This window comes from Pinus tabuliformis, chromosome 3_2 (genome assembly GCF_031772625.1).
Source record: "Pinus tabuliformis cultivar Carrire ecotype Pingquan chromosome 3_2, CPIR1, whole genome shotgun sequence".
Classification (NCBI taxonomy): Eukaryota; Viridiplantae; Streptophyta; class Pinopsida; order Pinales; family Pinaceae; genus Pinus; species Pinus tabuliformis.
The window spans coordinates 701,385,842-701,457,930 of record NC_142302.1 but is presented as its reverse complement, the minus strand read 5'-3'; positions in this window follow the sequence as shown (position 1 = coordinate 701,457,930).

Below are 72,089 nucleotides of genomic sequence, written 5' to 3'. Positions count from 1 at the left end.
GGCAGTCTAATAAAGAAATAAGTCCTATTCAAATTCAAAGCAGCCCTTTCAAAGTCTCTTGACTAACCAATGAAATGAGAAAATGATTTTATTAAACAAAACAATGATACGATTTGATTAAATAAAAAGTAATTATGTTGATAGGTTGAGGCTCCTTCTTAACTACTGCTAATTAGAGCTAAGATCGACTAAGATCGACTTCTTCTCTATTATTCAAAGAGAAATACTATTTCTATAGATAGGAGGACGAACTAACTATTTATATCAGAGAGTCATGTTATATATACAAACGCAGAGTGATTATGACTCATGACAATATTTTTAATATTGCAGGGCATATCTTCTGTAATTGAAGATAATACAAAGCAACATAATAACTGTAAAAAAGGTGTTGTAGCTTGTACAACTTCGAAAAGCAAGGTTTGGATTCTTTAATCTGTGTGTTGTAGCTTGTACAACCTCGAAAAGCAAGGTTGGGATTCTTTACTTAGCCTCTCCTAATTAGAACAAAGAATATTTTTTACAAATTTGAAAAGACGCTAAAAAAACACAGAACTTTTTTTTACGAATTTAAAAAAACACTTAAAAAACGAACATCACTCGCAAAAATTCCTGCAGATTCTTCCAGGAAGAGGGAACTCACCTTCCTTTATGGGTGAGCCATAATCCTTTCTCGAAACGAAAAAATAGAGCCTAAAGGATATGCCATATGAAACAAATACCGAAGGGACTAATTCAAGTAAGTAAGCAAGACCTTACAACCCATCATATGCATAGATAGATCTCTAAAAATAGAAATCTCTACATCTCTAGATCGATATCCGGTAAACAAAACAGATCATGCACGTGGGAGGAAGCCCTGTAGGCTCTTTCACCTTCTTCTCCATCTTTGCTCAATTGAACCTAATTCTACCGATCATGCCGATGGCTTTAACCACTATCACTCTAGTTGCTTTCTCTACTTTGGATTCAACTACATTCATTGCTTTGAGGATACTTTACTTTACACAAACAGACTTTTGCTACTTACATATTGTTCTAAGTCGGTGCTATGGCTGATTTTTGTGCAGGTCACTGCTTTGATTCCCATGAAGCTGAGCTAAGTCACATGACACCAGGAATGTTACACAAAATACATGGATTTAAAGCCTGACTGTGTGTTGGTCTTAGATTGTATTACACAGAATACATGGATTTAAAGTCTGACTGTCTGTTGGTCTTAGATTGTATTTGGGTACTCCTGCCTCGTACGAATGCATTTTCTTAAATCTCCCCATCATGGCAGGGACTTGTTGCGATGCAACCCTGTTTGTTTCATTATAACATTAAGTTGTGGAAACAACTTTTCCCTCTTTATATAAATATTAAATATGCAACAATTTCTACACTCAAAATGTATCGTACAACTTATGATAGCTACTTACACATAACATACAACATATAGTAATATTATTATCCTATTATAAGATTAAGTTGATGGAAAATTCCTTTTTGATTTAGATAGAGAAAGTTTGGAAAAGAATAAATGTGTAATATTAGGAATCAAATCATCACTTATCAAAAACACCTTTTTACCACAACAATAAAGTGAATTGGCTTTTAAACTAATAGATTATGGATAGAAAATATTATATATAATTTAAAAAAAATAAAAAATAATTTGAATTGGGTTATATAACAAGGCCGCATAGCTAGCATTTCAAGTCGCTTAGTTTAATAAAATATTTTAATGTCATGATGTTTTGTATGTACTCCAAACAATAATAAAATTGTAAAATGAGTTATATGAATATTTGTTTAATATTTATATATATATTGAAGAGAATGATAACAAGTTAATAATTATTTATTTAATATTGAATGATGACAATTTTTTTATATAATGCTCATATTATAGTACACATGTCATGTCATTAAAATATAGATTGATATAATGAGAGCTGTACAAATTGTACACATGTTATTTTTACATATTTTTTTTCAAATTTATATTTTTCAAATTTTTTTTTTAATTAAATAATAAAACCCATAAAAATTCCCTATTCAATACTTTACACCAATGAGAAAATGAGATTTTTGAATTTAATTACAAAACATTTGTGTTAATGGTACACAATAATTAATATAAATTGTTATTTTTCAAATTATTTATATTTATTGTAGATAGTAATTAGTGATATAGTACATAGTAATTAATAATAGAGTACACAAAAGTCAATTCTTGCCATCATTACACAATAAGAGGGGAGACATTTTAACCAATCATATTTGAGATAAATAAAAATAAATTTTATTTAAAAATAATAAATTTAATTTCATAATGTTAAACTCTGGATAGATTATAATTTTTTTTAGTCAATGAAAAACTCAATAGATTATATCCTGTCAGTAGCAGGTATAATAATGTGTTAAAAGTAGAATTATTAGATTTAATGAAGAATTTTGCGATTGTTATGGTTTTTTTCTAGCTGATTGATTTATACACAAATTGTGCAGATCTCTCTATAGATATCTATTGCATGAATCCCTTATTCTGAATAATGGCAATTCTATGTGATTCAGTGAAAAAAACATATTTGTTGAAGGAATGGAAGCTAGTTTTTCAAGCTCTTCTTCTCAGGTAGATCAAGCCAAGGATTTTTGCAGTGTCATGTTGAAATCTAGATCTGTTTTACTAACAGTTCAAGAAGCGCATACCTTCGATGATCCCCTAGGGGATGAAGCCTTTAGCTATGATTACTTTTTTGACAACAAAATTTGGTATGTAGATTCAATGGGTTTTGGCCGCAGTTGATTTATCTCCACAAGTGGATTTCTAATTCATGGAAACCTCTATTATCTAATGCTTTGAATAGTTTCCCTCTGCCTTGTGTTTTTCTTTTGTCTTTGACAATTTTGAGGATAAAAATATTATTTGGGATTTTGGGCCTTGTTTTGGGGAAGTGCTAGTCTCTTCATGCATCCCTGTTCTCCTACTTTTGATCTGGTCGCGATGACAATCTCCTTAGCTATAGTCTATGTAAGGCTCCTAAATCTTCCCCTGCATCTTTGGAATCTCCCTTCTTTAACTTCGATTGGAAATGCAATAGGGATATTTTACTATCGTAGTTTAGAAACTGAGAATTTCATGAAGACATATGCTCAAATATGTATGGAGATGGATTTTAATAAAGGTGCTTCGATAAAAGATTATACTTTATATGAGAAGGAAAAGGAGGAAGCAAAATAAAGTTAGGAATAAGTGCATGTCAGAGGATTCACCAAAGGAAGTAAAAGACAATAAGGAAGAAATGCATGTCAAAGAGGACCCACCGAATTTAGAAACAAAGGAGGATCAAGCCAACAAATTCTTATGAATTCTGGATCTTGCAAAAACAAGGTTGGAGATGCAATTTCCTGGCCTTATCAAGCATATGGAAAATTGATAAATACAACAAATTCCATTCTTAGAAGAGAAACTCCATAGATCCATAAAAAAATGTAGGCTGATTCAAGTCGAGAAAAAGGGAAAAAAAATATCGCCAAGGAAAACGAGAAACCAAACAATGTCAAATCCTTAAACAGTAAGAAATGGAAAGAAAATGTATTTGGATCTTGGGGATATTTTAGAAAAAAATTAGTTGGAAATGAAATAAAAATTTTGTATTACAAATTTCTTGTTTGAGAGTTTGGACTGAGACTCTGTGCTTAATCTCAAACCCATAAGGGATATTGACAATTTTGAAGAAATGAAAAGGTTTTGGGTTGGATTAAAGCCTTCTTTTTTAATTAAAAATTGATATCCATTTCTTTAACAATAATGATAAAGAAAAATAATTAAAAGTAGAAAGAATTTTCTATATAATTTAAAAATAAATTCAAATAAAACTAATTCAAATAAAAATAATTTAATTGAGACATAATTTATGGTTGAAAATTAAAATTGTAAATTTTCTAATATTTAATCTATATATATATATATATATATATATATATATATATATATATATATATATATATCAAAGTTACTTAAGTATTATATCAATTATTTATTTTTTATATCGATAAAATTATAAATAATATTAATTATTTTTTATATCAATAGTATTATAAATAATTATTAATAAACATTATACATGAAAAAAAATTCAACCAACGATATCTTTTTGAATTAATAAAAGCATAATGATATATGAAAGTCCTACATTATAGTTCTTCCCAAAACTTCAACATTAAATTATTGAAAAATTCCATTGTTGTGCATTTTATCTTAAATTTATCATTTGAAGAATTCAAATGCACAGTTATCACTTTAATTCTCCTAAAGATGAAATGCATACTTAGAATAAACCATCACAAGTATTATTGGTTAGAATAAACCATCACAAGTATTATTTGTTCCTGCGGGGCTGCAGGGACTATAGTAATCGGTTTTTTTTCGAGGCTGCAGGAACTATAATAATCGATTTTGAGAGTGGTTATTAATTGACACAAAGACTAATCAATTTTTTTCAATGAATATTCTTTCTTATCCAATGAAAAACTTAATTAGACTTTGTAATCTTATTTGGCCTCATATCCAAGAAAAACTCAAAATAACTTAGGATATATTTCTTAAATTAGCCAATAATTCTATAACATAACGCTAGCGTTTTATTGTTAGAGATTAATATTGTCTTTCAGTGATCTCAGAGATATGTCTGAAGCAAAACAAGTGGCAAGGTGATGCATGAAAACAAAACAAGTGGCATGGAATGAAATATCCCACTTGGTTAAGAGTCTGTTGTTCCTCTTTAGCTGAGTTAGGTTCTACCGGGAGTCGCAATTCAGCCAAAGATCTGCAGTTTAGTTCGCTTGAGTGTCGGACCTGTTAGTCCTAAGGCCAACACGCCTAATACAATTGAGTGAAGATCAATAATCATATTACCTATTTGAAAAATATACAGGCCAAGCTCAACATCTCGAAGAAGCAAAATGTTCTCTGACTCTAAGGCTCATAAATCATAGGCCAAGCTCAACATCTCGAAGAAGCAAAATGTTCTCCGACTCTAAGGCTCATAAATCATTCATAAGGCTCATAAATCATAGGCCAAGCTCAACATCTCGAAGAAGCAAAATGTTCTCTGACTCTAAGGCTCATAAATCATTCATAGGAACAAGGTTATTCAAAAGAACAAGAACAAGGTTATTCAAAGGAACAAGGATTTGGATTTTCACCTGAAAAGGGAAGGGACTTGTCTTCTCTCTGGTGAACTGCTACTGAAGTCCTCCCTCTGCTCAGCCTGAGTTCTGTTGAAGATCCATCCGAACTTTCTCAAATTATCAGAGATCTCATATTCATCGTGCTCAAAGCGCTTGTCCTTCAGCGAGAATGAAACAACAAGCACACCCACATATTTGGAAAGTATGCTGAAATGTCCAATCTCTTCAAGGATTTTTGTCAGGTATTTTGTTTTGCATTCGCTCAGTGTCTTTAAGGATTTATGTCTCTGGTAGAATCCAGAACAATTTTAGGTCAATTGTTTTAAGTAAATCCGAGGAACAGAGAGGGCTAAGTTAGATTTGGGCCAAAGAAAACACTAAATTTGTTTATTTTCTTCAAACTAGTTCTATCCATGCTTATATTTATTTATTTTCTTTAGGTCTGGCTTCTCTGCGGTAAGGGGACACTAAAGCTCACTCACTTCAAGCAAGCTCACTTGACTTATTCGATAAAGCATAGAGGCAAAGGTAACAAAGCCATAATAAAGCCATGGAAAGTGTAGTACAACCAACCATGGAAGCATAGCTACCAGCATAGGACTAATAAAAAATGACCAGCAATATCAAACGTGCACTTTATAATGGTAAGATGCATTTCCCAGAGCATTCTATAGTCCCCAGAGGAAGAAGAGTTATTTCGCTGACATACCTTCCATTTAGAAGTCTCAGAAAGCCTATTCGAAAGCCAACATCCTATTCTATTCCAACTTTCCTTCGCCCAGTCCCAGAGCTTTCATATGCAAAAGAAGGAGCTTCAGTTTTGAACCTTGAAGCAGTCTCAGTTGAAGTTGCAACGTACCCATCAACATCAAAGCAGGAAGCAAATTCACCACCTGCTATTGCTAGCCGAAGACAGAGGGTCGTCAAGCCTAGCCGAAGGCAGAGGGTCGTCAAGTCGAAGGCGGTCTTCTTCCTTCAACTTGGCCCACTCCCACGCTGTCAGTTCCAATAGGTAGGTAGCTCAAAGTTTCTTTTTTCATTGATCTTAAGAACAAAAGCTCAAAGAAAAAGGTACAAGGTTCATATAATAGATCATTCTTTTATAAACCATCTGTTAAGTCATTACTCACAGACTTATTCTTTCATTACTATATGGATCGATTTATTAGTCAGCCAACGTAAAGCTGTATAACTGTGATAGTTGGGTTTTGCCTGAGAGAATAAGCTATTAATGAACCCACTATCCTGTCTGATCGGGTTCATTTGTTACTCGACTGAGAGCTCGAATGGCATATTGAAATGCATCACATCAGTTGCAAAAGGCTCCTGGAAATTGGGAATTTTCAGAACTAGGGTTAAGAAGGACTTGGCATATTAAAATGCATCACATTCAATTGCAAAGGCCTCTTGGAAATTGGGAATCCGCAGAATTGAGGTTGAGAAGAACTTGTGCTTTAACTGCTTAAAGGTATCTTCAGCCTCTAGGCTCTGTAATGTCATCCACTCAATGGGGATACATTTTTAATGAGATTTCCATATGACTCGTTTGTGGCAATAAATTACCCTGTGGACTCTATTGATATGTTGGATGACTGATTTCAGAGAAGTTCCCATCACCTTTGGTTGCTTGGTCGAGAAACTGAGAGTTAGATGAAGGGTCTGATCTTCCAGCAAAAGATCCAGAGGGGGCACTTGGCTACATGCAAGCCACACTTGGCAGTTGGGCAGTTCAATTTTTTTTTTATTTAACCATTTAACCTTCATATTTACTTTTTTATTTTATTAAAAAAAATTATTTTTAATTTAAATATTTCTTTGCATACATGGGACGTGTCTAGGCATGTCTTACTGAATTTCGAATTTCATTTATTGGCAGCTGTTAGCCCATGGAGATATGTGAATTCTTTGCTAGGTAGGCTCTTTTCTTGCATACAACAAAACCCTTGGACTGAGATGTAGTAATGCATCTCGCTGGTACAACACGGCGGGCCTTTTCTAAACAAAAATTTGAGGAGGAGAGGGAAGGAATTGATCTTACCACAAAAGTGTGCAAACGCAAGCACTACAGGAGAAACCACTACAACAATTGTACTCTACAGGAAGCTACATAAAAGGACCGCTATAGCTTAAGGCCTAAGGGTTTCCTACGGTAAACTCAAATTACACTTCCAGCATGTGAAGAAGACCCACCAGGCTTAGCTACCACCTCCATCATGAAAATCATTACTAAAACCAAGGATCTCAATCAAAGAGGTATGTCACATAAACCTTGGTTTAGGCAATCATGTATTTATAATACCCCACTAGGCATAGAGTGTCTTGGCTTCGTGGGATAACCCAATCACCTCCAACCATGTCCACTCCTAAGGATTACATCAAAGATCCCAATTAATGTGATGAAAGCCCTTCTTCCACTGCAGGTCGACCCAAAGAAAGTCCTGCAAGAGCTTCTCCAACTGAAGATAGGAAGCACGAGAGGGATCCCAACATGAAGAGTAATACACATGGGTAGGTGTTATCAGCTCCCAAATGTTAGCTTCAACATTTCTTCTTGAATCAAATTACATTGCATCATTTCATTTCATCATCAGATTATTCTCAAGGAAAACATTCTCTCATAGGCTTTTTGATCTTCTTTATTTATTTAAGATATTTCTAACACTCAGGGATAGAAGAACCATCTGTAAATTACAAGTTAATTGATGCTAGGAGGTGCTGGAATTGAGCATTCCCTTATTTAAAGGCGCCTAACCATTCCCGTGGATAAACTATTGTCGTTACTTATTGTGAAATACGCAGCTCAGTTTCCATGAGAGCATAATCATGATTTTATTAGGGAAATTATGTTTCGCATGCCTTTTTTAATTGAAATACAGTTATTTCTGTATAGCGCAAGCTATAGTTACCTTAAGGCGACCAAACTCATCTTCAGGCAATAAATATTTGAGGCGTAGAAATGTCTACCTATCGCAACAAGCCGTCTAATGAGGGAAACACTATGAAACCATGGCTAACTGTAAGTTAACAGACTTATGTTGTTTTCTTTAATCCTTTTTCTAATCACTATCTATTGTTTTCTTTAATTTTTATCTAATTGCTAGCACAGTAAAACGGCTATAAAAATCTAAAGTTACGGACAACAGTGCCTCAATTAGGGTCTCTTCGCACAAAAATGAAATAGAATATGTCTTCAATCTTTGACCTTCGGAGGTACTTCAAGAACTCTCAGGGACACGTATATTTTCGAGTGCAATATAGGTCCCTTGTCAGTGGGTGATACCTTTGAGTAAATTAAAATAAAGTACCTTCCATGAAAGAGCTCAAAATCAAATATTCTTACAGTAGGTCTCTAAAATACTCTACGAAACCTCACAATATTAGTGGACCTTAGTTGACATTATACTTTGCAGAGTAGATCAACAGAATCTTGTGCAAAGTGGGATTCATTCCATTCATTTTTCCCCCTCTTTTAGTTGGATGTTCAATTTACTGTTCCTTTGGCAACAACAGTATTCGAAGTAACTGTAAGTTGGCACAGTATCCTAATAATAGTTGGCTTTGTTTCGACCACCACTGCACAACAAGTTTCGAGCAGTGTTGTGAGACCTGGTCAAGACCCCTGAGACTTTCTATGTGTCTCCAGCTCAATCCTGAAATGGGTAATCAGTATAAGCTTGGCCTGAAACTTGACTGAAAATGGAAATTTCCAAAACCCATTGAACCCTTCTCAAACTTGTCAGAGTTGCCGAGTCTTGAACTGAGCCTTGCCAAGAAAATATGCCAAGTCTTTAAGCGAGCATTGCAGGTATATATAATTTTTAACAGAAACTAGGTAAATTTTATGATAAAAAATGGTTGTAGCAAAACTAACAACACTCTTAAAGCATACATAATGTGTTCACAGTTCAAGCTGTTTGCACAGGTACAAAACAACATAGAAAGTTCATATATATCTACTGGCAAAATATCCGTGCTTTTACTACTGTCATATAATCTATAAAACATACTTAAGATACTGATAACCTTGTAAACATAAACTAGCAGAAGGTGTGATGATTCATGACCTCTTCCAGGTCAATGATAGTATGTGTTGACTCCTGCTCTCATTTTATAATACTTTCTTATGTGCCTTCTCTTTAAACACATATTCTAATTCTTCTTGATTTTGACAATATATATTCACATAATGGGAAGCTTAGATGAATTTCTCCACGACTGCAAACGACCTGGTTCACATTTAAACTGTGTGCATTGATTGGTGATAGAACTTGGAGCATGTCGAGGCCTGGCTTATTTGCATGATTGTGACACCTAGAATTGTCCACAGCGGTCTAAAGCTGAGCAATATATTCATTGATGAAAGGTTGGAAGCACATGCATCAGACTTTGGTCTTGCAAAGCTATTGGACGATGGTGAAACACGTCACCATTGTTGTTGCAAGCCTTTTTAAGGTAGGAAAAGGGATGTAGTTTATAGAATTGTAGGCAGAAACAAAGCTTCATCATCAATACTCTACCTTTAGTGACAACATTGGGCATCACTGTGGGAAGTGACTTTTCCAACTTATCCACACAGGAAATCATAACAAAAATAATAATGTTTCTATCTCACAAGGTTTATTATAATGTTTCTAACAACAATTTAGGAAGATATTATTGATTCTCTTGACTAACAACAATAACAAATTATATGGCATCTTGCTTTTTGTTTACAGATTTGGAAATAATAAATCTAACTTATGGATCCATAAGTAGAAGTCTTTTTCAACAGGTGTTATACGCATGGATTGTTGCTGAGTACAATACACTCTTTCTTATCCACTATCATTGGGAAAGTAACCTTTTATGAGGCAACTAATCCATTCCATTTGGAGGAAATATAAACTTTTATATCAGCGTTGGCTACACAAATCTCAGCTTAGATTGGCAATTATCGAAAAGATGTAACCAACAAACCCAAATTGGTCTTGGTTACTAGGGGCCCGAGGGTGCTGTGACTACATTTTTTCGGTTTAGTAATCAGGTATATGATGTATTTTCTTTACTAAACAAATCCCAACAAAAAATGTAAAAATATAAATCAAATTTGTACTTGGACTCAATTTGTTGCTTGTCATAATTTGCCTTGTATTCCATGTTTTAAATCTAAAATTCTAAAAAAATTGAGAAAATCCACCTTTTTACCATTATCATCAGTGTTTGGCGAGTCACCAAGGTGTTCTTATGCATTTTTCTGATTAAACCCCAGCCTTTATCACATTTTCCGTGCACAACCAATATAGAGATCATGGTATGGTACACATTGACTGTATCTTTATAGTCTAGTGTTATGCTCTAATCCTATGTTAGTCTCAAGTATGATTTATGTGTTCTTTTTCTCTAGTTAGACTTGCTATTGAATTTATTGTTTGGCCCCTTATATCATTAGGCTCTTCATTCTACTACTCGATTGGTTGTTGGAGTCATTTGCTATTTGTATGCAATTTGTTTTACTTGTATTTTCTACTCTGGATCTATGCTTGTTCTATATGTTTTTGAGGTGTGGCCTTGGGCCCTATGCTCTGTTTTTGCAAGTCTTAAGAGCCATCCCTTATTTTTTGTGCACCTATTGGTCTTTATGCATCTCAAGCGTCTCCAAGCTTTCTTTCAAACACTCAAGTTAAATTCTGCATCATGTTTTTACTATTGTTATGAGTTAACTTCTACAGTTGCACTATTGGCAGTTTGCCAATGGTTGGGAGGAAAAACATCATGAACCTCATCCCACCATGTAATGTTTTTACTATTGTTATGAGTTAACTTCTACAGTTGCACTATTGGCAGTTTGCCAATGGTTGGGAGGAAAAACATCATGAACCTCATCCCACCATGTAATGAAGCTACCAGAATGCAGAATTACTTCAGGGTTTTACATCCATGGATAAAATTGAGGCTTAGGGCAATGTTGTTGACCCACAAACTCCCACAAGTGCGATAGTTTACTTGATCCCTGTGACAGTAGGCTCCTCCTTGTTTTCGACCTATTACAGAGTAATTTTGTTCCTGGTATAAATTTTATACATGCTATGTTGAACTGCACAAAATAGGGCTTTGTTCCTAGTATAGCGAGTTGGACATTAAATTATGACTTCATTCTTAGTGTAGCAATGTGCATGCTCTGTTGGCATATGCTGCATTGTTTATGAAATGTTTTCACTCCAATGTGACTCCTCAAATGTAACTCCATGCTTGTTAAGAATCTATCTATGGTTGTTAAGCATCTATGTTTTCACTCTAGCTTGGGAGATTTGCAATGTAACTCCATGCTTGTTAGGCATCTATGTTTTCCCTCTAGCTTGGGAGATCTGCATCAGCCACAAAGAAATATTCAAAGTTCTGGTTATCTGAAAAATATTGAACTCGGGTTTTCCATAGGTTGCAAAATTTGATCGAGAGCTATGGCTTCAATAGCTTCAAATGTATCAGATTTTCATTGTCTAATGACAGGGAGTAACTTCTAAGAGAACGAGTTTCAATTTTTCAACATGCAATATAAGGCTGGAGTTTAATTGGGACATAAAGTAAATTTTATATCTTTTTTGTGCATATTTTCTTGAATAGTATAATATATCTAACATATTTATTATCTTGTTTCTAGAAGCAAGCAGTAGTCCAGAAGAAACCCTCATCCGATGGTGCCATTCCTTATTTTCTGTTCTTTACCCGCCATCTAATCGGTCAAAGGCTCCTCATGATACAAAACCATCTCATCGGTCAAAGGTGCAGCACTGTATCTAGTGCATACATAAAGGAATGGTCCTCAATCTGGAATGGTCCTCAATCTCTAACCCGAGGTCATGATGCCTCTGTTTCTAATACCTGCCAATCTGCAGAAGAAGGAACTGGATCTTTATGCTGGAACATCTATTGTTGGACCTATAACTGGGACTCCTGCTTATGGGTCTGCTGTTGTTGGATCTACTGACATGGATGTTGGTCTTGCTACTTGTCATGTTCCTTTTTCTTTTACATGGTCTGAGAGACTCTGGATACTTTCCCATACTGAGTATGGACTAGCTGCCATGCAGCCTCTCTTTTTTAATATAAAGTTTAATATAAAAATAGCCTTGGAGAAGAGCTCTTTCATGGTTCACATTTCTTCATTTCCAATTTATTTGGAAAGAAAAAGTAGCAAGGACCCTATGACACGAAGGCATTATTTTTGCAGATCATGAACCTTGTTCTTGGATTAAAATGAATTGTTAAGTTCATCCTCATGATTTATAATATGTTGTAATGGTTTTATAAGAAACATCTCTCATAACATTTGAACCTATGCAACTATGAACCAGTACAAAAGGATAGACAATTAACAAACCAAAAGTATTATTTTTTGTATTTATATACTTTACTCCAATAAACTTGTTCAACAAAAGGCGTTTCCAAGTTCAATCGAAAGTAGAATTGCGTTTCCAAGTTCAATCGAAAGTAGAATTTTTGAATGCCCATCGTATAGATCTAATCAAACCACTTTGACTAAACTTGAGAAGAATTTAATTAAATTATAAAATTTTATTAAGACTTTGTAATGCATTCTTTAAATAAGCCACTTTGACTAAACTTGAGAAGAAATTACTGGCATTATAACATTTTATTAAAGCTTTGTAATGTATTCTTTAAATAAGCTAGAAGGCTAGAAGGCATATGTAGGTATTGTGAATGACTTTCAACTTCTAGGGAAATGAAACACATAATGTCAGTCATCACTTCCAGGGCTTGCACCTAGTAACCAAGACTTCCAAGGAGGTTACCCATCCCAAATTGCTCTGGCTCAAGCACGCTTAACTGTGGATTATTTACCCACAATCAAGCCCACTTATCTTGCTAACCCATTTGGAAAATCTTAGCAAGTATTGTGCCTCATGAACTATTTAAGTAGAGTTCCCTTCACTCTTTTGAATTTAAGTATTGAAGGGTTTTAGCAATGGATTATCTTAGATATCATTTTTTGGGATTCAACCGCATTAAGTAGGCCATTCATCTATGACAATTTCCTTGAGAGGTAATTGTAACTGACTAATTTCTCATGATTTTTGAATAGTCCATGTGCACTCATTGCATCAGGTGATGTTCACAGGGGTGAAAAAGTGGTATTGAAACTAGTGAAATGAAACACATAGCGTCAATCATCACTTCTGGGTCTCGCACCCGGTAACTAGGTCTTCCCACGAGGTCACCCATCCCATATTGCCTCTAGCTCAAGCGCACCTCACTGTGGATTTTTTCCCATAATCAAGCCCACTATGGAGTTTTTTCTCCACAATCAAGTGCTTAACTGCGGAGCTTTTTGATTAATACATATCCCTCAATACTTAAAGAAAACACATATTCTTTGGCAACTTTATGTTTCATGTTGATTTTATTTTTTGTCATTATTACATATTTTTGTAACATTTAGTTTAGCATTGTTGATTGAAAATATGTTTGTTTTGATAAAAATTTCCACTGCCTCTTCACACTTTACTGAACAATCTCTAGCCTTCTCTGAGGTGGAATAAATTCCATAACTTTGCTTAGGAAAACTCCTCTACTACACCTCAATAAATTCTTAAGCTAAGTTCATTCAATGAGAACACTATAATAATGCTAATAAAAATACCAAACATCAATCAACAAAGATTACATTCTATGAGAACACTATAATAATGCTAATAAAAATACCAAACATCAATCAACAAAGATTACATTCTAAGATTATTTATGACTCGTATAAAATAAAACAAAAATGATGCTTATCGATGTGAACTCATTTCCTTTGCTAATAACTAGCGGTAGGGAATACAATGACCATAAGAAATGTTAAGCAAAATAAGGAAATTCCCCAATTATTTATGACTCGTATAAAATAAAACAAAAATGATGCTTATCGATGTGAACTCATTTCCTTTGCTAATAACTAGCGGTAGGGAATACAATGACCATAAGAAATGTTAAGCAAAATAAGGAAATTCCCCAAAGTTGCAGAGAATACAATGACCATGAAAAATTACTAGCGGTAGGGAATACAATGACCATAAGAAATGTTAAGCAAAATAAGGAAATTCCCCAAAGTTGCAGAGAATACAATGACCATGAAAAATTTCAAGAAAAATGAAGAAACTTCCCCATGAAAATCTGAAATACAATTCCGAAAATGTTTCATTCACTAAATAACATATAATACAACACCCTTTACTGAGACACATATGAAAAATCATAACATCATAGACATTAAAGAAACATTAAAAGGTACAACACTTCCACTAAATCAACATTGCCTATGACTTAAATATTTACCTCTTTCACTAAATCAACATTGCCTATGACTTAAATATTTACCTCCTTCCACATGAAAGGTAAAAATATGTTGTCAATGCTACTAAAAAAAGAAAATATACCAATGGTAGTTAATACCACTTAGTCGCACTCCAATCTAAGGGTGGTCTTTTTCATACAAAATTGAAAGTCTCCCTTTCATGTCAATGAGGTATGGAGATAAGGTTTATGGAGGCATGGCATAATGTAGTTGGCCCAATATTGTTGTCATTATTAACAACTCCACACCAATTTCAAGAAAAAACACTTTGGTAATATTAAGTCTTTTTAGTTTTATTGAATGCTCCATTATAAGCTCAAATGTACTATGATTCCATGCATTCAAGAACTCAATTGAATATGTCAACTAATGGTAGTTTTGTTCTTGTTGAAACATTAAATAAATCATTAATACAATTAAATGATACATAAATATTTTCAACTTGTGTTATATTTTTTGTTTTAATAAAAAAATCTGTAAACTTTCAGTTTCCATTTTGAGGAAGGGAAAAATATCTTTTGGTTGTAGTAATTTCTCAAGAATCACTTAATTGATTAAAAAATAAGCTAATTATTTTCTAAAAAGTATGGTCCCAATCAACATGTTGAATCGGGAAAAGGTAGTCCTAATTCTTACTTAAGGTTTGGAATATTATTTCATTGCAAATTTTACTCCATGAACATGTTTACTAGCTAAGAGACAAGACATCACTAACTTTCCTAGAGAGCAAAATATGCGAGGATGAGAGAAAAAGAAGTAACTAGGGGATACCTAGAGAGATCTAAAACTCAGTTTGTTTCAAAAAACTGTCAATCTTGTGTGTTTCAAGATATGAAAATGGATTCAGTATGTTTTGTAAACTACTGTGGATATTCCACTAGACAATTTGTCACAACAAATGTACTAAAATGTATTTGAAAATATGAAATCTAAATCATGAGGGTTAATTTATCCCTAGGCTTTTAGATTAGTTAATTATTATGTTATGCTTATGCATGCAAAAGATAAAATATGGCAAAATAGAAAACAATAAAATAAAACTCATAACCCATAAAGAAAACAATATAAGATCTAGGAAACCCTTATAGGAGAAAACCTTGCTAGAAGGTGAGGTTTTTTTACACTCTCTCTGAATGGAAATGGATGAAAGTACAAAGCAGTGAGACTTGTGGCCTGTGGGATGCTACAATACACAAAGCCTCTCAATTTTCTCTCTCTCTATCCACTCTTAACTACACTTCTCATATATGGAACATAATGCACTTAAATAAAATGTAAACCACTTTCCTCCTAGTGGCTCGATTATAACAAAACTTGACATCCTACCACTGGATAACTTTGACTCCAACTCTTAAGTAGAGTTATAAAATTGTATTTTCTAGATCGTTTGTCATCTTGATTACATTACCACTCCTTTTCCATGAATAATGGGGGCTAACATGGCATCCTCTCAAATCATGATGGTCAAAATAGGAGGACTTCTCCCACTTGTTGTTTTCTTTCCACAGGGGGCCACAAGAGAGCTTAGTCATTTATCCAGCCCTGCAATGCCCATTGTTTCTCTACACCAAGAGAACTTCTCAGAGCTCATAGATTTTTTCAATGCATCTGCAGTATTCTTCAAAGTGTCCACCTTTACTAGCAACACCTTTTTGTCTTCTATCATATCCCTCACAAAGTGATACTGAATATCAATGTGCTTTTTCTTTGAATGATATGTAGGATTCACTGCCAAGAAAATTGCACTTTGGCTACCACAGTGTATCCTTATAGCTCCCTGTACTAACCTCATACTTGAAAACAATCTCTACAACCAAACTTCTTCCTTTCTTGCATGAGTGGTGTCTAGTCAATTTAACGTCTTAAATTTCTCTACATAAATTATCAATCCGGGTATCGTAAACTGATGAAGTGTGGTGCACCATATGTGCTTAGTTAACCTTTTTCTTACTTCGTTGTTTTATAGATTTTATTTTGTTTTGGGTTTTTGTTTTGGTTGGTTTCCTAAAGTGTCTAATGCAAATGGAAATCCTATTCTAAGGTCTTAAGAATACTTTTAAAGGAAAAGTATGGATAGAGATTTCAAGACAAGGCCTATGTCCCTAATGGTAACTTCCAAAACTTAGCACTTCAAAAGATCTTAAAACATGTTATTAATGGAATTAGTACTTGAACAAAAGTGTAAATATGCAGCGATTTCAATCAAAATGGAATGCAACAACCAATCAATGAGCTAGTGACTATGAAACCCAGTATCCTTGCTGCTGTATAAAAAGAAAACTGAAGAAAGTAAAAACTGAACTTAAAGCAACTCAAAGACTGAAAGCAAAGCAACTAATTCACACTACTTCAATTCTTTTGATCCTTTACCCTTCAGCTCAATCTACCTTATGGGAAGCAATCATGAACAAGTTAAGCAATATGATATCTAAATTGCATAAAGGAAACTAATCACACTACTTCAACTCTTCTGATCCTTTACCCTTCAACTCAATCTACCTTATGGGAAGCAATCATGAAAAAGTTAAGCAATATGATATCTAAATTGCATAAAGGAAACTAATCACACTACTTCAACTCTTCTGATCCTTTACCCTTCAGCTCAATCTACCTTATGGGAAGCAATCATGAACAAGTTAAGCAATATGATATCTAAATTGCATAAAGGAAACTAATCACACTACTTCAACTCTTCTGATCCTTTACCCTTCAGCTTAATCTACCTTATAGGAAGCAATCACGAACAAGTTGAGTAATATGATATCTAAATTGCATGAAAGTAAATGAGTAAAACAAAACTGAAAGAAATAACAATGCTGGAATTAGAACTCAAAAAAATTAAATCAGCAGAAGGAAAAGATGATTCCGTCATGTCATTAGTCATTAAAAAACTATGTGCATTATTAACCTACAATCAACCGGTTGAACACACTTGCATGAATTAAAATTGCATGAATGAAAAATCTAATCTACCAACTTGAAAGCAATCAAATGACATAATGAAATCAAAGCAAAATTACAAAATGAAATCTACTTTACCTTATATTCTAATGTGCTCCATGACATCTACTTCACATCTCCTTCCATGTTGAAAACATCAAAGCTTTATTCAAATTCTTCAAAATTACAAAGTACAGCAAAGCTCTCCAAAGCTTTCAAAAGCCATCAAGGAAGAACTACAAACTCACAAGCTAAAAAGACTTAAGAACTCCAAACTCTAAGCTTCCAAATGAAGGAGAGAGATCTCCTATTTATACAAAAAGATGAGAAGCCATCTCATTAATGAGAATCCATGAATCTCTCCCTCTACCTCTAGAGTCCTAATCAAAATAGGAACTGATAAGACACATGTCTTCTTAGAGTTACAATACAATTAGGAGATGTGACACATATCCTCATGATCCCATGATTCTTTCTACTCAAATTCGAATTTGGCCTTGGGGTGCCACATAAGGGTCTTCTAAAAGCCTCCTTTCAACCTACACATGTCAACAATCTCAACTCATTTGTTAGGTATAAGCATATGCACATTATTTTCTAATTTTTAACCACAAATTCACTTAAAAGGCTTAGAATTAATAAAGATTGGAAAAACATAAATGTGGCCCAATGATAATGAAAGTGGGATGAATGTGGCGACATAGCAGTGAAATGGAGGTGATAGAATGGACATAATAGTGAAAGTGTAATGGAAATGAATGACATTTTCAAGACTCAACAAGTGGTTGCCATGTATTCTGCCTCTGTAGTTGATAGTGCCACTACAGATTGTTTCTTACTCATCCAACTGATCGCACCTCCAAATAGGTTAAACACACACCCACTTGTAAATATTCTTTGATCCAGATCTCCAGCCCAGTCTGCATCAACAAAGCCACGAACATCCAACACTCTGTCCAATCCTGCTCTTCCTTGGCAGCACAAACCATAATCACTAGTGCCATGCAAATACCTGAAAACCCGTTTCACTGTTGTCTAGTGCTCCTTCCCTGGTTTTGACAGAAACCTACTCAATACTCCCACTACGTGTGCAATGTCTAGTCTAGTACAGACCATCGCATACATCAGGCTACCGAATACACTTGCATATGGAACACGGGACTTGTCCTCTTCCTCTTATTGTGTCTTGGGAGACTATTTAGCAGATAACTTTACACCTACAGGAATAGGAACCTTCACCGGTTTACTATCCTACATATTAAACCTCTGCAATATTGTCTCGACATACTTCCTCTGGTTTAACCAGAGCTTCCTCTTTCTCCGGTCTCTTTTAATTTCCATGCCCAAAATATAATTTGCAGCACCAAGATCTTTCATGTCGAATTTGAAGGACAAATGGGTCTTCAAATCTTGGATAATTTCTTTGTCATTTCCAACCAACAACATATCATCCACATACAAGACCAGATAAATAACACAGTCACCAATTAATTTAAAATACACACAGTGATCTACTTTGCTTCTAGTGAAGCTAAGTCCCGTATAAATGTATCAAAATTCTGATACCACATCCTTGGTGACTGTTTTAACCCATACAGAGACTTCTTTAACTTGCATATTAGTTCTTTCTTACCCTTCACCACAAAACCTTCAGGTTGCTTCATGTAGATCTCCTCTTCCAGATCCCCGTGAAGAAATGATGTCTTCACATCCATCTGTTCTACCTCAAAATCAAAAGCAGCAACAACAGATAAAAGTAATCTAATAGAAGTTACCTTGGCAACAGGAGAAAAAATATCACCAAATTCAATTTCCGACACCTGGGAATAACATTTTGCTACCAACTAAGCTTTGTATTTCTCCACCTTTCCTTCTGCATTTATCTTCTTCTTGAACACCCATTTTCTGCAAATTGGTTTCCTTCCAGCCGGCAAATCCACCAGATCCAAAGCCTCACTTTTGTGCAAAGATGTCATTTAATCAACCATGGCCTCTTTCTAGAGTTTTCCATCCTCTGAATCTACTGCTTCCTTCATAGTTCTAGGATCATCATCAATAATAGATAAAGTAAAATTTGAACATAAAGCAAATGGACTATACCTTTCTGGCTGCCTTCTTTCTCGAACTAATCTTCTCACACCCGGAGTTTGTGGCTCTTCATCTTCTGATTCCTCCTCTGCTGTAGAGTCTGATTCTTCCTCCTTTTACTCAAACTCTATCTTCTCAGGTTCCTTTGGTTGGAATTCATGTTTAATAACATCTTTCACCTCTCTGAACACCACATCTCGGTTGTACACAACCTTCCTTGTTATTGGGTTCTGAAGCTTATAACCCTTTCAACCATCCTTATACCCAATAAAGATGCACTTTTCAGATTTACTATTCAACTTGGTTATTTTCTTCTTTGGAACATGTACATATGCATCACATCCAAATACCCTCAGATGTTAAAGAGAAGTTTTCTTACCAGTCCATACCTCTTGTTGATTCTTATCTTCGAATGTTGATGAAGGTGATCCGTTGACTAGGTAACATGCAGTCTCCACCGCCTCTGCCCAAAATTATTGTCCTAACTCGACACCACTGAGCATGCTTCTTTCCCTTTCCATTAACATCTTGCTCATCCTTTCGGCAACTCCATTTTGCTGAGGTGTATATGGAGTAGTTTTATGTCGTGCTATACCACACTTCTTACAGAATACTTCAAATTCCATATTGCAAAACTCTCCACCGTTATCTGTCCTCAGCACCTTTATCTTCTTCTCTGTCTGATTTTCCACCAAAGCCTTAAATTCTTTAAACCTGTCAAAGACTTCAGATTTTTTCTTAAGGAAATATATCCATGTATTCTTTGAGAAGTCATCTATAAATGATACATAGCACATAGACTTACCCAGTGATGGAACCTTCACAGGTCCAAACACATCACTGTGCACAAGCTCTAATATATGTTTCACCCTCTTACCACTAGAGGGGAAACTCACCTGATTCTGCTTCCCATATACACAATTTTCACAAAAATCAAAATCCAGAGAGCTGTTACTCATAACTTCTACCATACCTTTACCATGAAGTATTCGAAGGCCCTTCTCTCCAATATGTCCAAGCCTTTGATGCCACAACATGGTCTTCTCTCCAGAGACCACTAGATTTTCTGCACCACTTTCAGGAACCAGAGAACTATTGCACCCATCAATAATAGTGCTACCTTGCAGCTTGTACAGAGTTCCAATCCGAACTCCTTGCATAAATACTAGTGCTCCTCGAACCATTTTGTAGGTATCCTTCTCGAATATCGTTTTTACACCTGCATCATCCAACTTGCTTACAGAAATCAGATTTTTGGCCAATGCAAGAATATGCAGAACACCCGGAAGTGTTGTAAACCTTCCACCTTGCAACTTCAACTTTACTTTTCTATGACCAATGATTCTAGCCTTCCTGTCATCCCCCAAGAAGACATCACCACCATCATATTTATCATATTCGCAGAACCACTCTCTATGGGGAGTGAAGTGAAAGGATGCACTTGAGTCAATCAACCATGCCTCATGATCTACATGTGTACTTGAAGAAGCCAAGTACACATCCCCACCTTCATTTGAGGTGGTTTTATTCTCTGCAGAAGGAGCATCATCAGATCCCTTTCCTTGTTCAGGAGCTTTAGATTTACAATCATTTTTTTAGTGTCATTCCTTTCTGCATTTCCAACACACCACCTTTACAGGATTTCCTGGAGATTTAGATCTCCCACTCGATGACTTATTTTTGTTTTTGTTCTGGGACCGTCTTCGTACAAACAAGGCATCACCATTCTGGCTCTCCATATTTTTCTGTCTCATCTCCTCTGTTAGCAAGGATGAGGCTATTTCATCATACTGCAAGGTAGTTGCATTGCTACCTATTGCAATAACCAGACTATCCCACAAATCTGGTAGAAAACACAACAAACTGATGCACTTATCTTCATCTGAAATTTTAATATCAACAGATAATAACTGACTTACCACAGTATTAAATGTGTTCAGATGTTTTGTCACCGAGTCACCATCTTTCATCCTCAAGTTATACAACCTTTTCCGTAGGAACAATTTATTCACCAGAGACTTAGGTTGGTACAAAGTCCCTAGCTTGTCCCACAAAGCCTTCACCGTAGCTTCCCCTAATACATTCAGCAATACTAAATCTGAGACAGACAATCGTATTGTGCTCTTAGCCTTTCACTCCAACTTCTTCCGTTCTTCATCGGACACTCCCGTTGGTTTAGTACCTGGATCTACCATGACCCACTGATCTTTATCCACCAACAGATCCTCCATCTTGAGTTTCCATAACTCAAAACTCTGACCATTAAATTTCTTGATCTCTATCTTTCCACTGCTCGCCATCCTCTTTCACCACTAGAATCAATCCCGCAGATCTCCCACTGAACAGGGTCTACCACAGGCCTGATCGAAACCCCTCAGCAACAAAGGCATCCCCTTGAAGCCAAAACAACTCTGATACCAAATGTAGGTTTTAACCCCATACAAAAACTACCTACATACAAATTCTAAAAGACAGAAAATAAACAGTGTGAGAGCATAACACATAAAACATATACACAGAGATTTTCCCTTGGATCCCAAAACCGAGACTACCATCTCGATTTTTCATTATGTTCCTTTCAATGTTACAAGACATATTTATACATGTTGAAGCATCCAATACCATGGACCGAAAACCATCACGTCCAAAACCATGGACCGAAAACCATCGCATCCAAAAACATGTGTGAAAATCATGCACAAAACCATAGGTAGGTCCTCCCAACTTAATATAGGGTCCAAAAAAAAAAATCAGGGCGCTGCCCCAAATCCCATAGAGTGGGGTTACTTTCACCTCTCAAACCTCTTGTGATCCCCCCCCCCACCCCCGCTGCGCAATCGGTGCAACGAAGGGGGGGATCCATCCCCCTTCTAACTCCCTTATTAACTACGTGGGCTAGTCATGGAAAGAATATAACACAACCCAACAGGACTAACTTTCGAGTAGCATAAATTTTGCATACACACTTTTCTTGAGGTATTTCTTGCATTGTTGGAAAGGTATATAAGTGTAGAATAGTGCTATGGGGGGCAAAGCTTAAGATATGGATTTTATCCTAAAATAATGGTTTAATGCCTCAAACAGCTTTTAGAAGGCTTAACATCCCAATTCACCAAACTCAGAACCACTGGTAAAAATGGTCCCATGAGCTTATTCCTACAATTTTTCTGCTCTCAAAGAATCAACATGGTTGAAAAATAATGTAATGATCTGATCCATATCATACATCCCAATTTTGGTAGGTTTTTGGCCCCCCTAGTGTTTTATTGAATGAGGTGAGGAAATTTTTCCTCTACATTCTCTCGAGCATACCATTTATCCTTTCATAGAAGATATCATTTCATCCAATCTACCAAAGGTGATGCTACCCCTTCCTTGTAGTTCTAAACCTCTTCTGTAAAACTATATCCTTTTTCAACTCTTCCTGATAATTTGGTGATAATTCCTCTATACAAGGGAGGGATTATTACTCTTCCTAATCTAACATGGAAGGCTCATAAAGTTTCATATCCAAGACCCTATAGCCTCTTCTTGTTTAATTGTAACCACACTCTGTCTCCCACCTTGAATGAATTCTCTATTATGTGTGAATCATGTTTGGCCTTGTACCTTTTCTTATGATTTCTTTGGTGTCTCATATACTTGCAGATGGATCTTCATAATCTTCTCGAAAAAAATTTCTTCCCTTAAGCCATCCCTTGTAATATCCTCCATCACTCCTCCTTATTTCCCATATGTAATATCTAAAGGTTAAGTTGGAAAATATTCAAAGCAAGTTTCAAATGGGGACTTACCAGTAGAAGTGTGGATTGCTCTGTTATAATAGTGTTGTATATAGATTGTATTTTCATCCCAAACATTTGTATGCCTCTTATTGTAACCCATCAAAAGATACACCAAGTTCCTGTTGACTACTTATGTTTGTACATCTGTATGTGGATGGAATTTTATAGGACTTCCTCTTGAAATATGTGTCCATCTTATCCCATAATGTATTCCAAAATGCAATGAGAAATCTCCTGCGCCTATCTGAAACAATGCACCTTGGTATCCCAAAGTGAATCCAGACTTTTCCAAAGTACAAGTTCATTACTTATTTCCCACTGATGGTATTTTTATAGTGAATTAAAATGCAAAATTTACTAAACCTATCAACTACCAAGAATAGGTAGTCATGTCCTTTCCTAGTTGTTGGAAAACCTTCCACAAATTCCATGGAAATGATTTCACAAGGACAATTTATTGCATGTAAGGGATGGTATATACCTTGTTTTTGATCTAGGTGGAATTGTTGGCCACCCGCCTATTCCAACTAGACCTCCAGTTGATTTCGTTTGTTTCCTTAATTATAGTAGCATTTACTATTTTTAGCAGTTTTTGCAGGTCCTGAACTTCCAGAGTTGTTTTGACCCCCTAAATTTTTTTTTTTTGAGGTATTGTATGAACCAAACATAGATCATATGTCCAAATTATCACCCTGAGAATTTGGTTTCCCAACTAACCCCAATGGGGCCCACAAAATCTTTATGTTTGATCTCCTGGGTTAGGGTTTTTCTTGTTTATGGTTTTCCCTTGTTGTTTAATATTAAAAAGGCCCTTGAGGCTCATTATAGAAAAGTTCAAAGGCATGTACCTTCCAAATTTATGCTCAGTGATAAGCTACCATCGCCCGAGCTAACTTATTTCCATTTTGTATGTAAGCATATTTCAGTTCTTTGATATTAATGAAATGAATTTTTATTTCTGTTGCATCTTTGTGTTTATGTTTATATCTATATTATGTTGCATCCCTACATAAGTATGGATCAGTGGTATCAGAGCAGTGTGCTCTTTCTCTGTTTTTCTTTTCATGTCCCCAACGAGGTCAGGGTATAAGGAGTTAGGGCTCGAACTATTTGAACCTTTGTAAGACCAGCCTCAAAAACCCCGACGACCTCCCATGGCGAATGAAAATAAAGACGAGGGAGTAGGAGATCCTTTCAAAATATTGCTCGAAGAAGCCCTCAAGTGAAAAAGGAACGCGATGATGGATAACTTTGCCCAGATCCTTCAGCGGCTACACACAGAAGACACATCTTCATCCAAAATCCACTTTGGAGGCGCCACTCCTTTTAAGGTGCAAGTTAAATTTGACATTCCCATATTTGAAGGCCATATAGATGTAGACGCCATAGATAGATGGTTAAATATTTTGGAAGGATAGTTTTTGGTTCATGACTTTTCCAATCGACAAAAAATTACTTTTTCACTCCTCAAAGTTGCCCCCCATGTTAAGGAATGGTGGGAAACCTAATGTGAACAAAAGGATGAGAGGGAATCCTCACTATTTTCAGCTACACCCACTTGGAATTATTTCCAAGACACCATTAAGGAACAATATTACCCTATCAAAAGTTATGAAGATAAATACATAAAGGGGACCATGTTGTAGCAGGAAAGGGACCAAGATGTGCCAGAGCTCAGAAATATTTTCATACCCTTCACACGAAGTTGGGTATCAAGTATTTTCAACAGCATTTGTTGCTCAAGTACCGCAACTATCTACACAAGTACATCCAGGACGAGATGAAATTCCTGGACATTTCCTCACTTGACATCACTTATCGATACACTGTCAAGATTGAAAACAAATTTAGATAGAAGAAGCGGGACTTTGGATCTGTGAATCCAAAGCAAGGGAAAGGCTCCCCTAAAATGCAGAATAAAGGACAAAGCCAAGGCAGGGTAACCCAGGACATCCCGCCGAAGCTGAAAGAAAAGAAAAACACCAAAAGACAGAGAAGTACACATGGAAATTGTATGAGTTCAATAAGAGCCCCAATCACAACACAAGTGAGTGTTGAGCTAAACAGTCATTGGTGGCTGTGCTGAAGACTTCCGAATCAAATGAATTTTCTAACTCTGATTTAAATACCGACAAGGGGAATGACAAAGGGAATCAAATTATTGGTTTGGAGCTTAGTTCCATTGTTGCCACCACTAAGATCTATAATATTGAGCCTGAAGATATAGTGGAGGGGGAGTGACTCTTCCACTCATATATGTGGATGAAGGGTTCTCCATTGTAGTTCATTATTGACAACATAAGTGAAAATAACCTCATTTTAGTAGAGGTCATGAAGCGGCTGGGCCTACCGACCACACCACACCCGCAACCATACACCATCGGGTGGCTTTGCCAAGGGCGAGATCTCTGCGTCAGCCAAAAGTGTCGCCTTCCCTACAACATCAAGCCCTTCAAATATGAGGCATTGTGTGGTGTTTTTCCTCTTGAAGTTTGTGATGTATTAATAGGCCAACCATACTTGTGGAAAAGTCATGCTATGTATGAGTCTAGGCCTCTCAATGTCATTATTTATTTGGGCAATATGTTATATAGGATACCGGAGGTAGCACTGCCTACTACTATCTCTTTGATCTTTACGAAGCAATGCAATAAGATCATTTACAAGACCAGGAAATTTATATTTCTTATGATTCGGCCTCAAGGCAAGAAGAAGACTTTGGCCATAGCCACAGCCTCCAGACAAGGCTCCTCCACACAACAACAACAGATGGACAAGGTCGTGGAAGAGTACGAAGACATCTTCACCTCACCCATAGGGGTAACCCTACATTATTAGGTCAAGAAATCCATCGATCTGACCCCGCGTGCGTTGCTACCCAATGGACCAATCTACTAATGCTCTATTCTAGAGGACGATGAAATTAAGAGGCAGATTCAGGAGTTGTTACAGAAAGGGAACATCATACCAATTTCATGACCCTGTGGGAACCTTATTGTGTTGGTACAGAATAAATATGACATCTTGAGACCCTATATTGACTATCAGGTGCTGAATAAGATCATTGTCTAGAATAGGTATCCAATCTCGCATATTTAAGACCTTTGGACCAGCTTAAGGGTGCCGAATATTTAGGCAATATTGAATTGAAGTCTAGGCATCACCAAGTACCAATTTAACCCTCTGATGTGTGGAATAATACTTTAAATCCAAGGAGGTCCTTTTTTGATCATTGATCATGCCTTTCGGGTTGACAATTGCCCCTGAAACCTTCATGCGGATGATGGAAGACATGTTGCGACCCTTTACCAACTCATTCATGGTAGTGTACTTGGAAAACATCTTGATCTTCAGTTGGAGTTGGGAAGAGTACATACACCATATTTGACAAGTCCTCCAGACCCTACAATAACACAAATTGTGTGCCAATTTGGAGAAATGCACTTTTGATATGATCCAGGTTCAATATCCGGGGTACATCATTAATGAGAAGGGTGTGCATGTGGACCTCACTAAGATACAAGTTATTTGAGATTGGTCTTTCCAATTTCAATTCAGATTCGTGTTGGGATTCTCTCATATCACTTGGCCTTTGAGTCAAGTCACCAAGGGTGGAGCGAAAGAAAAGTTCTTTTGATATGATCCCAACATAAGGAGTTTTTCGAGTTGAAGCATCACCTATGCTCTGCACCAATGCTTACATTACCAGACCTACAACAACCATTTGAAATTGAGACAAATGCCTCCGTCTATGTTATTGGTGCAGTTCTTACCCACCAAGGGCATCCGATGGCATATCACAATGAGACACTTTCAGATACAATCCGAAAATATCCCACTTATGAAAAAGAGATGTATTATATCGTGTAGGCCTACTAATAATGGAAGCATTGCATTATGGGGAAGGAAATGATTATCCACACAAACCACCGAACCTTGTAGTACATACATAAACAAGGGAAGTTGCAGAATCATCACCAAAAGAAATGGTATGCATATTTGCAGCAATTCCATTTAAACATCAAGTACAAGAAGGGAAACACCAATAATGTTGCAAGTTGTCTCAGACAACCACCAGTTATGGCGCTGACCATTGTGCTCAACCCTTGTGGACACGAGACTTCGGGGTGATCACATCTTTATAAGAGTGATCCAGAATTCAGAAACACATACCAGATGCTCCTTGAAGGAAAACAAGTTCTATTTTTTCACGTCTAGGGTGCACTGTTATGCAAATTGGGACACCTCTATGTTCCTACAAGAGAGCATGCAAAGATGATTTGGAAGGAACCCTACAATTTGCTCGTTGGACATTTCTTAGTAGAGAGAACAGTGGCAGTGTTGCAGAAGTATTTTTATTGATTGAACCTTCGAGAAGATGTTGGGAAGTAAATTAGATCCTACACTTCCTATGCCATTTCCGAACCAACAATCATAAGCAAGCCTTATATACTCTTATTCCCACTCTTAGTCGGCCTTGAGAATCCATATCCATGGATTACATGTTAGGCCTTCCTTCTAGTAAGCATGGAAATGACTATCTGTTCGTGGTCATCAACATATTCTCTAAGATGGCCATTCTAGTGGCCCGCAAGAAGAGCATCACAATAGAAGACACTACTAAGCTCTTTTTTGAACGAGTGTGGGTACATTTTGGGATCCCACAATCCATTATCTCATATCTAAACAACAGGTTCCTGAGTACCATTTTGTTCAAGCCTCTAGTCGATGTTGGATACCAAGCTCATTAAGTCCATGACCATCCACCCCCAAAAGGATGGCCAAATAAAGTTCCTCAACAAGATGATCATGCACAACTCGAAGCATCCACGCACATGGCGTGAAATCCTCCCCCACGTCCAACACAACTACAATAGAGCCCTCCATAGCTCAACTAGCCAAAACCCTTATAAGGTTGGGTTGGGATTCTAACCACTATGTCCCATTGATGTGGCCATACCATTTGCAACTACTGAAGCAGATTCGACTCATGTCTAGTCCAAAGCTGATTGGATGAACAAATTCATTGAGCACATTCAGCACATCTACCAGTAGGTCCATGACATATTGAATAAAGCCAATGCTAAGTACAAGCAATGTCATGATTAACATAGAGTGCCACACAAGTTCTAGGTGGGCGACAAAGTTTTGTTACATTTGCAGAAGGAGCACCTCGTTGAGCCCCACCACAAGCTTTGTCTACTTCTATATGGTTTGTAGACCACGACCAAGGATGTAGTGGATAATGACTTAGAGCTAGCATTCCGCCGTTCCTTGGTCGGCATCTAGTATTCATTGTGGAATGATTGTGACCATACTTTCTTCCATTGTTGGACGCATTCGACGTTGCTGAGAAGTTGACACCAATAGTGCTCAACCCAAGCTACGTCGAGTAGGCCATAAATTATAGGATCATGGACACACAAATCAATAACACTCTCTAGCAGAGGATCTAGATATATCTTGTTGTTAAATCAAGCCATCTCTTTCACCAGGGACCAAGTTCAACAAAACATTCCTCACCTCATGGAGGTTATGCACAAAATGGGTACCACTGCTTCATAAGGGGGGAGGACTGATCCAGGTGGATATTGGTGGTCACTTTCCTATTCCACCTAGATCTCTAGTCGGTTTCATCTATTTCCTTGATTATAACAACATTTACTATTTTTAGCAGCTTTTCAGATCTTGAAATTCCAGTGTTGTTTTGAACCCCTAAACGATGTTTTTTTGAGGTCTGTAGCAGGCTCATAGAAATAGGTAAGGGCCTATGGAAAATCCAATAGTACTCATAGAGATATTTCCAATGAGGTACCCTACACGCCAAATAGAGATCATATGACCAATTTACGACCACGAGTGTTAGGTTCCTATACTACTAGTGTAACCCATTATTGTTATTAGTGCAATCCCCTTATTGTATTATTGTGCCCATATTGTCCCCATGTTATTATTATTATGCCCCATATAAGCCCACTATTGTTATTGTTGTGCCCCTACAATATTATTGTTATGTAGGCTCTAATTGTATTGGGACCCCTTAGACTCCGATATATAGAAAGGAGGTCTTGTCATTCGTATCATCCAATAATTATTCGTTTGTGTAATGTAAAGGAGGTTTACCCATTGAAGAGGATGATTTTTAAGTCATTTATCTATCTTTTCTATCTTTTTGTGAGCTGGTTTCATAACATTTGGTATCAGAGCTTTGGATTCTAGGGTTTCACTACTCCAAACAGGTCATCGTGGCATTTTTGCTATAAATTTTTCTCTACGAAGTTTCAGAAGCTAAAAAAAAACCCATTTTAGCCGAAATCTTTCTGAACCTTAGTTTTGAATTTTAGATTTGTCTCGCTACATTTTCATAGATATGATATGAGGAAGTTAGTGTTTTTGCAAGCACCAAAATTCTATCTCAAACAGGTCATTGTGGAATTTTCGCTATAATTTTTTCTACGAAGGTTAAAACTCTGATATTAAAACCCATTTGAGCCAAAATCTTGGTGAATGTTGGGCCCGAATTTCAGATCTTGTTTCGCTATATTTTCAGAGATACGGTCTAAGAAATTTAGGGTTTTTGCAACCTCTCAAATTACATCTGAAACATGTGATCTTCAGAAAATCTTCATAACTTTCTCTCTCTGAGCATCAAATTGAAATTTCATAAGAATTTACAGAAATAGGATGAAATTTATGGTTTTGTGTATTGTTTTCAGGTTTGAAGCTCGAAACAGTGACACGTGGCACTTCATACAATTTCGCTTTACTGAAAAAAGTATATAATCAGGTCATCGTGGGAGATTAAGCATAACTCTTTTTTGGAGAATCCAATTTCGATCAGATTGGTGGAATTGGAAAGAGAACATAGAGGGATACTATAGATCTCAAGTTCAGACCTTGGAGATCTGAAATTTTAGAGATACAACAGATTCAATATCGAGCTTCTAAAAGCAAGAAAAATAATGACACAAATCAAGAAAATAGAAACACCTAGTATGCAAAATTGGATAATTGATTTGAAGAATGCGATCAAAGCTAAGATAAATAGTTTTATATGTGCCATGGAAGCTAATATCGATGGTAGGGAAGCATATTTGAATAAATACATGGAAGGTTTGAAGGAAGGTGGGACAAAGATGCTACAAGAAAGGCCTCCTAATGACGAAAAGGTAGTCGAGGAAAATCATGATGAGAAAAATAAATAAATGCTAATCATGATTTCATAGAATCTAACATTGGATTCAAGACACACCATATTCCAAAGATCAATATGAGGAAGTTTGATGGCAAGGATCCCATAACATGGATACTACAGATGGAGAAATATTTTGATCTACATGATGTGCAACTGTTACAAAAGGCACGTATTGCATATTTATATTTAGAATCGAATCACTTTTTATGGTATAAATGGATTTTTTCTCATAAACCACTTGTCACCTAGTCAATTGTCATGGAGGAAATGATAGCACATTATGAGGATACAAAGAGAAACACCTTCTTTAGCCAATTGAAAAATATCAAACAAAAGGGTTGAATGGTAGAGCACATTGAGGACTTCCAAAAATTAAATATAAGGTTAAATGATATTCCAGAGAAGAAGAGGATTGATGTCTTCATAGGGACTTTAAAGGATAACATTCAACACGAGGTTCGCCTTTGGAAATCTGATTCATTGGAGAAGGCATATAGGTTGGCAAGAAAAATTGAAAGCAAAACTATGACAACAAGGAAGCCTACCTATTAGGTCCCTATAATACTAGTGATGCCCCCATTACTATTGTAGTTGTATCCCTTATTAATATTGTTGTGCCCCTATTATCCCCATATTGTTATTACTGTGCCCCATAGAATCCCTCTATTGTTATTTTTGTGCCTTTATATTATTATTGTTAGGTCGCTTGGTTATATTGTGACCCCTTAGACTCCTATATATAGAAAGGAGGTTTTGTCATTTGTATCATCCAAGAATTGTTCATTTGGGTAATGTAAAGGAGGTTTCCCCCTCAAAGAGGATGAATTCTAAGGCATTCAACTATCTTTTTTATCCTTTTGTGAGCTGGTTTCATAACATTTGGTATCAGAGCTTTGGATTCTAGGGTTTCGCTACTCCAAATAGGTCATCGTGGCATTTTTGCTATAACCTTTTTTCTGCGACGTTTCAGAAGTGAAACAAAAAACCCATTTGAGACGAAAACTCCCTGAACCTCGGTTCTGAATTTCAGAGCTTTTCACACTATATTTGTGGAGATATTATTTGAGCAAGTTGGCCTTTTTGCAGACTCCTGAATTACATTCCAGACATGTGACCTTGGGAAAATCGTCATAACTTTTGTTTCGAGCATAGACTGAAATTTCGTAAGAATTTACAAAAATAGGACAGACTGTAGTCTCTTGTGTATAGTTTTCAGATACTAAGGTCAAAATAGTGACACATGGCACATCATACAAGTTCGCTCTTCTGGAAAGGTCTATAATTAGTTCATCTTGGGAGATTGTGCATAACTCTGCCTTGGAGAATCTAAATTCAATTAGATTGGTGGCATTGGAAAGAGGACACAGAGGGCTACTGCAGGTCGCAATTTCATAACTGAATGATCAGAAATTACAGAGATACATCAGATTCAATATCGAGCTTCGACAAAATGAAAAAAGGTGTGCAATTTTTTTTTTTTTTTGCATAAGCTTGGTTTGAAAAATTAGTTTGAAGGAATTCAAAGGGCATAGTAAAGCATTATTATCAGTAATTGATGCCCCGAGGAAAGAAAATGCAAACACCTAGTAAGCAACCTGAAAGTTCTAGCATGACTCGTGAAGAAGAGGAAGAAATGCAACATGATATATCAAAATTACGAGACCAAGTGCAACAAATGTCACTTTCACAAAAAGTAACAGAATCTAAGATGGATGGTTTAAAGAAAGATGTAGAAGCTAAGATGGATGGTTTAAACAAAAGCGTAGAAGCTAAGATGGATTGTTTAAAGAAAGGCGTAGAAGTTAAGATGGATGGCATGGAAGCTAAGATGAATGGCATGCACACTAAAATGGATGGCGTGGATGATAATATGGAAGAATTGAAGATAAATTTGAATAAGTTGCTATAAGAAATGGTCACTAATGGTGAAAGGGTAGTAAAAGAAACTCATGATGAGAAGAAAAGAAATGTTAATCATGATTTCATAGATTCAAATGTTGGATCGAAGACCCACCATCTTCTAAAAATCGATATGAGGAAGCTTAATGGCAAGGATCCCGCAACATGGATACTACAGATGGAGCAATTTTTCGATCTCAATAATGTGCAAAACACACAAAAAGGTATATATTGCAACTTTATATTTGGAACCAAATCAATTTGTATGGTATCAATGGCTTTGCTCTCGTAAACAAATTATCACTTGGGCAATTTTTATGAAAGAAATGACAGCACATTATGAGGATACAAAAAGCAACACTTTTTTTAGCCAATTGATAAGTCTCAAACAAAAGGGTTCAATGATGGAGCAAATTAAGGAGTTCCAAAAATAGAACATAAGGGTAAAAAGTATTCCAGAGGAGCATAGGATTGATGTGTTCATAGGGACTTTAAAGGATAATATCCAACATGATGTTCGCCTTTGCGAACCTGATTCATTAGAGAAGGCATTCAGGTTAGCAAGAAAAATGGAAAGCAAAATTATGGCAACCAGGAAGCCTACCACTCACAACTACAAAGATGGAAGTGTTGTTTCCCCTAACCTTCCGCAACCTATAAGGTTGACACCACAACAATTGGAAGAAAAAAGAGAAAAAGGGCTTTGTTACAGTTGTGATAGCAAATACACTAAAGGTCATAAGTGTGCTGAGAAGAAATGTTAGGCCCCTATACTACTAATGTAACCCCTTATTGTTATTAGTATAACCCACTTATTATATTGATGTACCCATGTAGTGCCCATATTGTTACTCTTGTGCCCCATAGAAGCCCACTATTGTTATTATTGTGGCTTTATATTATTATTGTTAGGTCGGCTAGGTTATATTGTGACTCCTTAGACTCCTATATATAGAAAGGAAGTATTTTCATTTGTATCATCCAAGAATTGTTCATTTATGTAATGTAAAGGAGGTTGACCCCTCGAAGAGGCTGAATTCTAAGGCGTTGATCTATCTTTTCTTGAGCTGGTTTCATAACATTTGGTATCAGAGCTTTGGATTTTAGGGTTTCGCTGCTCCAAACAGGTCATCGTGGTATTTTCGCTATAACTTTTTTTATGTGACGTTTCAAAAGTCGCAAAAAAAAACCCATTTGAGAAGAAATTGCACTGAACCTTGGGTCCGAATTTCAGAGCTTTTCGCGCGATATTTGCGAAGATATGATCTGAGGAAGTTGGTCTTTTTGCAGACTCCTGAATTACATTCAAAACAGGTGACCTGGGGAAAATCGTCATAACTTTCTCTCTGGGGATCGGATTGAAATTTCGTAAGAAGGTACAGAAAGAGGACGGACTGTAGTTTCTTGTATATCTTTTTCAGAGCCAAAGGTCGAAAAATTGACACGTGGCACTTCATACAATTTCACTCTTCTGGAAAGGTCTATAATCGGGTCATCTTGGGAGATTGTGCATAACTCTTTCTTAGAGAATCCAAATTGGATCGGACTGGTGGCATTGGAAAGAGGACACAGAGGGCTACTATAGATCGCAATTTCAGAACTTAAAGATCCAAAAGTACAGAGTTACAGTCGTTTCAAGGTCGAGCTCCTAAAATCAAGAAAAAGCAAGATGAGGAAGTTTGATGGCAAGGATCCGGTAAATTGGATACTTCAGATGGAGCAATATTTTGATCTACATGGTGTACAATTGTTACAAAAGGTATGTATTGCATCTTCATATTTAGAACCAGATCAATTTTTATGGTACAAAGTGCTTTGTTCTCGCAAACAACTTGTTACGTGGTCAATTTTCACGGAGGAAATGATAGCACATTATGAGGATACAAGGAGCAACACCTTCTTTAGAGCAACACCACAACAATTGGAAAGAGTAAAAGGGCTATGTGACATAGTGGAAAGCAAAATTATGGAAACCAGGAAGCATACCCCTCACAACTATAAATATGGGAGTGTTGTTTCTCCTAACCTTCCACAACCTACAAGGGTTACATCACAACAATTGGAAGAAAAAAGAGAAAAAGGGCTTTGTTACAATTGTGATAGAAAATGCACTAAAGGTCATAAGTGTGCTAAGAAGAAATTATTTTACATAGAATATGAGGACGAGGAAGAAAAGGATCAAGAAACATCAAAAGAAGAAGATATACGCCAGGACCCCACCCCAAAGAAAGAAGAAATGAATCAGAACATATCTTGTAAACCATTGGCAAGAATGACCACTCTTCAAACTCTCAATATAGAAGGACATATCAAGAAGAAAAATGTTCAAGAAGTGAAAGATCACATCGAGCGTCAAGAAATGAATCCGACCATATCTTGTAAAGGATTGGAAGAAATTACCACTCCTCAAACTCTAAGGATAGAAGGACATATCAAGAAGAAAAAGGTTCAAGCAGTGAAAGATCACATCGAGCATCAACAAGAAGTTCTCCAACTTTTAAAGGATAACGCCACTTCGGTGCAAAATCAAATGAAACAACAGGTATATCAAGATCATAGTGAAAAATGTTTTGATGTAGGTGACTGGGTATTTTTACTGCTACATCTAAAGCAAGTTATTTATGAGAAGGAAATGTTGGCAATACTACATGCACTTAAAAAATGGCGACCTTACAGAATGGGAAGACTCTTCAAGGATGAGGATGTGGAAGCATTGTTTTGTGCTATTTCTATTATCCAACTAGATTGGATAAACGAAGCAAGGGATGAATGGAAGAAGGATGAAGAAGTATGGCCACTTATTCAAAATTTGCAAAAGATCCCAATTCAAACAATATTTCCAGAAATTGAAGAGGAAGGAAAAATCATATTGGAACCTGGAGCAGTCACAGAAACAAGAACCCGACAGCTACGAAATCGATCAATTTCAAAGTATCTCATCAAGTGGAAGAACTTGCCCGCTGAATATTCCACATGGGGGGACAAGAATTTTATATAGAAGCATCAAGAACTACTCAAGCGTTGAGGACAACGCTTTTTGAAGGAGAGGGGCCTGTTAGGCCCCTATACTACTAATGTAACCCCTTATTGTTATTAGTATAACCCACTTATTATATTGATGTACCCATGTAGTGCCCATATTGTTACTCTTGTGCCCCATAGAAGCCCACTATTGTTATTATTGTGGCTTTATATTATTATTGTTAGGTCGTCTAGGTTATATTGTGACTCCTTAGAATCCTATATATAGAAAGGAGGTATTTTCATTTGTATCATCCAAGAATTGTTCATTTATGTAATGTAAAGGAGGTTGCCCCCTCGAAGAGGCTGAATTCTAAGGCGTTGATCTATCTTTTCTATCTTTTCTTGAGCTGGTTTCATAACAAGAAATTATTCTACATAGACTATGAAGAGGAAGAAGAAAAGGAACAAGAAAAGCCAAAAGAAGAGGATATACTCCAAGAAAAAAGCCTAGATAAAGAAGAAATGAATCCGACCATATCTTGTAATGCATTGGCTGGAATTACCACTCCTCAAACCATCAAGATAGAAGGACATATCAAGAATAAAAAGGTAATAGTGTTGATTGATTCAGGAAGTACCCACAATTTTATTCATTGTAATATAGAAAAAGAATTGAATTGCTTCCTATATCCAGCACCAGAGTGTCAAGTGATGGTTGCAAATGGAGGAACGATAAATTGCTCTGGAAAGTGCCATAATATCAAGTTATCCATGGGAGAATATGTATTAAATGCCCAATGCTTTCCATTCCAATGGGAGGTGCTGATGTTGTACTAGGAGTCCAATGGCTACAATCCTTGGGTACAATAGCTTTTAACTTTCAAGAACTTTTCATGAAATTTTATGCCGAAGGAAAGGAATTTGAATTAAGGGGTATTGCAGGGAAACCGGGAAAAATAATAAGCCCTAATGGTATGACAAAGCTTCTAAAAAAGGAACAATGAGGTGTAATTGCATAATTATGTTCGTTAGATGTTTCCAAATTGAAATCATCTATTTCTCCAGATCTCCAAAAAGTCTTGGACAATCATTCCAAGTTATTTGAGACTCCCAGAGGTCTCCCACCTATTTGTGATCATGATCATGCTATTCATTTGATTCCAGGAAGTGTTCCTCCAAACATTAGGCTGTACATATATCCCTATGCCCAAAAGAGTGAAATTGAATGTATGGCTACAGAAATGCTTGAGGCTGGTATAATTCAACCTAGCCAAAGTTCTTTCTCTACTCCAGTAGTATTGGTGCACAAGAAGGATGGATCATGGTGCATGTGTCCAGATTATAGGGAGTTCAACAAGCTCACTATTAAAGATAAGTTTCCCATTCCTGTCATTGATGAATTATTGGATGAATTGCATGGATCAATTTACTTCACCAAGTTAGATCTTTGTTCAGGATATCATCAAATCAGAATGAAGACTCAAGACATTTAAAAAACAACATTTAGAACTCATGAGGGTCACTATGAGTTTTTGGTCATGCCTTTTGGCCTTATCAATGCACCTTCTACATTTCAAGGTTTGATGAATTCCATTTTCAAACCCTTCCTTAGAAAATTTGTGTTAGTATTTTTGATGATATACTAATCTACAGCAAGTCTTGGAAGGATCATGTTGAACATGTTGACAAGGTGCTACAACTATTGGAGGAGAAAAAATTATATGCAAAAAGATCCAAATGTTTCTTTGGAGTACAAGAGGTGGAATATCTTGGTCATATTGTATCTCATTAAAGAGTTAAGGTAGACCCTAGCAAAATTAAAGCCATTAAGGAATGGGAAATCCCCACATCCATAAAGCATTTGCGAGGATTTCTCGGGTTGACAGGGTATTATCACAAGTTTGTTAAGAATTATGGGAAAATAGCAGCACCTCTAACAACATTGTTGAAGAAAGATGCATTTTCATAGACTCCAGAAGCAACAAAGGCCTTCGAACATCTTAAAGATGCAATGTGCCAAGCACCGATCTTAGCTACACCAGACTTCACAAAAACCTTTATTGTGGAATGTGATGCTACCGAAAATGGAATTGGTGTTGTTTTAATGCAAGATGATAGACCCATTGCTTTGGAAAGTCGCCCAATCAAGGGAAAGTATTTACACAAATCTATTTATGATAAGGAAATGTTGTCAACACTACATGCACTTAAGAAATGGCGACCTTGCCTAATGGGAAGACACTTCAAGGTAAAAATGGATCATGATAGCCTTAAATACTTTTTAGAACAAAGATTATCGTCTAAAGAACAACAAAAATGGGTCACAAAGATGTTGGGTTATGACTTTGAAATCATATACAAAAAAGGGAAGAAAAATGTTGTGGCAGATGCACTCTCAAGAAAGGATGAGGATGTCGAAGCATTGTTGTGCACTATTTCTATTATCCAACTAGATTTGGTAAACGAAGCAAGGGACGAATGGAAGAATGACGAAGAAGTGTGGGAACTTATTTGAAAGTTACAACAATATTCCAATACATCTGATACATTTAGCTGGAAAAATGATTTGTTATGGTACAAAGATCGCTTATACCTCTGTAAGAATTCCCAACTTAAACAAAAGATTCTTCTAGAATTGCATGCTTCTCCCTTAGGAGGGCACTCAGGATTTTTAAAACCTTACCAGAGGGTCAAGAAGGAATTTGCTTGGGATGGCCTTAAATCAGATATTATAAAGTTTGTGGTGGAATGTTTGGTATGCCAACAAAATAAAGATGAAACAATTAAGACACCAGGCCTATTACAACATTTATCCATTCCAACCCAACGTTGGGAGGAGGTTTCGATGGATTTTATCACAGGTTTACCCAAGTCTGAGGGAAAGAGTGTCATCATGGTGGTAGTTGACAGACTTACCAAGTATGCACACTTTTGTGCATTATCACATCCATTTAAAGCCAATACAGTTTCTACGACATTTATGGAAACAATTCAAAAGCTACTTGGAAACCTAAATATTATTGTAAGTGACAGGGATCCCATTTTTACTGGAAATTTTTTGACAGAATTATTTTCTTATCTTGGTACTCAGTTAGCTCATAGCTTGACATCTTATGATCCTCAATCTGATGGGAAAACTGAGATAGTAATCAAATGTTTGGAAGGATATATTCATTGCTTTGTATCTGATAAACAGACATAATGGGTCAAATGGTTGTCGCTGGCTGAATGGTGGTATAACACTTCCTTCCATACTGCAACAAAAATGACCCCATTTATGGCACTTTATGGATATCAGCCACCATTCATCACATCATATTTAAGAGAAAATTCTAAGGTTCAAGCAGTGGAACATCACATCGAGCATCAACAACAAGTTCTCCAACTCTTAAAGGATAACCTCGTGTTGGCGCAAAATAGAATGAAACAATAGGCAGATCAACATCGCATCAAAAGAAGTTTTGATGTAGGTGACTGGGTATTCCTACGGCTACAACCATATAAACAAATGTCCCTCAAGCAAGCTAAGAAGGATAATAAATTGTCACCAAAGTATTATGGTCCATACAAGGTGTTTCAAAAGATTGGTACTATGGCATACAAATTGGAGCTTCCTGCAGCTTCTCGAGTGCACCCAGTTTTCCATGTTTCATGTTTAAAGAAGGTTGTAGGCGACAAGATCCCATTTCAAACAATATTGTCAGAACTTGACAAGGAAGGAAAAATTATATTGGAACCATAAGCAGTCATAGAAACAAGAACTCGACAGCTACGGAATCGATCCATTTCAGAGTATCTCATCAAGTGGAAAAACTTATCCGCTGAAGATTCCACATGGGAAGATGAGAATTTTATAAAGAAGCATCCAGAACTACTCAAGTGTTGAGGAAAACACTTTTTTGAAGGAGAGGGGCATGTTAGGTCCCTATAATACTAGTGATGCCCCCATTACTATTGTAGTTGTATCCCTTATTAATATTGTTGTGCCCCTATTGTCCCCATATTGTTATTACTGTGCCCCATAGAATCCCTCTATTGTTATTTTTGTGCCTTTATATTATTATTAGGTCGAATTGATTATATTGTGACCCCTTAGACTCCTATATATAGAAAGGAGGTTTTTTCATTTGTGTCATCCAAGAATTGTTCATCTGTGTAATGTAAAGGAGGTTGCCCCCTCGAAGAGGTTGAATTCTAAGGCGTTCAGGTCTCTTTTCTATCCTTTTGTGAGTTGGTTTCATAAAGATGGAAATGTTGTTGCTCCTAGCCTTTCACTGCCTACAAGGTTGAGACCACAACAATTGGAGGAAAAAAGACCAAAATGGCTTTGTTACAATTGTGATAGAAAATACACTAAAGGTCATAAGTGTTCCGATAAGAAATCAATTTACATAGATGGGGAAGAGGAGAAAGAAAAGGAACAAGAAACATCAAAAGAATAGGATATACAGCAAGAACCAATCCCAGAGAAATAAGAAATGAATCTGGCCATATCTTGTAATGCATTGAAAGGAATTACCACTCCTTAAACTCTCAAGGTAGAAGGGCATATCAAGAAGAAAAAGTTAAAAATGTTGATTGATTCGGGTAGTACCTTGTTGACGGTGCTCGATCTGCCAACATTTCAAGGGGATCTCCCTGGTAAGAAGTACTAATTAGACCTCAGACCGTTTGGTGTAGGAGTCCCAGCAGTGGGTCGTAAGGTAATGCCTTGACCGCGATGTTGCATAGAGGCAAGTAAGATAACTATTTTAGTAGCAAGGGTGTAACTGCTGCAGTGAGTCAAGGAAGGTGTATGAGAGGTTCTAACAAATAGGGGGTGACATGAGGGTGAAGTTTAGTTCTAGGTTGAAAGGGATCAGTCCCAACTCGGCTAGGAACACACAACACAAAGGACATTCACAGCTTCTGGTGTAGTCCACTCGGATGCAGCAGTCACATCATACAAGGTAAAATAACACATACAACACTCACGGATCAGTCCGAATGGGTGCAACAGTTGTTACATCAAGGTTCATGTGAAAGGTATATCTGATGTCCGACAGAGAAGTCGACACGGATGGGACAAAATTAACATCATATACAACACATTTGCAACAAGATTCATATAATTTCATGTGAATTAGTTCATACACAAATACGTAAGTTAAACAACATATATCATTAAGGAAACCAGAGAAGTCCAAGTACAATAAAAACATATGCATGAAAATGTGTTGGCTCTTATTATATAAAGAAGTGTAAGTTCCAATCATACAATGCATCCATGTAAACTTGCTAGCCCCATCAGTGAAATGTTACATCCACATCCGCTTGCTCCTACAAAATGATGTAATAGCTCCGTGCAGTGGAGAAGCCAAGGCGTGTTACAATACTGTCCAAGCTTTCTTCATGATAGTCATAATAAAAGCTTGGCTGACCAAAATCCTATACAATGAGTTATGAGGGGCTATTTATATGAAAGGGTGAGGTGACCCTTGACATTCCCTTTGTGACAGTTCAGCTACCCTCATGAATATTTGTTGGGTCCCCATAATACTATTGATTTACCCATTACTATTGTAGTTATACCCCTTATTAGTATTGTTGTGCCCCTATTGCCCCCATATTGCTATTATTGTGCCCCATAGAATCCCTATATTGTCATTTTTGTGCCTTTATATTATTATTGTTAGGTCGGCTGGATTATATTGTGACTCCTTAGACTCCTATATATAGAAAGGAGGTTTTGTCATTTGAATCATCCAAGAATTGTTCATTTATGTAATGTAAAGGAGGTTGCCCCCTCGAAGAGGCTGAATTCTAAGTCGTTCATCTATCTTTTCTATCTTTTCTTGAGCTGGTTTCATAACATTTGGTATCAGAGCATTGGATTCTAGGGTTTCGCTGCTCCAAACAGGTCATCGTGGCATTTTTGCTATAACTTTTTTCTGCGACGTTTCAGAAGTTGAAAAAAAAACCATTTGAGAAGAAATCGCGTTGAACCTTGGGTTCGAATTTCAGAGCTTTTCACGCTATATTTGCGAAGATATGATCTGAGGAAGTTGGTCTTTTTGCAGACTCCTGAATTACATTCCAAACAGGTGACCTGGGGAAAATATTCATAACATTCTTTCTGAGCATCGGATTGAAATTTCACAAGAAGGTACAGAAAGAGGATAGAATGTAGTTTTCTTGTATATATTTTTTAGAGTCAAAGGTCGAAACAGTGACACGTGGCACTTCATACAAGTTCGCTCTACTGAACTAGTCTACAATCAGGTCACTGCGGGAGATTGTGCATAACTCTTTCTTGGAGAATCCAATTTGGATCAGACTAGTGACATTGGAAAGAGGACACAGAAGGCCACTACAGGTCACAATTTCAGAACTGGATGATTCGAAATTATAGAGATACATCAGATTCAATATCAGACTTCTACAAAGTGAAAAAATGTGTGTAGTTTTTTTTTAAATTTTTGCGTAAGCTTGGTTTGAAGGAATTCAAAGGGCATAGTAAATAATTATTATCGGTAATTGATGCCCCGAGGAAAGAAAATTCAAACACCTAGTAAGCTACCTGAAAGCTCTAGTATGACTTATGAAGAAGAGGAAGAAATGCAACATGATATAGAAAAATTACGAGACCAAGTGCAACAAGTGTCACTTGCACAAAAAGGAACAGAATCTAAGAGGGATGGTTTAAAGAAAGATGTAGAAGCTAATATGGATGGTTTAAAGAAAGGCGTAGAAGCTAATATGGACGATTTGAAGATAGATTTGAAGAAAGACATGGAAGAATTGAAGAAGTTGCTACAAGAAAGGGTCACTAATGGTGAAAGGGTAGTAAAGGAAACTCATGATGAGAACAAAAGAACTGTTAATCATGATTCCATAGACTCTAATGTTGGATCGAAGACCCACCATATTCCAAAAATCGATATGAGGAAGTTTGATGGCAAGGATCCCACAACATGGATATTATAGATGGAGCAATTCTTCGATCTCAATAATGTGCAAAACACACAAAAGGTACGTATGGCAACTTTATATTTGGAACCAAATCAGTTTGTATGGTATCAATGGCTTTGCTCTCGTAAACAATTTATCACTTGGGCAATTTTTACGAAAGAATTGATAGCACATTATGAGGATACAAAAAGCAACACTTTTTTTAGCCAATTCATAAGTCTCAAACAAAAGGGTTCAATAATGGAGCACATTGAGGAGTTCCAAAAATTGAACATAAGGGTAAAAGATATTCCAGAGAAGCATAAGATTGATGTGTTCATAGGGTCTTTAAAGGATAATATCCAACATGATGTTCGCCTTTGGGAACCTGATTCATTAGAGAAGGCATTCAGGTTAGCAAGAAAAATATAAAGCAAAATTATGGAAACCAGGAAGCATACCACTCACAACTATAAAGACGGAAGTGTTGTTGCCCCTAGTCTTCCACAACCTATAAGGTTGACACCACAACAATTGGAAGAAAAAATAGCAAAGGGCTTTGTTACAGTTGTGATAGAAAATACACTAAAGGTCATAAGTGTGCTGAGAAGAAATTATTCTACATAGATTGTGAAGAGGAAGAAGAAAAGGAGCAAGAAAGGTCAAAAGAAGAGGATATACTCCAGGAACAAAGCCTAGATGAAGAACAAATAAATCCGACCATATCTTGTAATGCATTGGCAGGAATTACCACTCCTCAAACCATCAAGATAGAAGGACAAATCAAGAAGAAAAAGGTAATAGTGTTGATTGCTTCAGGAAGCACCCACAATTTTATTCATTGTAAGGTAGCAAAAGAATTAAATTGCTTCCTATATCCAGCACCAGAGTATCAAGTGATGATTTCAAATGGAGGAACAATAAATTGCTCTGGAAAGTGCCATAATATCAAGCTATCCATGGGAGAATATGTATTTACTAGCCCAATGATTTCCATTCCAATGGGAGGTGCTGATGTTGTACTAGGAGTCCAATGGGTACAATAGCTTTTAATTTTCAAGAATTTTTCATCAAATTTTCTACGGAAGGAAAGGAAGTTGAATTAAGGGGTATTGCAGGGAAACCAGGAAAGATAATCAGCTCTAATGGTATGACAAAGCTTCTAAAAAAGGAGCAAAGAGGTGTAATTGCACAATTATGTTCGCTTGATGTTTTCACATCGGAATCATCTATTTCTCCAGATCTCCAAAAAGTCATGGACGATCATTCTAAGGTATTTGAGACTCCCAAAGGTCTCCCACCTATGCGTGATCATGATCATGCTATTCATCTGATTTCAAGAAGTTTTCTTCTAAACATCAGGCCGTACAGATATCCCTATGTCCAAAAGAGTGAAATTGAACGTATGGTTGCAGAAATGATAGAGGCTGGTATAATTCAACCGAGTCAAAGTTCTTTCTCTGCTCCAGTAGTATTGGTGCACAAGAAGGATGGATCATGGCGCATGTGTCTGGATTATAGGGAGCTCAACAAGATCACTATTAAAGATAAGTTTCCCATTCCTGTCATTGATGAATTACTGGATGAATTGAATGGATCAATTTACTTCACCAAGTTGGATCTTCGTTCAGGATATCATCAAATCAGAATGAAGATTGAAGACATTCTGTAAACGACATTTAGAACTCATGAGGGTCATTATGAATTTTTGGTCATGCCTTTTGGCCTTACGAATGCACCTTCAACATTTCAAGGTTTGATGAATTCAATTTTCAAACCATTCCTTAGAAAATTTGTGTTAGTATTTTTTTATGATATACTAATCTACAGCAAGTCTTCGAAGGATCATGTTGAACATGTTGACAGGGTGCTACAACTATTGGAGGAGAAACAATTATATGCAAAAAGATCCAAATATTTCTTCGGAGTCTAGGAGGTGGAATATCTGGGTCATCTCATGAAAGAGTTAAGGTAGACCCTAGCAAAATTAAAGCCATTAAGGAATAGAAAATCCCCACATCCATAAAGCATCTGCAGGATTTCTCGGGTTGATAGGGTATTATCGCAAGTTTCTTAAGAATTATGGGAGAATAGCAGCACCTCTAACAACATTATTGAAGAAAGATGCATTTTCATATATACCTAGAGGGTACTTGGAATACAGTCTGTGCGCGGTTCTGTCTAATGCACTACTACTCGAAGGGGTACCCACAAGGGTTACAAGGGAGTCTAACAAGCGTGACCACCTCTTGTATTTTTTGTGTGCATGCCTCCCCAAATCTGCAGGTTTATGCGCTCAACGACAGATCCCGTGGTTTAAAGACACCAGAACATGTCTCTAGCCAAATTTTTTTTTGCTAAAAATGGAGATCCCAACGGCCCTGGAAAGTTCTCTGATACCACTTGTTATGCTCTTGACCCGCAAGAAGATACTAGAATACCAAATATTGGAGAAATATACCCAGAACACAGAACAATAAGAAATAACAACAAGTATTTTATTATTCAGAAAGGAAAGCAATGTTCACTTGCCTCTTCGAGGGGGAAACCTCCAATAGAGCTAGGCTCAATTACAAAATAACACACGATGCTCCTCGAGGGGAGTCTCTATCCTTTGTTAGGACTCCACTATGTATGATTTTTGATATATACTGTGACACCATTCTACTCTTATAACCATGAACTCCATTATCATTTTTATCTACTTTATCCCAAGGTATATAAAAACCTCTTCTTTATTATATGTTTAATCTGTTTTACATTTAATTCCATAATACTCTTATATTTTATCATTAATTGAAGTGTATTGTTGCTAACACAAGTACAAAGATCACAGATAAGTTATATGCGTTGTTAGGAACAAGCGGCAGTTGCTGAAACAACTGACTCAGTTGCTGAAACAACTGACTCAGTTGCTGAAACAGCCGTCAAGCACGCAAATCCCGTCATGCGTAATTTGCGATTCTGGAAGAACTTTTTGTGGAATAGTAGCAGCAGCATGAAGACACGGTTACCTGGATTATCATGCAGATAGCATTCTTATTGTCTCTGTTGTAACAGTATCTTTTTTTTGGAAGAACAGAATAGTCCTGTTTTGGGAAAGAGAACAGAATTGAGATAATGTAGATTCGCTCTCATGTAAATTGTAAAAGATGTCTCCTCTTTAAAAAGAGGAGACATCATCATTAGAAGGGGTCAGTTATTGTAAGCTACAGGAGAGTATTGTGTGAGAACTGGAGCTAGTCTCCATCTGTAATGTATCAGTTACTTTGACAGATGAATAAATTCTTCCTTTGAGCGTTCCAATTTAATTCTTTCTCCTGGGGAATCTTGTGAGAGGGAAAGGGCCCGCCTTCCTCACAAGATTCACCCTTTTGGTTCCTGTAATTTGTTTAATTCTTTGTGTGTTTGCACTTCACCTTAATTCTGTTGTTGGACACTAGTTACACAGTTTAGTAATACTCTGTTTCTTTAGCACTACATGTATTGAATGCATTCACTCTTGATGGTATGAATGAATGATGTTGGGAAGCAGGTGCTGAAGATTCCTGCATAAAGGAATAGGGTCTTGCTCCCATTGATTGTTTTCCTTTGCCTGCAGTGTGATTAGGAACAAGAGAACAAGTGCTGAAGGTTCCTGTTCATGGGAATAGGGTCTTGATCTCTTGAAGTTACCTTTCCTACAGTGTGATTAAGTGTCAGGCATCAGGTGCTGAAGTTCCTCACTAAGGAATAGGGTCCTGTTCCTGCTGTGGTTGATTGATTTCTTTCCTTGTAGATTGATCTTCCTTTGTTTGGATTGTAACTGCAACAGAGAAATCATTTCTGCTATAACTTAATTGACTTCAGCTTTGATTAAGTAGAGTGTGAATCAATAGATTGGTGAGATTAATAATTGTGTGTCCTTCTTTTACTACAACATTGTTTCTGCTTTTGAAATTGAGCATATCCAGTGCGTGATTATCTTTGAAATAAAAAGACCTCCTCGGGTTGACAATTTATGTGGAGCTTGAATTGTGAAAACAATTAAAGCGACCAACATTTTGGCGCCGTTGCCGGGGAAGGTAATTATAGATTTCAAAAGCATTCATCTTTCTTTTTTTTAATGTGCAGATTGTATGAGAGGACGCGGAAACCAGAAGAAAACTAACCGCACAGGTGGCAAAGGCTGGGGAGGACGAAAAACTTTTATTGACGAGATTGTATCAAAGGTTGAATCATCACAAAGATTGAGTTCTCGAAAATCAAAACTTCAGCACTCCCCTCAGTCAGATTACAAAACAGAGGAAGTTGTGGGTCCTGAAAATATAGAAGAACCAGCAGTCAGTACTGAAGAGTCAGAGGAAAGTGTTAGTAGATCAGCAGAGCACATTGAGGAAATAATAGAAAGCATTGGATGACCGGTAGAGAACATTGAAGAGCCAATAGAAGATCTTGACGATCAAGGAAGTGCAGTAGGAGGGCCAACAATGGAAGATAACAATGATGCTTTCTTTGGTGGAGGACGTGTAGGTCCTGAAGAAGAAAGAAGGGATGAAAATTCCCTCTCTACCTTGGGATTTCCTATCAGTGATCTCCCTGCAGGAACAATGAAAAATATTCCATTGTCTGCTTTAACTAACTTTCATGGTTTATCCTCTGAGGATCCGGATGAATTTCTTTTTGAATTTGATATATTATGCAGAAGTTACGACTATGTTACTAATGCTCAAAAGTTGAAACTGTTTCCAGCCACCTTAAAAGGGAATGCCTTAATATGGTTCATGAGCCTTGGAAGTCAGGTAATCACAACATGGGAGCAGATGAAACAAAAATTTCTGCTTAAATATCAAGACTACTGCCGGACGAAAGAAAAGAAGGATGAACTATTCAATATGGCACAAAAGCCGGATGAGAGTCTGGAGGACTACATAGAAAGGCTGCAGTACAACATACAGAGATCTGATCATCCGAATATAAGTAAGGAAATTCGTAAAACAATATTACTTAGAGGTTTAAGGGATGATTGTTTAAATATGTTAAATATGCTTGCTAAGGGAGATATATCTAAGGAATCATATGATGAGATTTGTGAACTTGCTAAGAGGTGCTCTAGGGGAGCTGCAAGAAACAGAATAAGAGATTCCACCTATTCAAGAGTGCAGAAATCAACCAATGGAGGAGCAACAAGAGCTGAAATAGGTAATTTACTTGAAGAATTTAAAACTGAGATGTTAAGTTCTTTTGCTTCACAAATTGACACTTTGCAGGTTAAAAAGAAGCAGGCCGAAGCAGAAGCAACTCTGGCTGTCTTTTGCCCGAAGTGCAGAGACAAACATCCACTAAGGGAATGCCCAAGGGACAAAATACCAATTTGCACCCTTTGTGAGAAAGATCATGAGACGGAACAATGTCCATCTCTACCAGGAATAAAAGCAGCATTGCAGCCAACGGAAGAAGAAGCTGAAGCAGTTTACCTGCTAACTCAAAGAAGACAATGGCAACCAAAAGGACAAGGTATGAACTCTAGTATGCCATTTAATCGTTGGAACAATTATTCTGCTTTTGGCCAAACAAATTACCCTCCCTTCAACCAAATGCAATACCCACCCTTCAATCAAATGAATTTCCCACCAATGCAAATGCAAAACCCTCCCTTTGTCGATCCTTCAATGTGGACTCCTTGGCCTCCACAACAGCCATCTCCTTTCAATCCTTGGAATCCAAATTGGAATAGTCAACCACTCCCGTATCCAAATCAATTGCCTCAATTCCAACAACCACTCCCTCTGCCATCAAATGCTTCGCCAAATAACCAAATGAGACCCCAGCTACCTGTGCAACCAAATCCTAACCCCAATAATAAAGTTGTGCAAGTCATTGATATTCAAAATCAGTCTATATTTCCTACTATGCAATGTAATGATATTCATTTGAGATCTGGAAAAATAGTAGAGCCTATTATTGATGACATAACTTCTTCTGATTCAGATAAAAACGAAACCGAGAAACATAAAGAAGCACAACCACCTCCTAACAAGAATGTTGAAATAACAGAACCACCATTCCCCGAGCGTTTGGTTTTAACCAGAACAGCTGAAACACCTGCTTTTAATTTTCTAGGGGAATTGCAAAATTTGTATATTAAAATTCCACTTTTACAAGCATTAAGAGATGTACCAATTTATGCCAGAACATTAAGGGATATTTGTGTTAAGAAACCTGGTAGGAAAACCAAGGACCCCCTTACAGTACATGTGATGGGAGACTTGTCTGCATTAATGTCTGGAAAAGCCCCTCTTGTAAAATATGGTGATCCCGGCCATCCTACAGTCACAGTTCAGATTGGTAAAACAATGATTCCCCAAGTTCTAGTAGATTTAGGTGCTACAATTAATATAATGACTCTTGAAACTTCACAATTGTTACAGCTGAATAACACAATCAGAGATACACCCACCATTTTAGAGTTGGCTGACCGTTCTACAATTAAACCTGAAGGAATTGTTGAAGATCTACTTATTTCAGTTGAATCTTGGAAATACCCAGCTGATTTTGTTGTATTGCAGACTAAAACAAAGCTGGGGGGACATCCCTTAATTCTAGGAAGGCCATGGCTGGCCACAGCCGATGCTTTTATTAGTTGCAGATCTGGTTCAATGACAATTTCTAATGGTTATGAAACAAAACAGCTTACTCTTTATCCTCATGCTACACCGGTAGTTAATAATGAAGATTCTATATGGATGGATTATGATGATAATGCTGTTCAGCCTATTCTAACTATAGGACAAGCTTTAACTCTTAAAGACAATACAGAGGATGAGATAATCAATAATTTTATTTGTGAACCTTCTTCTGTCATTGCTGAAACACACAATCAATTAACTGCAATTTTTGAAACTGATGCACAAGAAAAGATTGAATCTGAAGATTCATCTCAGACTTTAACCACGATCTCATCCAAAAGCATAACAGTTGAAATTGAACCCGGCAAGACATTAAACATAAATCCTGATCTAACAGATGTGGAAACACAACAATTAATGAAGTTATTGCATGAATATAAGGAGGCATTTGCATGGGATTACACAGATATGAAAGGTATTTCTTCTGAATTATGTACTCATCGAATTTACATTAAAGAGGGATGCCGACCTGTTTGTCAACCCCAAAGACGAATGAATCCTAATTTACGAGAAATTGTTAAGGAAGAACTTCAAAAATTGCTTAATGCAGGATTTATATACCCCATATCTGACAGTGAATGGGTTTCCCCATTAGTAATTGTCCCTAAGAAAAACGGGAAATGGAGAGTATGTGTTGACTACAGAGCTTTAAACAAAGCTACTCAAAAGGATCACTTTCCTTTACCCTTCATTGATCAGGTGTTGGACAGTCTGGCAGGGAAGAAATTCTTTTCTTTTCTGGATGGATTCAGTGGGTATAATCAGATAAGAATTGCACCCCAAGACCAAGACAAGACCACTTTCACCAGCCCCTGGGGAACTTTTGCCTATAGAGTTCTTCCATTTGGGTTATGTAATGCACCAGCAACTTTTCAAAGAGCCGTTATAGGAATTTTTTCTGATATGCTGAATGATTCTATGGAAATATTTATGGATGATTTTACCCCTTATGGTGTGTCTTTCGAAGAGGCATTACAAAACCTTGAGAAAGTACTTAAAAGATGTATACAAGCTCACCTCTCCTTAAGTACTGAAAAATGCCATATGATGATGAGTGAAGGAATAGTGCTTGGACATTTTATTTCATCTCAAGGTATTCAGGTAGATCCATCTAAAATATTGGTCATTCAGAATCTTTCTGTTCCTAAAACTCAAACTGATGTGAGAAGTTTTCTAGGACATGCTGGATATTACAGAAGATTTATTAAAGATTTCTCTAAAATAGCTTCTCCATTATTTGTGTTGCTTATGAAAAATGCTGAATTTAAGTGGACTAATTCTTGTCAGAAAGCTTTTGAAGAACTCAAGCATCAGTTGTCTACTGCTCCTATTTTGAGGGGGCCTGATTGGAATCTTCCTTTTCACATATCTTCTGATGCTTCAGACATTGCAATTGGAGCTGTTTTGGGACAAGAGGAAAATCATCTTCCCTATGCTATGTACTTTATCAGTAAGAATATGACCCCGGCTGAGCTTAACTATACAGTTACCGAGAAAGAATTTCTTGCAGTAGTCTATGCCATTAATAAATTCCGACACTATATCACTGGTTATTCTACTTTTGTGCACACTAATCATTCAGCTATTAAATATTTAATAAACAAATCTGTCACAAATGCTAGAGTTACCAGATGGCTATTATTATTGCAGGAATTTGATATCACAATTGTAGATCGGCCTGGTAAAGAAAATGTGGTGGCTGATTTCCTTTCACGGTTAAAAACTGACAATGATATTCCAGTAGATGATTCTTTTCCTGATGAGTATTTGTTTGCAGTTTCTGCTCACTCTCCATGGTATGTAGATATTGCTAATTATTTGGTTGCAGGAAAACTACCAGCACACCTGTCATATAGAGAAAAGAGAAGAATTGTTCAACAAAGTGCCAGGTACAGCTGGATAAGCGGGTGTCTTTTCTATACTGGGCTTGATCAGGAGATCCGAAGATGCATTAGAGAAGATGAAGTGTATGACATATTGAAAGCTTGTCATGATGGCCCTTGTGGAGGGCATTTCACTGATAAGAGAACAACACACAAAATTCTGAGGATGGGTTACTATTGGCCCTCATTATTCAAGGATGCAAAGAAATATGTAAGGGCTTGTGACAGCTGCCAGAGAATGGGTCAACCCAATCATAGAGACCAAATGCCATTAAACCCCCAGGTAGTTTCTGAACCATTTGAAAGATGGGCCTTGGACTTCATAGGACCCATTAACCCTCCATCCAATCAAAGAACTTATATATTAGTCTGTACAGACTATATGACTAAGTGGGTGGAGGCCAAAGCACTTATTAGAGCCAATGAAGAGGCTGTCCTAGCTTTCTTATTTGAAGAAATCTTCACTAGATTTGGAATTCCTAGAGAGCTAGTTACTGATGGAGGACCTCCATTCAATTCTCATGGTTTTAAATCTACCCTTCACAAATATCATATTCAACATAGAATGACTACACCATACCACCCCCAGGCCAATGGGCAGGTGGAAAGCACAAACAAAGTTTTAGAAGCCATTCTAACTAAAACAGTGAAGGACAACCGGAAGGATTGGTCCCAAAGGCTCCCTGAGGCATTATGGGCTTACAGAACTACTTGGAGAAACACTATAGGTTTTTCTCCCTATGAATTGGTTTACGGTAAAAATGCTGTTTTTCCTGTGGAATTTGAGATTAAAACTTTAAGAACTACTTTAGCTGTTAATCTTGATTTGACTGATGTGCAGACAGCTAGGTTGCAGCAGCTTCTGGAGTTGGATGAAAAGAGATTAGATGCCATCCATCAAACAACCATGATACAACAACAAAGGATGGAGTGGCATGACAAAATTATCAAGCACAAGCAGTTTCAAAAAGGTAATTGGGCCTTGTTGTATGACTCTCGGTTTGAAAATTTTCAGGGTAAGTTACGTACACGCTGGCTTGGACCATATGAAGTGGATGCTGTTTTTCCAAATGGAACGGTAAGACTTGTAACAATTGATGATGCTAAAACACCTCTACTAGTCAATGGCCATAGGCTCCGTCTATATCAGCGCCCTGTTTCTAAAGAGGATTTCAAGACTGCTTGCATGACTGATATTCATTATCTTTTTCTAGGGGAGTCTTCTGCTCCTCACAGCATTTAATTTTCTGCACTATATTTTTAGTATTAGATTAGATTTAGCACTAATAATCCCTGTCAAGAATTGGCATATTACAATTGAATTTTGCAGATTCTGGAAAAAGCTCAGTAAGGAGGACAGATTCATCATGAGAAGATCTGAAGCTTTAATCACAGAAGCTTGTTCCCATCATTTTACCCCTTTTTCCTAGCAATATCCCTCCATACCCACATTATTTCCATTTTTTCCATTATTCCCACTCCTACCATCCCTGAAATATCCTCCTTCAGTCAGTATTTCCCATCCCTTACTGCTGAAATTATCCCCTATCAAATATTTTCCCCATTTACAGACCTAAGTCATTTATCCCATTTCTCTGATTTTTCCCGTTGCTGAAACACCTGTTTCAGCAACGTATCGTTGATTTTTCCCGTTGCTGAAACACCTGTTTCAGCAACGTATCGTTCATTTTTCCGTTGCTGAAACACCAGTTTCAGCAACTTGTTATCATCAAAACAATATTTCTCTTCGCTGTTATATAAGCTTTTTGGTTCTCCACGATTATACTTCAGATCCTTTTGGTGAAAAATTATTCAGCACGGACCAGATCCAATTACACTCCTGTTCTAAACTTCAGAGAAATCTACAGATTCTTCCATGTACATTAAGCTATTTTGAAGCAATCGACACTTCGAATTATTAGACCAAAGGTAAAAATGTAAGGTATGAGGTTTTAATGTAATTCAGTTAAATTATATTAAAGAGAGGATTTCATTCATAATGATTACAGATCTTCACACGCCCAATCATTATTACACCATACGTAGGGGGGGGGAATTCCAAAAATTGAACAATCACTTCGCATTAACCAAGCTTCCGTCCCTTGTCATATCTATTTCCGCCGTCATTTAGACCATGCAGCCTCTGTTGCAACAACTAGCGCGATCAGGGTCTGTGTTTACTGTGTCTGTGCCTCTGCGTATAACTCAAAGCTACAGCCATGGGAGGGTCGGCCGTTAGACATGAGCCCGACTCCATAAATCTTCTTCAATTGTTTCCCGAAGTCTATCAGATTTTCCAACAAGCGGGATGGACAGTATATTTTGAAAGATTGGGTGAATTTGACCAGGAACAAGTCTTAGAGTTTGCACAAAACCTTCAAGGCGATTTTTCAGTGGTCCAAGGGGTTCGCATTTCAGTAACAGAGGAGGACATAGTTCAGGTATCAGGGTTGCCAGCTATTGGAACTCGCTGGTTCAGCAGAAAGCAGGTTATTCTCAATGCGCAGCAAGAATTTCTTCACCCAGATGAGCAAGTGGAACCCAGAGGCCGCGGGGTTAGTCTGCACTCACTTCCTCAACCATGGCCATCGGTGGCAGAGTTCATCAAACACTACTTAACGTGTGAAGGGCGTTACCAGGTAGTGTACAATCATGATTTTGTCTTGATGAATCATTTGAGAAATGGACGACTGATTAATATCCCCTATTATCTGCTTGGCTGTATTAGAAACATGTCTTATTATTGTAGACGCGCTAAATTCCCAATGTTATCCCTTACCCACCACCGTTTATGCCAGTTGTTGATACAGAGGGGTTCTGCTCAGCAAAATCCCCCTCTGCATGCCCCACTCCCTGTTCCCCAGCTGCCTGAAATTCCTCAGCAGGCTCAAACGTCCCAACAACCCGAAAGTTCTCATGATACTCCGGAAATTCCTTATGAAGGACAGCAGGACGATATTCCACATTCCCCAGTTGACCCAACCCCGAGATCGCCCCATTTAGCAGAGTCAACTGTCCCCACTATTTCTGTCCCTAGTGACGACTCTCTAACACCCCCTTCCCCACCCACTTATAAAAAGAAGAGAACCCCAACAGTCTCAGTCTCCAGACGACGGACAAGGTCTACATCCCAAATTCTTACTTCTTCGGAAAGCCCTTTCCCCAGAAAAGAACCCTCCCCTTCAAAGAAAAGGAAAGGCAGTGATTTTGCTGCCTTCCTACCAAAAAGAAAAATGAAAATGACTGTTGAGACAGGACTCACCTCCATTTCCCCTGACCTTGCCACTATTCTATTAAAACCTTTATCCCCATCCCAAACCCCCCAACCCGTCTCGTCCGGAGGCACTGTAACACAAGAACCAGTGCCCCGGGATAATACGACATTGTTTACGGCTCAAGAAGTGACTGTCACACAAGAACCAGTCACTTACCCAGTGGCTGAAACACAAGAACCAGCCACTGTGGTACAAGAATACACCAAGCATGACGATAGTGGGAAATCAGCAGTAGCTGTCCCACAAGAACCAGCTACGACTGTGCATCAACAAACTACCCCAACAGAGTCAACCAGCGCACAAGGTTTACATACTATGACATCTCTATTGGAGGAGAATGAATTCCTGAAGTCTGAATTAGAAGCTTACAAGAATGAACTAACCATGGCTCGAGAGGCTTTTGAAAGAGAACTGAATCTCCATACGTTAGCACACGCAGCCTCAATGCAAAATAAGGAGCCATGCAAGGAATACATGTGCCAGGAGTGTGGCAGCATTTACCAGGATGCAGGCTACAAACTAGTTAAAATTCAATTATCTGAGGCATCTACGTCAGCTGGAATAAAAGAGGAATGCCCTACTGCTCCACAAGAACCAGTAGGGCTCTCTATAAAGCAAGAAAAAGAAATCGAACCTCAGATATCTCGTCCTTTGCAGGTTAATGCATCCATTCAGACAGAGGAAACAACGTCCCAACCCACTACTTCTGATGCCACGACACAGACCTTGCCATGGAATCAATTGGAACAGATAAACAAATGGAAGAAGCAATATGCTGAAGAACAAGATATAATATTACGCCAACATAAGTTACAATGGCAGAACCATGTATATGCCAACTGGGATAGTTGGGATCAAATGATGCAACAGCACAAGGACTCCAAAAAGGAAGCCAAGGAATCTAAGGCAAAGATAGCCTTGATGTTTTCATTAGTCCAGAAGTTGATGGCTACGCGCAAACCCTCTGTAAACTACTCTCTCTTTCTTTCTGAACGATTAGTTTATTTTCAATTAAAAGCAATAAAAAATGGCAGACCATATGAATTAATGACTTCAGAGAAATTTGTTGAGACCTTTAATGAGGCCCCCGAGAGTGACCAGCATCTGCTGTGCGAACTCTATCTTCATAATGAGGCTATTCCCGACAATAGAAGAGTTAATCTTATTCCAATTGCAGGAGATATACAAATAAGGGCATTTGTTTCATTTTTGTCTAACCAGCTCACTTGGCAAACTGCGTTCACTGCAAGCAGTCATAATGAGGAGAATAAACTCCTGTGGATTAGACCAGAGCCTTTAGGCCCAGCCATGTTCATAGCACAATATCATGAATTCTTACAAAAGCCAGGAATGCACAAGTATATGCAGCAATTACAGGCTTCAACACTTTCTAAGTGTCAACAGCACATTAGAGTAAAGGGTACTGCTGCATTGAAGGCCAATGATATGTTTTGGCAGCAGTCATGTAAAGAAAGACAGGATTATCACCCTTTTAACCCTCACAATCTTCAAGCTGCATTATCCAGGGTCCCTAATTACATTGGTTGCATTCAACATTGTGGAGTAAACTGGATCGGGTATCATTTCCGTTTTCCAATTTTATGGCTGCCTTCAGACAAATATCAATGTCATTACTAGTTGACTGACAGAGATGAAGCCTTGGCATGGCAACATTTGCAGAACAACAGAGGATTCAGACTTCCTACAGATGCCACCTTCTCCAGCTACTTCTTGAGTAATTTGCATGCTCAGTCCCAGTACTCAGACTCTGATTCAGACTAGGGGTTGCCTGAGGACATGCAACATTTTTAGCTGGGGGGGATGTTAGGACTCCACTATGTATCATTTTTGCTATATACTTTGACACCATTCTACTCTTATAACCATGAACTCCGTTATCATTTTTATCTACTTCATCCCAAGGTATATAAAAACCTCTTCTTTATTATATGTTTAATCTGTTTTACATTTAATTCCATAATACTCTTATATTTTATCATTAATTGAAGTGTATTGTTGCTAACACAAGTCCAAAGATCGCAGATAAGTTATATGCGTTGTTAGGAACAAGCGGCCGTTGCTGAAACAGCTGACTCAGTTGCTGAAACAGCTGACTCAGTTGCTGAAACAGCCGTCAAGCACGCAAATCCCGTCATGCGTAATTTGCGATTCTGGAAGAACTTTTTGTGGAATAGTAGCAGCAGCATGAAGACACGGTTACCTGGATTATCCTGAAGATAGCATTCTTATTGTCTCTGTTGTAACAGTATCTTTTTTTTGGAAGAACAGAATAGTCCTGTTTTGGGAAAGAGAACAGAATTGAGATAATGTAGATTCGCTCTCATGTAAATTGTAAAAGATGTCTCCTCTTTAAAAAGAGGAGACATCATCATTAGAAGGGGTCAGTTATTGTAAGCTACAGGAGAGTATTGTGTGAGAACTGGAGCTAGTCTCCATCTGTAATGTATCAGTTACTTTGACAGATGAATAAATTCTTCCTTTGAGCGTTCCAATTTAATTCTTTCTCCTGGGGAATCTTGTGAGAAGGAAAGGGCCCGCCTTCCTCACAAGATTCACCCTTTTGGTTCCTGTAATTTGTTTAATTCTTTGTGTGTTTTCACTTCACCTTAATTTTGTTGTTGGACACTAGTTACACAGTTTAGTAATACTCTGTTTCTTTAGCACTACATGTATTGAATGCATTCACTCTTGATGGTATGAATGAATGATGTTGGGAAGCAGGTGCTGAAGATTCCTGCATAAAGGAATAGGGTCTTGCTCCCATTGATTGTTTTCCTTTGCCTGCAGTGTGATTAGGAACAAGAGAACAAGTGCTGAAGGTTCCTGTTCATGGGAATAGGGTCTTGATCTCTTGAAGTTACCTTTCCTACAGTGTGATTAAGTGTCAGGCATCAGGTGCTGAAGTTCCTCACTAAGGAATAGGGTCCTGTTCCTGCTGTGGTTGATTGATTTCTTTCCTTGCAGATTGATCTTCCTTTGTTTGGATTGTAACTGCAACAGAGAAATCATTTCTGCTATAACTTAATTGACTTCAGCTTTGATTAAGTAGAGTGTGAATCAGTAGATTGGTGAGATTAATAATTGTGTGTCCTTCTTTTACTACAACATTGTTTCTGCTTTTGAAATTGAGCATATCCAGTGCGTGATTATCTTTGAAATAAAAAGACCTCCTCGGGTTGACAATTTATGTGGAGCTTGAATTGTGAAAACAATTAAAGCGACCAACATCCTTTATATAGGATTCATACATGCAATATCATGGGTCAATACCATGGTTCTTATTAATACCATCTATCTAATACCATGGCCTGTTTGCAATTAACTATGGTGCCTTCTTTAAATGCGGGTCAACCACTTGCAATTATTAATATGGGCTTTATTGACTCTTTACTTAACTATAACTATGACTTGATCCTATTACATAAATAAGGGGGTTAGGGTTGGACCCTAATAGTCAGAAACTGGAAGGTAGGAAAGCCAGCGAAGAACATAGACTGGAGAACTGAAGAAACAGAGGTAAGATGAAGCACAAAGTCTGACAATTGTTTTGATTTTGTGATAGGATCAGTAATGCAGTAGGAAAGATTAACATTACATGACAAAGAGATTAAGACAAAAGAAAGCACCAGTAAAGAAGAAAATAGAATGGCCCCCAGGAAAGGCAAGGGAGTTGCTAAGAAGGAAGCGGGTACGAGCGGCCCACTAAAGAGAAGAGGTTGAAAACCAGAAGGAGAGAAAATGAAAAAAATCATGGACTCATACATGGAGGGGAACCTGAAAGAAGTTAGAGCATAGATATCAAGCTGGGAGAGGGATTTGAATGAGAATCTCAGGTACAGAGACATACCAATGGATGAATGGGAGAAAATGATAGCTAACCCGGGAACCACCCATGGCAGACAATCCCTGTTTCGACAAAACATTCAGTAGTATTGGGTCATGAAAAGCATGGTAGCTCAAGTTATGACCCTTCACCGTGAGCATATGGAAGGTGAAGTGATCGAGCCAAAAGAACAAAAAAAAGAAAAGGACCCAGATAGAGCATAACTACTAAGGAAGATATCGGTCACCCAGATACAGACATACTAGAACATCCTTGCATTAGGGAGAATTGAGCAGACTCTGAAAGACATCAAATGGAAATTGGAATAGCACAGTGAGATGCCAGGATCCAGCGCTAAGGCATCAGCCCCGATAGTATCCTCAGATGAAGAATAACCAAGCGAACCAGATTGCCAGGAAAATTTTGTCAATGGAAAAAAAGCTAAGAAGGTTGAATTTACTTTTTAGAAATAGTAGTAAAGGAAGACACTATAGAGCTATTAGATGGATTGTCATGAATTATTTAAATTTTGGTCTGGATTAAAGGCAGACAGATAGTCACCTAGTTTCCTATGGGCAGGTGACTACCTGGATAATATGCATGTATAAAATTTTGAAAATAGTTGATAAATAAAGATTTGCCAAGTTTACAAAAAAAAAACAATGTTGTGGATATTGTGGAATTTCATGTGAGTTGACAACGTGATGAGCACTAGAGAGTACATTTCAACCTCTATTGAGAAAAATCCTCTTAACCCTCTAGTGGAGCTATATTGGCCAATAATGGCATCATGACCTTACCGTTTAATTACATTCTTAATTTCGTGGTTGGAACGATAAAAAAGGGAGATTCTAAGAATTGATGGTCTCTTGTTGTAATCCCGACATTCATCCCATGTTGGGACTTTGATTATATGTGCACTTGTACCTCATTAATGGCATGCCATGGTTTCTCTGTGTGGGCATCATCCCACAAGAATTTGGTTATGGGCTTGGTTCTTGTTATAGGCCATTTTGTCACATATGGTCAATAGTCTTGCAAACAATATCACTCACATCTTTGAACACTTCCTCATCCTCCCTACACAAAGCCCTAAGCATGACTCTTTCTAATCCTAATTTTTTGGCTGAAACTCCTTTATTTCAGTCATTTTAAGGACCAACGCACCATGGCCCCTAATTAGCCAATTTTTACTACCAGGTTTCCCTACTCTGCACCTGCGTTGATCACCAGCAAGTTTCTCAGTGTTGGGGGTGTGTTGATTCTAGAAATTCGGGAAAACAAAAAAGAATCTCGAAGCTTCCTCTTCCATAAGCTTCCAAGATCTCTTGTAACTATTTACTTCAAATAAAAATCATGAATCCTATCCTATCCTACCTTGGAGTTTTCATCCCTTATCCCTTGACCTCATCCTCCCATCAAGAGTGGATCTCAAGCTGATATTGGTAAAAGGATAAGAATTCATGAACTACCTCCTTCACCTATATATTTACTGTCATCCATAGGCAAGGAGTTGGCTTTTGGAGAGTGATTCTACCCTTATGTTGCTAAGGTGAGATATATCATTCCATGCATTAGGGTGATTAGAGGTGCACTTTGTGACAAGGAAAGGTAAAGTCGACTTGGAGGATCTCTTTTACAATATCGACACCTATTTTTGGTTGTAACTCGCTCAATCTCTATTAACACAAAGCGTTCTTTATTTTCTTACATATGACGTTATGGTTTCATGTATTTCAATACCATGTTGATCTACTGAATAAAGTGATTAGATGATGCTACATAGATTTTGTAGATCATTGACTTGTGTTGTGTGACTATGCAGGTTCTAATGATAGTGATCGGAGCTAGGATTGGAGCATACAAGCAAAAGAGAAAAGCATATGACAAAGTTCAGGTAGGCTTCATCCCATTATCTATTTACTTTAAGGAAAAAATTTGTCCCTTTTTTTGTTCTAGGTCAGTCCACTAGGCCTAGGGAAGATACTTTTGTTTGCAGTCGTAGATTCCTTATAACAAATTAACGACCATACTGGGGAATGGTGTATTCCCTTGGTGATTTCTTTGTCCAATGTGATTGTCTTACCTCTTCTTCAGACCTTTATTGTATTATTCAATCAAGAACATACCTAGGAAGACATTTCATTGAGTTTAAATTGCAATCCTTGTGTCAAAAATTTTCATCCCTAAACCAACACACCCTCTACTCTTGTGACAGAGTGTTGTACCCCAACTGGTCCTTCTTTTAGCCTGTGTTGCATAGAATTGGTTCCTCCTTTGCACATGCATTGGCCCCTCTTCATGCACACATTTTATTTTGTCTTGATTTTCTCTCTGATCAGCCTTCTTCTAGTTGCTCTTCCTTGAGTCTTTGTGTGTCTTATGGTCTCTCTAAATCCTCCATTTGGTTTTCTTTAGTTTTAGTGCCTTTGGTAAGGATTTTTTTAGATTTTCCTTTGTTCTCGTCATTAGGTCATTTTGAAAATGATTTTGTTTGATCATTGAGTGCTTAGATGAATTGGTGTTCTAGTCATCATTCTGAAAAGCTTGTTTGAATCAATGATTAAACGTTGCATCTTAGTTTTATTTACTTTCAAAAATTAAGTAGTTTGAAAAGAAAAATCTTTGCATTGGTATTCAAGGTTTTGTGTGTGTGTCAATATTGAAATAGTCGCATTAAAATGGAATTTTAATTTGCACATTCTTTGTTGCATATTGTTTACTGCATACTATTTGTCCCTTCCCTTCCTTATATAGTTTTTCACTGAATGAGAAAGATTTCATTTCCTCATGCTAGTTTGCATTTTAGGATATTCAGGTGAAATTCATGGTGAGCCCCAAAACTGAAACTTAATTGAATATCAACATTAAAATTTATTGAATCAACCTAAGGAGCATTTGTAACATTAATGAAAACATTTAGAGGTCTAGGCGAGAGATGTGTTCTGGTGTCGTTAAACGTAGGAGTTGTCGTTTGCCAACCTTGTATCCTGAGGGTGAAATCTCATTCCACATACGTGAGTATATAGGATAGTTCTCCATGTATATTTGGGTATATTGGACAACGCTCCACACACGTAAAGTATATGGTAATTCTCTCTTCGAATGGTTACGCATTAGACAACACTACTACGGACTGCACCTCCACATACTGTCGAGTATATTTTGGAGGTCACCTATAGGTTACTATCCTTGCCATAGGTAACCGAGTCAACCGCCTTGTGTACCATGATACACTGAACACAAAAATCGGGGAGATTGCTTGCACGTACGTTAAGTCCTTGGTTCACTAAGGTGTATATTGCAGTTCACGATTGCTTGGTAATCCTTTATGCCTAGATAACCCTCTTTTTTATTTATATTTGTGTTCATTTCTAAAATTTACTATATAACGTGGAAGAACAAGATCCCCCACTTCGTCGTTCGTGTAGAATGCAAAATAAGCCTCCTCTTCCACTAGAGGCTACTCCTAGTCATCGCCAGAAGCATAAGAAGACGCAAACTACTGAATCGAGAACTTGGGAACTACTTCTAGTCCTCCTCCTAAGTTCAATCAACGAGAATCATCTTTCCCTTTGATTACTGAGCTTGATATTACCTCTACTCTTGTTGGTGAATCTAACACAATCAAAATAGAAGAAACTGAAAGTTTATTACCTAAGGTTATTGAACCTAACTTTCTTGAGTCAGAAAATGTATTTCCTGAGGTTGTTGAACCTGAGGAACCCCATCCATATGCACATGTTACATCAGGACCTTCCCCTTCTCTTCGTTTGTCTCAGAAAGAACCTCCAACCATATATTTTGGACCCAACGACGACCCTCTTCCATATAGTATTGTGAGTATTGAAGAGATCCTGCAAGGAGAGCCTGTCTTTCTACTCCTATTCATTGGAGTGGACTCCATTTTTATCAAACTGGTCCTCTTCCTCCTCTTCAAACTCCAATACAAACTCCCCTGCCTGATTCTTTTGACTCACCCACAGATTGATCTCGGTAATATTCATTAGGATTGTTAACCATGTTTGGATCCGATATGACTTCCCAACCCATATCCACCACTATTTTTGAGACATCAGATGTTGCTTCCTCATCCTTGTTTGTGATGTCACCAGAGCCACATCTGTATGGTGGCCCATTCGTCCCACTTGCCTATCAGTATTTATTTGCTACCTTCTCTTGTGCAACTTCTAGTCCTTGGACCTCTCTCATGTCATTCATTTTTGGAATCCCATTTGGAACTTCCCTTATGAACGCTACACATCTTGCTCCTTATCCTTCACCTACACTTACATTTTAACAACAAGTTGGCCCTTATGTTAGTGGGAAAGGTTGTCTTCAACAACTTAACTCTCATTATGTTGGATGCCCTCCATTTGGGGTGTAACTGCCTCTATCATCCCCTCCTCTTATGGCAGGGGGGAACCTGTTGTTGGTATACCTCAAATCGGTAATCAACCTTGTTATAATCCTCCTTATCCTGGGATGGTTTTTAGTGTTTTGCAACCTACTTTTCTCATCTGAACTAGTTCGATTTGGGACCGATTGTTGAATCCTCAACCTGTGTCGTATTCATCTCAAATTTCTACCCTCCAATTTGTACCTCAACAAGATCAAATATATGTGAACCAACCTTTACAAGTTGCTATTACATTTCAACCTATTCCATCAGTATCTGGTACCCCTCAAGTTCCACTTATCCAACCTTTATTAGGTCACTTACAGTCTCAAATGCTTGGGAAAGGTATTCCTCAAATTCCAATAGGAAAGACTGTGTATAGCATGGTACAACCTCAATCAAATCCACCTTATGTTGTGATGATGCAAAATCCCGCATGGCAACAATATAGACCTTATTAGGGTATTCCTCAAGTGCCTTTTCAAGCCAAACATGTCCAAACCCAGCCATTCCAGCCTTTACAGGGTTATCCTGGAGCTAGTCGCCAAGGTTATGCATTTGATGGTTACCAGAATCCTTATTTTGGTGCCCAGGTTCCCCTTTATCAGAACCCTCCTTATGAGGGAACGCAGGTACATGTTTCTTAGGATATTCCTTCTTATCCAGGCTATCCTCCACTCTTTAACCGACAGCTACATTTTGCGGTGATCCTCGAATTTTCAGCCCTGACTCAACTCACCAATGATCATATCACTCATTTGCCTTGGTGGTCGATAATTCCTACAAAATTTCCTTCTGATATCCCAAAATTCAATGGGAATCCTAGAGAAGACCCATCGACCCATGTCATGACATATCATCTGTGGTGTTCTTCGAACTCCCTTAATGATGATTCCATATGACATATTTTCCAACGTACTCTTACATGTCCCACAACTAAATGGTATATTGAGTTACCTAGAGCTTCGTCCCCAATGCCTGCTTACAATTTCTTTGATCAACTTAGCACAACCTAGAAGTGAATAACCTCTCTCTCTTTTCACTGAGAAGCTTTGAACGAGACTTAGTCAATTTCTACCTATGCTTGAGCCCCTATTTCCTTGCACAATTCCTTGAGAAACTAGGCCCCTATTATTTAGGATTTTTTCCAAAATGGATTGTGCAATTCCTAAGGTTGATCATCTGAATGCATGCAACACTTGTACAATCAAGGCTAGTCTACAACTAATGTTACATTGCCTTGGAATCTCCACCACATCTGGGGAACTCAAATTATTTGCATGCAGTATCTATTTTGGGTTGATTGATGAGTTATCTGGATGATCACTGAGTTTGATTGAAGTCCCACTACATAATTGACCTTCCATTAGTTCCTCTAATAGTTAGAACTAGTTTAATTGAAAACAACTTGAGATAACTGACTTTGATTTCTACAAATTAACAATCACACATGCTTAACTGAACCCTAACTCCCCCAACTCAAATTTATTGAGTAAACTGGGTGACACATTACATATCATACAAGTTAATTATGTCCAAGTTGTCTGTTGATGTGGAAACTCAAATTTTCTCAATTTAATCAAGGCAAAATCAAATTGAGAATTTCTTGCTACATTTTTCAACAATCCTTTAAGTGAATCTAATCCATGTTATCGATGATAGTCGGAAGTTCTACCACAAAAATGTGTCGATAACAACAACTAGTGGATTCAAGTAGCGTTCAAAATAAATGAAATAGTGAAAAAACACATATTAAAACACAATCAAAGGAGACCCTGAAACATACTTGAACTTTGTTACTACATATCCATGTTCAGCAAAAGTGCCTCGGTCGCTCTTCTCACAAAGCACGCCTATTTTGTCAGCTTCCATCACCTTAAATCCCATCAGTTGTTATCGGTCTCCATCACTTCACTTCATGAAGAAGCCATCAACAACGTAAAGACAAACTCCTAATCCTTTACCTTTACCTTTTTTTACTAGCACCTTGTACTGAAAATTTTAAGGTAAATTAAATTTTAAGAAAAACAATTATTTTGTCATAAAATCCCCCTCTGTGTAGTAGTGCCAAATGCAACAAAAGAAAAGTTGTCTCTAATCGTATCAACAGAGATCAAATGGACATAAGAGGAATTGATGTCTAGGAAATCTTTCCAGGATAGGTTGTTGCATTCTTCAGATCCAGCTACCCCCACAAAACGAAGAGCCCAACGAATCATTGTATTATATAAGATAACATGAATGATAAGTGAAATAGAACATTAGGTATAGGAGTGGGACAATAGTATTCTACAATCTAGCGAACTTAGGGTGCATTATTAGAGTCAATTTTGGAGTTGTTAGACAATATTGTCTTAAATTGATATATTTTGTCTTAAATGAGTTTTGTCTTAAGTGGCCATTGTTTTAAATATAAAGTTTTGTCTTAAAATATTTTTGTCTCAAATTTTTTTTGTCTTAAATATAAAGTTTTGTCTTAAAATAATTTTGTCTCAAACTGTCTTTGTCTTAAATATAAAGTTTTGCCTTCAAATATTTTTTTCTCAAATTGTTTTTGTCTTAAACATAAAGTTTTGTCTTAAAGTATTTTTATCTCAAATTGTTTTTGTCTTAAATTTAAAGTTTTGTTCTCAAACTTTTTTGTCTTAAATTTAAAGTTTTGTCTTAAAATATTTTTGCCTTAAACCGTTTTTGTTTTAAATATAGAGTTTTGTCTTAAAACATTTTTGTTACAAACTATTTTTGTCTTAAATTTTATATTTAAGACAATTCAATTCATATTAACTTTTAATGTAAAATAACTAAAATAAAAAGTGGTTTTTTAAGGCAAAAGATTTATTTTGTTTGAAAAAATTGTCTTAAAAGTGCACTTGGTGTAGTAGTGAAGGGGCTCTCACATTGCCAAGATTAAAATAAAAAACATAATAATTAACTAAATTATAACTTTTACATTCTAAACAAAATGTAACATAATTTTTAACCATGGATATTCTTAACATATAAATAGGATTTATTACAATACCATGAGCCAATACAATGGTTTATCAATACCACATGCCCAAAAAAACATAACTCATCTGATATGAAACTTGTCCATGTGACATTTCTTTTCAATTAATCAATTTAATGAAAAGGGGAAAATGAGCATAACTATCTTTGAGATAAATCTCAACCTTTGATATCTTATTACTACTAAGAATATTCTATAGTATTTCATGGGAATTAAATTCCTACCATCTGCATAAGCCTATAGATGTGGGCCAGTACATAAGTGTCACGTGGCCAAAGGAGTCACATGTTTTCCATGTGGACGTACGAATGGTGATGTGGCCCTAAACAGTGAGAACATAAAATGGGAATAAATTTGTGCTTGTAGCTTGGATTGAGATGAAATGTATATGGTTATATCAAAATTGTGATTTGAGGTAACAAAAGAAAGAGAATTTTCGGATAACCTCATCTTCATAATGTACCTTGAAGGTTAACTCTAATTACACCTCATAGTCTTAATATGACATTATGGGGTTAAATGTGTCACATTCGTTTTCAACTCATCAAACATCACACCATGCTATTGCATATCATGTAAATGATGCTTACTACCTAAGTTAACACCCAACAATAACTCTCACGCAAATGATGCTTACTGACTGAGCTAACACCCAACAATAACTGCTAATCTACAAGTTGAAATCATAAACAAAGTTGATAAAGTCAATAGGAAAGTGTTAAGGTTAGCAAATACATTGGAAAATTATGATATCTCCTCTTTAGATAATGATAGTGGACAACAATCCCCTATCTCAGTGGAATACTCTCCTAAAGTATGAACAAGAGAACCAGTTCTCTTATGAAAAACATAGTTCATTGAGTAGGTATGCTCATGGTCATCAATTTATATTTTTTGTTATTTTCTAGTTATAATTTTAGCTTGAAAGACAATATGGTTATCCACAATACATTTAAGAGATTTTTTTTAACTTATGCTACTAGTTTGGCTTTGGAAGTGGCATACCAGTTGCTTGCTATGTGTATATGTGTAATCATAATATAGAAGACCCAACTTTACAGAAAAACAAATTATTATATGGAAATTTGGTCCCTCCCTAGAAGTTTGAGAAAATATAATGACTAGTCACATCTAATATGACTAAATACACTTTCCAGAAGATTATCATTTACTCATGAGTAAAATAAAATGAGATTTAAATCTTATGAGAAGTCTATATGAGTAGTTATCAATGGTAAATTACATAGTGCCACAATTGTAATAATTAGAACCATTCACACCATCAAATACATATTAGCTATTAATATTGTGTGCATACAAAAATAAATAAATAATAGATACATACACACACTAGTAATCTTTAAGCAAGAAACAAATGATTTTTTTTCCTATAGTTCTATTTTTTTATAGTTTTATTTCTTTTTAATTTCGGTTTATTTTTATTTTATTTTGTTTTATTGGTTTCTTTCCAATTAGCAATTTAATACTTACTATTAATATTACATGTATTATTATAATATTTAATTAATATAGTATTTTTTTTTCACTTACTGGTTCACGGATACCCGGGTCAGTGGGTAGCCGCTACGTCTAGGGTTTTAAACACTGAGTGTACGCCACCTGAAGGGCATCAACACCCCTCGGCCTATTTACTGACCTAACCCCAAGAGCTTTCGGGATTCGACCCTGTGACCCCCCATTGGCAAGGCACTTGATTTGACCGATTGAGCTAACTCTTGGGGCTAATTAATTAATATAGTATTAAAGTAATATTATATTAAATTAAATTATATAACTAACCAATTATATTATGAAATAATATATAAAATATGAGATTCAAAATTCAAATTCTTGTGTGTTATACTAACTAAAAAGAAATTTGTATAATCAATACTAATTATATGTATTTCTGGTAAAATATAATCCATCAAACATTATTATTTATTTAAATTATTGAATTTAACTATGTTAAATGTAGTTATAATCCATCAAATATTATTATTTATGTAAGTTATTGAATTTAACTATGTTAAATGTAGTTATAATAGATGAAACGATTATATATATATATATATATATATAAATTTAGTATTTTTATTTTTAGTAAGAAGGGATAAATTTATTAGTTATTAAAAAACACAAAAAGACTATGAATAATTGTGGCATGTTTTTTTTTTTAATAAGGTTGATAATTGAGTCAGCATTTGTGGTTAGCAACCAGAGATGACAACTGAGTTATGATAGATTTTCGCACCATTGAAAAAAAAACATCCAATTTTAATAATATTATTTTGTTAAATTTTACTATGTGTATAATATATATGTATAGTACCAGTATGAGTGGACACCCACCCATTGTAATTGACCAACCAAAGTTGAATGTTCTTGTGCGTTAACTCATGTTAACACAAAAAGATTGGTGTGGTTCTTTCAATAAGAGAACACCCACCCATCATAATTGACCAACCAAAGTTGAATGTTTTTCAACATTAAATCATATTAACACCTTGGCGTGGTTTTTTAAATAAATTCCTACATGGATTTTAGAGAAATTAGACCCGAAAAACTTCCAAAAAGTCTTACTAAAGACCAGTGAAGAGGCAAACCATCAGGACGTGAGCATGCTGCTGACATCAAGCATGGTAGAACTCGCTCCTCCGCTTTGGCAGAACACGCTGATAAATCTAAGCATCAAATCTACATTGATGAGGCCCAAGTCGTTGCTAGGGTTAGTCATTTGGGTTAGTCATTTCCCTCGTCGTAAATTGATGGAGGCCTTAGAAATTGAAAAAAGACTCAATAATTAAAATAGAACGATCCCAAGATTATTAGTAGAAGTTGGTCCCTGTCGTGTCCTCCTAATTTTTTAGGCTTCTTTTTGGGATTTATTTTGTTTGTTTATTTATCTATGTAAGTATTGGTGTCGTGTTTATAGTATTTGTTTTATTTTTAATTAGAGTTTATATTCTTGATCCTTCATATTTTCTAAAGTATTTTATCATCCTAACTCCTTTTAGTATTTTTGTTATTTGTTTTATTTTATTTATTTTCCATTAATTATTTTTATTTAAGTTTATTTTATTTCCATTAACTATTTTTATTTATGAAATGATCTTTCTGGATTGGTGTTCACCTTTTTTTTATAATTTTTTACTTCCTTCATTGTTTGGAGTTTGACTTTGATTTTTTATTATTGTTAGTTATATATATATTTTTTTTATTTCTCATTAATAGAATTTTTTAATAATATTTGATTTTAATAAATTAATTTAAATATCATTTTTCAAAAACTAGTCGTTTAATATAGTCTTAATAATATTTGTTTTTAATAAATCAATAAATTAATATCATAATTTAAATATTATATTTCAAAAATATTAGATATCTTTTTTTGGGATACAACTGTGTTAAGGAAGTCATTAAGGTATGACCATTTTCATGAGAGGTAGTTGTAACTGACTAGTTTCTCATGATTTTTAATAGTCCACTTAGCACTCAGTTCACCCCTCACCCACCGCAATGAGTGCTAAGTGGACTATAAGTGGACTATTCAAAAATCATGAGAAATTAGTTAGTTACAACTACCTCTCATGAAAATGGTCATATGTTAATGACTTCCTTAACGCAGTTGAATCCCAAAAAATGATATCTAATATAATGCACTGCGAAAACCCCTTAATACTTAAATTTCAAAATTAGTTGTTATTTCAAATCATGGTCTCTATATTGCTCTCTATTTAAGCCTTTGTCATGGTCTGCCTCTTCATACATTGGTTTGTAATATTTGTTTTTAATAAATTAATATCATAATTTAAATATTATATTTCAAAAATAGTTGTTATTTCAAATCATTGTCTCTAGATTGCTCTCTATTTAAGCCTTTGTTATGGTCTGCCTCTTCATACATTCATTGGTTGGTTAGAAACTCGTCTGCCAAAAATTACATTAGCTGGTTAGAAACTAGTCGGCCAATTTTTTTTTTATGTGATTTCTACTGAAAGACTTTTCTTAAAATATAAATTATAAAACTTGGTCATATTAATATGATTACATTAGTTGGTTAGAAACTAGTTGGCCAAAAAAATTCTTATGTGATTTCTACAGAAAGACTTTTCTTAAAATATAAATTGTGAAACTTGGTCATATTGATATGAATATAATTGTGCTTTGTAAAACAATTTCGTAGAATAATCATTTTTTGTTATCTTACATATATGAAAGATATATATTAATCTTCTCCATATTATATTAATATTATTTTAAATATTTATATTAATATTCTCCATATTATATTAATATTATTTATAATATGTTTTATATCTATTAGACTACTAACTTCTATATGCGACTAGCTCCCCAACACACATAAATCGGTAAGAAACCATAGATTTGAACCTAGGATCTTTTTACTCACATTTACTTCACATTTTCATGGGCTGGATTTGAAATGAGGACATTTTTAGTCACATTTACTTCACATTTTCACGGGTTTTCTGTGTGAAGGGGACTCTCACATTGCCAAAATTAAAAGAAAAACATAAAAAAATTAACTAAATTATAACTTTCAGTATTATTATAAAATGAATTACTTTATAAGCTAAACATATATACATTCTAAACAACATGTAACATGATTCTTAACCATGCATATTCTTAATCTATAAATAGGTTTTGTTACAATACCATGGGCCAGTACCATGGCTTATCAATACCACATACCAATACCACATACCCAAAAGCCCAATATGAAATGTGTCCACATGATGTTTGTTTTTAATTAATTAGTTTAACTAAAAGAGGAAAATGGACATAACTATCTTCGAGATAAATCTCAACCTTTGATCTCTTATTACGACTAAAAATATTATACAGTATTTCATAAAAATTAAATTCCTACCATCCACTTAATAATTATTGATAGTTAGATTAAATTCTAAAATCCATAAACATATTTATCAATATCATCACTTATAAATTTTATTTTTAATATATATCACTTATAATTTAACCTTATATACAAAATTACAAAGTTACCATCCTTCTCATGCACAACCATTTTTTAACTTTTAGACATCAATCCTCTTGAGTAAACTCTATATTATAGATTAAATATGTGTTTGCATGGTCTATTTCATTTTCATTTTGTATTTCTCCTGTTAAAGATTTATAATGAAAAGTTTCTATGGACACTTATCATTAATCATTAGTATCCATTATTTCTTAGGGATTTCTTAGGACAACTCACATGCATTAGACATACTTTCGTGGGCCATTTAATTGTCAATGGAAATTTTCTCTAGGAACCAATCTATTCATCTTGACATCAAATCTAATAAGCCAATCCTTAATTTTACGTGAACTCTAATATGCACTCGAGATGCTTGTCATCCCCACTAAATTTTCCAAGCATGCTACACTCATAAAAATTCCTTCTATCTCTATGGTTGGATCTACATATTTCCAACTTTTGTTCAACATTCCTCATAACACAAGTTTCAAATTAATAAGTGATGGTGGCAAGATGGAGAACTTTAAGAATGGTTCAGTTATGCATCATTTCAAGGTTGATTTCTTGTAAAGAAGAGTTTTGTTTATGTGATATTTTTTTTTTAAGTCTAAAATATTTCAATTTAAATTTTCAAGTTTATTTCTTAATTTTTCTTTAAGAATTGGCTTTCTAGTAATATTTTTTTTGAATATTAAAATTTAAATATTAATATCATGTTTCATAATTTATATAGAATATTAAAATTTAAATATTAATATGATGTTTCATAATTTATATTTAATATTGAATAAGGTTTATTTTTTCTTTAATTTAAAATATTGAAATTTAAATGTTGTATTTTTTGTAATTATAATTTTTTTTTTTTTTTATTTCTATTTTTATGTTGATTTTTTTGAGAAAAAATAAGAAATTTTTATTTTATTAAAAAATAAGAAATATTTTTTAATCATTTTACTAGCAAACTAGTAGAACCATATAAATTAAATGTGTGGTAAACATGCATCAACATCAATTAATGATAGGTATCAAAACACTTAGTTCATGATAACATTTCACATTGTTGAAATCTATTTATTTATGGACTGAGGAATCCGCAATTAGGCCACATGTAGCTCCCAAACACACATCAAATGGTAAGTAACCATGGATTTGAACAAAGGACCTTTTTACTCATATTTACTTTACATTTTCACAGACTTACTAGATCTAGCATTGCCAAAATAAAAAAGAAAAAATAAAAAAGAAAATATTAAATTGTAATTTCTATTATCACTATAAAAAGGATTACTATATGATTCAAACATATATACATTCTAAACAACAAAAATTAATTAAATTATTATTTTTATTATAGAATTGATTACTATATGAGTTAAACTTATATTCATTTGAAACAATATGAGATTTTTAATCATAGGTATTTTTAATTTATAAATAGGTTTTGTTATAATACTATGGGCCAATACCATGCATTATCAATATCACATGCCCAAAAAACATAACTCATCTCATATGTGTTGGGAATTAGATAATCCAACGCTACCCGTTAATGGCAGTGTAGAAGTATAATCAAACGCTCTCGTGTGTTTCGTGGATCCGTTAACTCTAGCGATGTGTCTGTTTACTAACACCTTTTGGTGTAACGACAAATCGTGATTCCAACGAGTGGTATCAGAGCCAAAGGTC